This window comes from Sebastes fasciatus, chromosome 9 (genome assembly GCF_043250625.1).
Source record: "Sebastes fasciatus isolate fSebFas1 chromosome 9, fSebFas1.pri, whole genome shotgun sequence".
Taxonomy (NCBI): Eukaryota; Metazoa; Chordata; class Actinopteri; order Perciformes; family Sebastidae; genus Sebastes; species Sebastes fasciatus.
In genome coordinates, this window is record NC_133803.1 from 7857239 (window position 1) to 7928460 (window position 71222).

The 71222-nt window shown below is 43.5% G+C and overlaps 4 protein-coding genes across 4 annotated transcripts; 2 read left to right on the forward strand and 2 right to left on the reverse strand.

Annotated features, from left to right (window-relative positions):
• The first annotated feature begins 16418 nt into the window (after window positions 1-16418).
• On the forward strand, window positions 16419-21089 carry gdf10a (growth differentiation factor 10a). The gene is made up of 3 exons (XM_074645738.1): window positions 16419-17022; window positions 18822-19933; window positions 20029-21089. The coding sequence occupies exons 1-3, from the start codon at window positions 16749-16751 to the stop codon at window positions 20218-20220; spliced, it is 1578 nt and encodes a 525-aa protein (XP_074501839.1). The 5' UTR covers window positions 16419-16748; the 3' UTR covers window positions 20221-21089.
• Window positions 21090-23941: 2852 nt separating this feature from the next.
• Window positions 23942-28826, reverse strand: znf488 (zinc finger protein 488). The gene is made up of 5 exons (XM_074645752.1): window positions 28600-28826; window positions 27642-27861; window positions 26871-27099; window positions 25463-26147; window positions 23942-24894 (listed from the first exon to the last, which is right to left on the reverse strand). The coding sequence occupies exons 1-5, from the start codon at window positions 28809-28811 to the stop codon at window positions 24501-24503; spliced, it is 1740 nt and encodes a 579-aa protein (XP_074501853.1). The 5' UTR covers window positions 28812-28826; the 3' UTR covers window positions 23942-24500.
• A 1750-nt stretch (window positions 28827-30576) lies between these two features.
• On the forward strand, window positions 30577-55655 carry antxr1d (ANTXR cell adhesion molecule 1d). Its single transcript, XM_074645754.1, has 18 exons — window positions 30577-31056; window positions 36416-36487; window positions 36570-36641; window positions 36963-37044; window positions 38598-38628; window positions 38717-38790; window positions 39295-39363; window positions 39454-39534; window positions 39641-39701; window positions 44309-44407; window positions 44533-44602; window positions 48357-48435; window positions 48715-48810; window positions 48900-48938; window positions 49063-49161; window positions 49637-49801; window positions 49918-49998; window positions 54438-55655. Exons 1-18 carry the CDS (start codon window positions 30902-30904, stop codon window positions 54753-54755), a joined length of 1743 nt encoding a protein of 580 aa, XP_074501855.1. The 5' UTR covers window positions 30577-30901; the 3' UTR covers window positions 54756-55655.
• Window positions 55656-58428: 2773 nt separating this feature from the next.
• On the reverse strand, window positions 58429-70562 carry rrp12 (ribosomal RNA processing 12 homolog). The gene is made up of 34 exons (XM_074645739.1): window positions 70346-70562; window positions 68854-69077; window positions 68537-68620; window positions 68343-68419; window positions 68125-68230; window positions 67918-68034; window positions 67676-67814; window positions 67449-67576; window positions 67252-67350; window positions 67074-67165; window positions 66839-66950; window positions 66026-66126; window positions 65823-65937; window positions 65596-65738; window positions 65381-65502; window positions 65217-65281; window positions 64959-65121; window positions 64710-64864; window positions 63744-63811; window positions 63543-63636; window positions 63297-63455; window positions 63113-63193; window positions 62918-63023; window positions 62708-62815; window positions 62464-62621; window positions 62286-62377; window positions 61296-61451; window positions 61037-61209; window positions 60832-60942; window positions 60695-60741; window positions 60524-60602; window positions 60297-60364; window positions 59119-59201; window positions 58429-59025 (listed from the first exon to the last, which is right to left on the reverse strand). Exons 1-34 carry the CDS (start codon window positions 70482-70484, stop codon window positions 58923-58925), a joined length of 3867 nt encoding a protein of 1288 aa, XP_074501840.1. The 5' UTR covers window positions 70485-70562; the 3' UTR covers window positions 58429-58922.
• Window positions 70563-71222: the final 660 nt, after the last annotated feature.

Consider the following 71222-nt stretch of genomic DNA (forward strand, 5'->3'; position numbering starts at 1 on the left):
CATCAAATAGCTGGAGCGTAGGAGTGTGGCTGCATCTGATACATTCTCTCAGCAGCTCGTACTGTAGCTTTTCCAAGTACTGTGGTCAATCAGTGTCTGGACATTAAAGGAAAGTCTCCCCGTCTCACCATTATTAATCCCTCCTCCCTCTCATTAGATCCATATTTCGCTCCTCATTTCATTATTGTTGTTCAGTCTGTGGTCTCCAGCTGATGTGGTTGTTATGTTTTGCAGAATTGCTGGGCAAAGGGGAGCCGTGCAGCCCAACAGCGTGACACACATTTTCCACTGATTTAGATATTTCTCCTGTTTACCAGGTAAAGACCCCAGAGAGAACACAGGCTGGAAACTTAAACGAGGAACCCTGTTTAACGAGTGGGGGGGGGGCGGGGGAACCTTTACAATTTGATTTCACATCACAGCAAAAAAAAAGTTGGCTTTAAAGAGTGTATGGAAAACACCAGAGGTAGTGGAAAACAACAGCTTCTGACCTCGCATGGTAGGAGACAACGATGGTTATTTTCGTTCCAAACATGGGTTTTTAGATAAACAGAAAGACTGGCATCCGCGGCTCATAACGGACAAATTCTGGGCTGAAATGTATTGAGGCTGAAGTGCAACATCTCAGCACTAATACTTTCCATAATGTCACACATCTAAAAAAGCGCCCTGGCTGATCTCGGGTGGCAGCAGGATGAACTGTGTCATGGAATATCATGGATCGTTTGGCAGTTGATGCCACGTGTGACTACACAAAAGCAACATTTTTCTAACCTGTGATTTGGATGCATGCAAGAAAGAGCTTCTGTCTCATCAACCAGGATTGGATGATTATAGCCCTCCGAGAGATTTAACTGACACTTCTGGATTGAATCTGCCCGTAACTGATATTTTCCTCTTGCATTTAATATCTTTAAATTAGATTTTTATGCCCACAGTTCCGCGTAATTATGGATCCCGCTGCATTTCTTGGCAATAACCGACCTGCGTGGCATTCAAGCACTAGGATTGGCCAGGCGTCCACGCTCGCGTGAGGTACCTGTAACCTGATTTGTTCAGGTCCTACGCCCTGACCAACGGGCTACCCTGACCTTAACCGCTCGAGGTCAATGCCTAACCTCAACCAACTGTCTCTGCCTCAACCGGCTTCGCAGGGCGGGTCTTGCCAAGAAATGCTGTGGGATTCATAATTTCGCGGAATTGTGGGCATAAAAATCTAATTTAAAGATATTAAATATGAGAGGAAGCTGGTTGAGGCAGAGACGGTTGGTTGAGGTTAGGCATTGACCTTGAATGGTAAAGGTCAAGATAGCCCATTGGTCAGGTTAATTCCACCAAATTACGAGGGCTGTTAGGTCTAAATTTAGCTTAATGAATTTGAAAAGAAAGGATATGTGGTGATAGGCAAGACACACCTGCTGGATGTCACCACATCCACATCTGATAGCCATTACATCCCAGTCCAAATCTCCCCTCCATTACACTATTACACTGTTACCATGATACCACGATACCACCAAAGACGACAGCGTCATCAATCTTCCGCTGTCTTTGAACAAACACACACACACACACAAATACCCACTGAAGGCAACTGACAGGCCTTTCTCGGCTGCACTCAGGCCTCCTCCTGCAGGGAGTTTATTATTCTTTCTCTGACATGTTATGTGCTCTTTTATCTTTGAATAATGCATGAAGCCTTTTCAAAATCCAGTTGTACATTTGGCACCAAACACTCGGTTTATTTGGCTTTACTTTTAGATGTCGAGGTGCCCCACGCGTTATATAGAAGTCTGTCAAACCTCAAACCCCTGCTCTCTTTCTTTTTCTTCTCAACCATGACACACACAATTTACAGGACTTTCTTGGGTTGACTTTGTGCAGCTGCTTTAGCATTTATAACTTTTATTTCTTACAGAAGGTCCTACTTCAGAGAGTCTAAGCCTGTGACTGGGATCTTTCCTCCCCTTGTGTATTGTAATGGTGTCGGGGCGATAATGTAAAGTGTTAGCAGCGGGCCGGGTCACTGGCTGCTGTTTTGAGGCCTCTGTGTTCTCTCAGGCCTCTCCTTTCCCAGCTCCTCTCCCCTGAAGCACTGTGGGTGTGTTTAGAGCACGCCCAGCAGGCCGCCCTCCATCACAAAGCCCTCTTCTTCCACAGTCCGAGGCTGCCAGCTGGTGAGAGTGTCCAGTGTAAGCGCGTGTTTGAGAGAAACAGAAAATGTCTGTGCTAGAAAAAAATTGAAATAACGACTTTATCTCCGCCTCCCTGTGCCGCTAACCTAACCAGGGAGGAGGAGAATGAAAGAAACAGACGTGTAGGACTTGGATCTCGAGGTGGAATAAATCAACAAGCTGGACTCATTAGACCCAGCACTGCAGGTTTTTTTATCTCCCCAGCAGGCAAGCAAAGCTGATAAAGCAGCTCCACTCGGTAGCAGCTCCACTAAAGAAAAAAAGAAACATAAAACACAAAGAAAGAATAAAGTGCTGGCTTTGGGGTTTCAGGAATCCAAATTAACTGTGGGTCATGTCATGTGTGAGCCTTGCTGCGGTAAAGCAAGAAAACGGTACGGCTGAACTACATCACCTCTCCGGAGCAGTGGGCAGATCAACCATTCCCATGGGAACTCACATGGTCCCGATGACCCGCCCACCGTGAAAGCCTTTATCAAAAGACGCGAGTTCTCAAGCAGAAGAGCAGGAATAAAATAAAAGAATGAAGGACACAGTTTTCTGGTTTTTCTTGTGGCCAAATCAAAATGCTGCACAGCCTCTGGACGTGGCTCAGCTGTATTCTGAGAAGGAGACAATGACAAGTGGTTGACGAGCATCACCCTCCGATCCAATCCAAGTCCTCAAACAGCACCAGTGGCCACCAAGAGCGATGCATCTGTCAGCTGTCATCTTCCTTAAAGTCTCACAGTCCCAAAAAAAAAAGAAAAGAGTCCACTTCCTTCCTCCCAGGCGTTGTGCAGCAGCCAGGTTTCAGAAGAAAGACATTCTGGTGCTCATCACACAGCCCTATGATTATTCACAATAGCACTGGAATGCTGCAGAGGCTGAGAGCCGCTTGAGACATGGCCGTGGCCAAACTGACAGCAAAAGACACATTTACTAATGCTACGATGTCCAAAAACAATCGGACGACTTCTTTTGGGGCTGTCAAAACAGCTGGGCATGTGCCATGTGGGTTTATACAGTAGAGGAGACGAGAGGGAGCGGACCCCAGCGCTCTGGCCCTTCACCAAACTCTGACAGATCTTCTCTAAATAATTTGATTTTTTTAACTGTATCTAATGTTGATACAAAAGGAAACCCAAGAGCAGTGTCAGTGAGGTCAAAAAAATATTCTGATACAACTTAAACCTGCAGTAGGCAGAACGTTTTTGGCATCATTGGGCAAAAAATTATGATGATGGCTCTGTTTTCAGGCTTTAAAAAATTTAGTCCGTGACGGGAGACTTTGGCCAATCACAGGTCATTTCATTGAGAGAGAGCGTTCCTATTTGCTCCGGCTGGTGGGTGGTGCTTGGTATTTCCTCAACTGTTCTCAACATGGCTGCCGAGTCACAAACTTTCTCATTTTACAGCTAAACAGTACACTACAAGATGTTTCTGAAAACATTTTATGCGAGAAATAGGCATTTCAGTAACAGAATATTGATTCATATTTGATCAGCGCTGCCTAGTTTGACTGTTTGATCAGAGTTCGCGAGTGATTGACAGCTGCTCAGAGACGGCAAGGCTCCAGCTCTGCTCTGATTGGTTGTTTTCCTCCGGTCTGTGAAATCTTGCAGATGCCATTAGGAGCACCGGAAGACACAGAGGCACATGATTTTTTTTTTTTTTTCAGATTACCTGTCATATGCACTACTGTCAGGATATAGTGACCGTTTTATAAAAATTACTTTTTTTAATCATATTTGCTCCATTTCTACCCACTGCAGCTTTAATGTCTTTCGTAGTGTCCTTGTGATGATTTTTATACTCTGATTGTTGGATTCTCAAATGTCCAGCAACTGCCTTAAAGTATGGGGGTCTTTGTGATGGCCTTCTTAGCCCCTGCTAACAAACCTTTAAGAAGATATCCGTCCTTGTGTGTTCCATATTTTCATGTATACGCATATTTAATATTTTTTTTAAACAACAACAACATGTCATCACTTGACACATCATTCCAAAGTGTTGCCACCCAGAATACATAAGAGTGATCCGCATGCTTCTGTCCACACAGTCTCCAGGATTATTGTCATGTAGATGAGACTCTGCACTGCATGTGGTGTTAGGGGTAATGAAGAATGTAGTGTTGGCTTGCCTAAAATACAAAACAAATAACATATTTTCTCACTAACTCTTCGTGGTATCGAGAGTGATGATAGTTTGGTTTTTTTTTTGTTTTGGCTGTGAGATATCTGTGAGATATTTGCCTACACAACAGTGTGAGGGAGGTGAATGTGATTTCATTTCAAAGAGCATTACAAAATACTTTTAAAATATTCAACAACATGTCTTAGTTCCAGGGTTAGGGTAAGTTTAAGGAGATAGGGCTGCGATGACTGATGTCTCAAAATCTGGGCAAAGAAAACCAAAACTATCTGCATGGCTACACAAATACAAATAAGTGAGAATAAATGTTTTTTTCTCCCTTATCTTTGTAAATATATATCATAACCAGACAGACATTTGGAGTCAAGCAGCATAAATTTGGTTCCATATGGATCAGCCCCCACAATCTGTTAAAGCTGGTCGCTGCGGTCGGCTCAACTGCTGAGCAACGGACTAGATCTGTTTTCAAAGACGCTCACGCTGATCTCTGCGATTAAAGCAGACACTTGCAGTGCTATTTCAGGAGCCGACCCGGGGTCACAATAACAGTGTTTTATTGTTGTGGATGGAGCTTGAAGCCACTTTTGAGCTTCACTGAAACAATTTCAGTGGAACAAGGAGAGGCGGACTTAATGAGGTGGATTTGGGTGGATAATAATAGCAACGATATGAATTCAGAACACATACTGCACTGCGCTGGCTGAACAATGAAATCACAGGCCTCTTGACTCAGGAGGCATACGGAAGCACTTCAGAGAGGATCCTGCTTGGCTCCGGTTTCAGTTTTCATTCCCCAAAACCATGATTATTCTTTTGAATTTCACCCCATCAAAACTGCACTCAGACCTCAAGGCACCACAGCAATCCTCCGGGCCTATGATTTGCATTTCAGGATTTATGGGAACACGTTTGAAGATCTTCAGATCAAATGTAATATTTGAACACTGAGCTATTCCTCCAGGCTCCGCGAAAAAAAAAAAAGGGAATAATGACATAAGCATAAACAGTCCTAATGATATAATGAGATATGATGAGAGACGTAAAGCAGAATATTGGATTGTTTTTACCTTCTGTGCATGAAGCCAATGAGGAGGAAGGTCAAGGGCATTTTCAGCCACATACATAAGTACATGAAGGATGGTTTTATTTCCTGTTTACACACTAAATGGATCCACTTTGTGACCCCATGACCCCAACAAATGTGATTGTTTGGAGAAAAGCCACATTTACGACTGCCAATGACGATTAGCCTACTAATGGTGTTAGTCACTGAGCAGTACATTAACGTTATTGATGTGTTCGACCCATAAGGTAAAACATAATTATTAATTGTCCCTCCGCTTCACAGCCTAACAAGCTATATGTAGCTGCTGGTTCTTTTCAGAGGGAGAGTGACTTATTGGCCTTTCTCCTGTTTGTCTTTGCCTGTCCAGGTTTGTATTGGCAATGTGGTGACAGAAGAGAAACACAATCGGGGCCCAGAGTGCTGCTCCGTGCCCTTGATTCATCCATCACATCAAGGGCTTTCTGAACGCAGAGCTCCTATACGAGCAATTAATGCCACCGAGCTCCAGCGCCGGGTGCTGCTCAGTGTAAAGGCTGCCTCGAGGCGCAGAACACAGAGGTCACAAAGCACTTCCTATACCTTAACCTCACCTCTGTAGTGGAAACAACAAGACAGGCATCAAAGCAGTGTCAAATCAAGATACTTATTAAGCTCATAAACCCCCTGAAGCAATTTTCTCCTCACCGTGTGCACTATTCCCGTTCCACTGATTGCGCAAAAGCCTCGATTTCCGTCATACAGCTGAGACAGTTCTTGTGTCCTCAGCAGAGGTGAGGAGTAGTTCAGACAAAGATTTTGTGAGTTCGTGGCAAATCCCACTTTATCTCTTTAAACAGACAATCTCACAAAGGTATTTGACCAAAAACACGTTGCCCAGCAGATTAATGACAGGCGGAAAAGTGTGGAAAAGAAGTCTTTACACACACTTTTCACCAAGTGTACTGATAGGGAAAGGTAGAGCGTAGCTGCGAGTAGCAGTCCAGGCCGAGAAAAGTGTTTTCTTTGGCTCCAGAATGAGTAACATGGGAGGAAAGTGAGCTCCCAGGATATACCATGTTGTACTTCACTTTATATTATAAATATAAACATGTTTTAAAGGCAAAATCAAACAGGAGTTTATTTCATCTGTAGCTCAGCGAGGTTAGCTTTGACTTGAAAGATATGCAGGGGGGATATTTAGTGGACTAAGATGCATACGTATGCACACACAGACGTATATGCAAAAGCACAGACATATTTTTCCTCCGACTGCCAAAGACCTTCACACAATCATGTTTCGTGAAAGCTTCTCACGCCTGCTGCCTTCGAGGCACATCAAACTAACAGAGCAACCTCAATGGGAATCTGAGAACTGCTTTTCAAGTTGAATCTGTGGTTTTACGCTCTACAAATGGATATTTTATAAAGCATAAAATAGGAACCTTACGGTGGAACTTTGGCATGACAAGTATGGCAAACACTCTGGAGAGGCATGTGCAAAGTAAGAAGACAAAAGTGTAAAGGCCAGCGTCTATTAACCAGGCATCTCTCCACCTCACGGCTCCAGAGCTCCAGTGTGGTGTGGCTCTGGGCCACCGGGCTATAAAGAGAGAATAGATAATCTGGCAATGGTGGAGGTCCTCCGTGGAGAGTGCATTGTCTGCGATGAAGCTAATAAAGTCCAGCCATGCAGTCTGATCCCTGATATCTGGCCAAGGTCCAGACCGGGCATACTGCTCTTGTCTCTCCACTTATCGTCTCCTCTCTGCCCCCCTCCAAACTGTGACAGGAGGGCTTCCAGGAGCAGCTTTGATCAGCGTCTGCCTGTCATTCAGCATTAGTCACCCCAGGAGCGGGGAGTCCTCTCTGGGCCCAGGATGGACCGGAGAATAGGGCTCCGTCCTGAATGGAAGGGCCCATGGCTGTGGAACAATCAGCTCTGTGTGGCACAGCAGACGTCTGGGTGTTAGCAGACATACTCTGGTGTGTGCCACATGTCTCACCCCTGACACTGTCATGACCCAATCTGCACTCCCCTTACAGCTTTATCTCCCTAATATGGCCCCACAACTCTATTAAAAAAAAAAGGATGTGTTGGTGAGATCATAGCTACTGCTTACTCTTACACATGCTCATTTAACGATAATTGATATTTAATGGCTTTTCCAGGACAAAACTCCTTAAATAATAGTCAGGGCGTCAAGTTATACTCACTGCATCCAGAAGGTAAAAACATACAGATTCACAGTGTTTCAATTCCAACAAATTAGCTTATTTCCCATTGCAGTCGAATCACCGTAACGGCTTGTTGGACAAAATATTGTTCTTGCCCCAGACTTATTTAGCTGCCAAACATGACATCAGACGTCTCCTATTCAAATCTGCGTCATGTCTGAGGTACATCAGGTAGAGTACATGAGGAGAAGTGTGCATGTGAGTGTTCAGACATACACATTTTCACAGTGGAGCCTCAAGGTCAGACTGTTATTCTTTGATTCCCATGGTTTGGATGCTTTTCAGTTGAATGGGAGGATTGTGGTCTGTGATGGTATGAGAGACACATAACGTGAAGACCTCATGGTCCACGGCCTTGGAAGCAGTCACGGTTGCAGTACAAGCACACGCAGACACATGCGCACATGCACACTCAGTATATAAACATGCGCTGTAACATCTGACACCGCTCCCCTGCCGCTCCCACCGTGTCAGGAGGGGAAGTCCATTCATTTCAGAAAAATGCCTTGTGAATCAGAAGGACTCTGAACCAGGACCGAGGTTTCAGTTTACACGGAGACTGAATGTTAACAGCCTGTGTGTCCGCAACATCCGAAACCATTCATAAATAATATTTAGATTTTATACGCAAAGGCTATGATAAGGTGGGCTGGGACCATCGATCATGTAGGCTCCAATGAACCGTAAAAGTAAGGTAACGTGAAATTTGCCATTGTTCAGTTTAACCACGTCCGAAACTTTAGCAGCCAACGTCTTATTCTACACAACCCCCTGCGCTCTCTACAACTCAGGAGCAGTCACACAACTAGCAGACGTATCAGTTATCACAACTCTTTTAGCATTTCCTGTTCACTAACCAAAACTAGAGTTTCATCCAGAGGCAATCTATCATTGACATTTATGTTGCTGATTGGACACACACACACACACACACACACACACACACTAAAAGTGGATATAAGCCAGAGAAAGACAAAGAAAGAAAGAGAAAAAGCTGACAATTCTTCCTTCCAAAGTAAGGAAGAATCAAACATACAAGAAAATGAGTGAAGAAAAAAGGGAGAAAGGCTAGTGTTGAGACATTGATTGGTAAATTGATAAAAGCAGATTATTTTCCTTTGGACTATTACTAATACAGCGTCAATTTTGTGATCAAGTCAAACTGATTTGCAAAGGAATTCACAATGTCAATATCCTGAAACAATGACAGACAATGCTGTAAATTACCCCCAGCAGACTGTAAAAAGGAAAAAGCGTAAAAACAAAATACAGATTTTTATGACATGATATTGTGAATTCATCTCTTACCTCTCCAGCTGTGACGTGGACATTTTGACAATTTGATTTAACCAGATCAACCTGACAGTTAAGAATTCACATATCAGCTTTCTTCATATCCCCATGTTCTTTCATTGTGCAATTTTGATATTTTCCAGCATCCGCTCCCTATGAACACTTTTTTCCAAAAACGTCTTGACGTTCTCCCGAACATGTTCTGGTGCTGGTTCCCTGTGTTAATGAAAAACAAAGTTTCCCCCCCCCCTCCCTCCCGTCTTCTAGTCTGATGCCAGAATGGGAGCAATAACGCAGTGAAACCTGAAGGTTCACTTTGTTTAAAACCTGGAAGTTATCAACAAAGGGCCTTGGCTGATATTAATTGAATCTGCGTTCCTGTGAGATTGGCCACCGCTGCTCTGGCCTTGACCTTACAGCAGGCTTTCCAGGGCTGACAATATATACATGGCTCTCAGTCTCTCATACTGTACATTTAGTCTGTTGGCTGACCTGCCTGTAACACCACCAGAGACAATAGATCCCATTAGAATCAATGGATGAAATGTTTACTCAACGACTGCCAGAACCATGAAATATCAAACTGATTCAACATGACTTGGAAATACAACAACACGTTTTCTTTTCGATCTCTACATCCCTACCTTTCAGTAATCAGTCACTTACCACTACCGGGCTTTCCTCTTCCTGAACATGACATCACCGGAGCAATGGTCACGTCCAATTACAGCCCGCAGAGCGACAGGAGGCCTGAACCCCCCACTAATGGGAAATAGATATTGCAGTTATTACTCTGCAAGGAGGGCAAATTTATTGGGAAATATCACACACCGCCTCGCTAAATGATGGAGACAGAAGCAAATTAGAGCAAGGGTCAATCTGACAGATCCATCAAGCTATGAAAAGACCCTGCCATCATATTCCTAACACGTATTACATATCTGCTTTCTTTAGAGAGCCGGAGCTGTGGGATAACAGGCTTTTTTTTTTTTGAGGAACCTTGAGGCCATTGGGTAAAAGTCAGCCCAACAGAAACAAACCCCATGTAAATCTCAGCAGGATATTGTACTGAATGTGTGTGGGCATATCACATTCTATTAGGACAACCATGCACGAAACGATCACATCCCACTGAAGAAACACTCTCCGTCCATTCTTCCCATCTCAGAACTCAGGTTTAAAAACACAAGAAACGTGATGTGAGGAGGAAGTGACAAATAAGTGCCCTTTGATTTGTTTTACAGTTAAAACACTCGAGCTCATTCCCAAGTGTTTCGTCTCCGTTTTCCGGCAATATTATGAAACCTGCTGCAATTCCCATTCCTCAAATAAAACCTCAAATTTCTCTTGAATTTTAGGATAAAATAAAACAAAAACACAGTCTGGTGTGTCAAGACGGCCAAAACATTCCCATCTTTGCTTGACGCAGTCGACTACCAAAGGCACAGTCGCCCGGGCCCCGTTGTGAAATCCGAATAATTAAAGGATTTAGCCAATCAATCTCCCAGCGCAATTTCCTCCATCCTGGCTCCGGCCCAATGGGGTTTAAGGGCAGCCTGTGGAGGTGAAGGTCACGGGCCTATGGGACGTGTTCAGGAAGTAGCAGCACACAGCGCAGCCTGTAATGAATATCATGGGCGTCAGAGTAAACACAACACCGCCAGTCACAGCTCAAATCGCACTCTCTCTAGAATATTCTGCATTCCCAGCTAACACTGCACACTCAGTCACTTCAGAGCTGCTCGCTTGGTTCTGTCTGTAAAATAAGTCTAACTGGAGACTGGATTATATGAATGGATAAGCGATAACGGTATTAGAACAATATCTAATATTAAAAAAAGGCAGTCATGGCGGCAATTCTATTTGGCACAGAAACAACGACATGAATGCGAACCACGAAAAAAATAATAAGCCATCAGCTATTAGTCGAGGTTCATAGTACGACATTGATGTTTCTGCCGGTGAATAACGTGGTCATTGAGAGATGGAGACACAGAACAAAGGCTGCATGTCAGACCTGGGAAAGGACATCAATCCTGCGGGTGTTTGAAACACACACTGACACACATATTCCATTTATTTTCCTTAATCACCGATCAGCCCTCCTGTCAAGTGGTTTGAGCCACGCTCAGAGAAAATACTCAGCGAGATCTTAAGCACAATGCGTCTCTCTGTACCTCGCCACGGGCTGTGAGGACAGAAGTGAACCAAAATGAATCAGTCAGATGTCAATTAAGCATGAAATAATACTCTCGGTGCACTGCGGGATGGTTTTTCCATACAGAAGTCAGGATGTCACATGAGGTGAGTTCTGTCCTCCTGTTATGAACTTGGGTTTAAATAGATTACGTGGCCACCTGTGTGTTCAGGAGTCGTCTATCAAAGGCAAAGAGCCAGAGGAGAAAGAAAACCCCAAAACACAAATCTATTTATTGAGACAAATTCAGAGCAGGAAGGGAAATATTTGGTTAGCTCGGCGGCGAACGGTCGGCGGTGTCGGAGCAGTCCACGGTTGAAGTCGGGGGGGGAACAGCCGGCCCTTTGTTAGCGGACAGAATGGTGCACTCCGTGGGGTCACTGCAGGAGGCCCAACATCACAGACACAAGAACACACACACACACATTCTCCCTCTCTTACACACATGCATGCATGCCCACACACATACATGTTCGCCTGCACATGCATGCACACTCACACAAAAAAACCATAACATTCCTCGGCTTCTATGAATGTTTTATTAACCATGTGAATGGGTCACAGAGTTACAGCCCCTAGCATAACTATAGTCTCCATAGTCACACACACAAAAACAAGCTCCTGCTCTTTCTCACACTCGCACACCTACCTACGAGGGTGGAGTGGATGACATTGACGTGGTGGGATTACTGAGTCTTTCATAACCCTTCAACCTGTGTCTCCTTGTTAGGTCACAATGTCTGAATCCGGCCAAAAAACATGGATCTCCAGGTGGAGACAGTCTGGTATCCTGCTGACGCAGAGCATTCTTTGCCACCAATAAGCATTAAAGGATTAGTTCATCCAAAAAAAAAACACTTACCACTAGTGGTATCTCGCAAATAGTTTTGGTTTTATTTGCTGTCACGAAGATTTCTGCCTCCTCGTCAGTACAATGGAATTTTGTTTGTGGTGATTGTGGTGGCAAAATTCAACACCAAAGTGTCTCTCTTGTCTTTTATTACATTTTATTATTTTAAAGAACTACTGTCTCACACTCAACATGTGAATTTAAGCACGATCGTGCATGAGTGTATGTATGATCCATGTTTTATGCGTGTATGTACATTGTGACTTTGGTATGTTGTGTGATGCAGTGGCCTGGAGCCCAAGACAAATTGCCCTGTGAGACAATAAAGTATATCTTATCTTATCTTATCTTATTTCCAGAAATTAAGACTGGAAAGAGATGTTGCTGTTGATCTTTTAAATGTAATTTTTCATCTTTGTCAGCACCACAAACAAAATTCCTTTTAGACTAAATTGTATCGAGTAGGAAGCAGAAATCTCAAAGTTGCGACATTTTGAGAATTCCAGATCTCAAATCTTGGACAAATAAAGGCAAAACTGCTTGCATGTGTACCACAAGAGTTGAAGGAATTGTTTGACATTTTGGGAAATATGCTCATTTGTTTTCTGTCCAACATTTAGATGAGAGGATCAATACCATTCCTCATATCTGTACACTAAATATGCAGCTACAGCCAGCAGGTGTAAAGTGTATAGTTGTGGTTTTACAAGGGGGTTATGTGCTGGACTATTTCTTGGGTCAGGCCAGTGATTCCTGAATCCTCCGTTGGTTGTGAGATCATGGTGACGACAAGACACCACAACAACAACTTCTTGTTTTTACACAAATTATATACACTCACTGGCCACTTTATTAGGTACAAGATGTACCTAATAAAGTGTCCGGTGCTAGTACCGGGTGTTCTTTTGCTGCTGTAGCCCATCTGCTTCAAGGTTCGATGTGTTGTGCGTTCAGAGATGGTATTCTGCATACCTTGGTTGTAACGAGTGGTTATTTGAGTTACTGTTGCCTTTCTATCATCTCGAACCACTCTGCCCATTCTCCTATGACCTCTGATATCAACAAGACATTTTCGTCCACACAACTGCCGCTCACTGGATATTTTCTCTTTTCGGGACCACTCTCTGTAAACCCTAGAGATGGTTGTGCGTGAAAGTCCCAGTAGATGAGCAGTTTTTGAAATACTCAGACCAGCCCGTCTGGCACCAACAACCATGCCACGTACAAAGTCACTTAAATCCCCTTTCTTCCCCATTCTGATGCTCGGTTTGAACTTCAGCAAGTCGTCTTCACCACCTCTAGATGCCTAAATGCATTGAGTTACTGCACGGTGATTGGCTGATTAGCTATTTGTGTTAACAAGCAATTGAACAGGTGTGCCTAATAAAGTGGCTGGTGAGTGTAGAATGCATTAATTAGTATAATTTAGAGGTGCTGGTAGGCAGAATCCTTTAGTCTAGACTGCAACAGGCTAGCTGTTCCCCCCTGCTTCCAGTCTTTATGCTAAGCTAAGCTAATTGCTATGCTCGCTTTAGCTTTATATTTAGCATACAGATATATATATATATATATATATATATATATATATAAGGAGTGGTATCGATCTTCTCATCTAACTCTCACCAAGAAAGCAAACATTTCCCATAATAGTTTTTTTCACAATTTGGGTGACCTGACCCTTTAATGTAATGCTTCCAAGAAAGAGAAAGCTAAAAAACAATTCAGTGATTTAGGTGGCAGCGGTTTTTGCCCGGGTGTTTGCATAACAGGATCCTAAAAGTCTTAAAACAGCCTTTTAACTGACATTGGCGCTTTCCGCTCGAGCCCCTCCAATCCTGAGTGACCTCTTGTACGTTAGAGTGTGACCTGTTGTTTTGTCCACCCATAAAATATTCCTGAGGTATACACACACAGGCAAGTCACCTACAGCAGCTGTAAACATCCTGGAGGATATACAGCATGAGAACATTTGGCTCAAACTACCCCCTCTTTATTTTTATGAGCACAAGACGTTGCCAGTCAGTCCGTCCCACGTACGTGCACAGCTCTGTTCCTTTTGGACAAACCATGACAGCGTCAGTCACTAGAGAAGATGACCGGCCAATAGTCGATCCATATACCAAATCCCCCGTGCCCACACACAAACATCTATCAGACCCCCACTGCCGAGCTCTGGAACCAGAGAGTCTCACCCAATGCCATGCAAAGGTGTTAAACTAGGAGCGTTTCCAGAACCAACCACCACACGCAGACACACACTAACACGGGCATGTTCATTCCTCACGCTCCCACAGTGAGCTGAGCACAACTCCTGTTTGCTTTGGATTGCCCTACGAGGGGGACCTCCATGTTGAACAAACTATAACACACCGCGGCCCTTTAACACAGCTCTAGTAGTCACATACAGCAGGCTTCACAGTGCAGCGCTGCTGCTGCAGAGATCAATGGGCAGTAGCCACTCACATCACTAATAGATCAGTTATGCAACAATCCACATTGCCTCCAGCTGGTAACTTCTGTTTCATGTCTCTTTCAGCTCGATGGTGTACTGATGCACGCTGTGATTTCTGATTCTAACATCACACTGCTGCGTGTCCACACTTGGCCTGAAAGTGTCTGTTAAGCGTCTGATGTGGCTGTATTCATCAAAATCAAAACGTGTGGGATCTCAGTGTGAGTCTGACTGCTTCCACGTGTGGCTTTGAAGATCCAGTAGCAACATCCCACTTTTGGGGCACTACGAGCTGTCACTTAATACGCCCGCACTTCAGACAAAAAACATTAAAGTCGTACTGAAATGACACGTGTAACCGTAGCCTTAGATTATGCGCCTGGTTGAGATCTCTGGAGAAACATTTACCAGCGGTTTCTCTGTCCTGCTGGGTTGTTTTATCTCATTAGATCACAGTGATGCTGCTGCATGTCCTCACAGTCGTGATGGAGAGAGGAGCATTATTGTAGATAATACCCAACATTAATCTCACACTGCCCTACATATTCAGGGTTAGAGGTCAAAGCCATTTCACGTTGTTGTCCTCACGCTTCATCTTGTATTGGGCTGTCTCCTCCCCAGGACTATTTATTATGACCCTGGTTTCAGATATCACTTTAACTCTCCTCCCTCTGTCCCTGCTCGCACGTATGTTGAGGTATTTCAGTGTAAACTCCTGCATTTTGTTGAATAGATAGTGGCCGGTCTGTGTCTAAAATGCAAAGGTCTCCTTGTTTTTTTCCATGTGCTACTTCAGAGAACCACAACGAGATACTCCCATGCTGTCATAATGACAAGGGGCTTTTAATGGCTTGTTAATGACAGAGAACGACAGCTCACTGTTGGGCAATTATTGTTTGGTTTCCAAAGAAACAACAGTATATCTTTCAATATCTGTTTGTGTCACCAGGGGGTTTAGTTTTACAGAGTGGTCATTCTCAAATGCCACTCTTCATTCTCACAGTGATTTTCAAAGATGACACTTAAACCAAGCGGAAAACAGCATTGCGTGTTCTCAAACAAATAACCACAACGATTAATCATATTTGAGTACAACTACACATGGTATGGGAAAACGGCAAAGCATCCATGAGTTTGTGTGCTCTGACAAAGCCATGCCACTTGAGCAAAACTCCGCTCCTCCGCTATCACACACACACACACACTTTCAAAAAACATCTAGTCCAGATTTAAGACCTGTCGCTGGTGTGGAACGTAGTGAAAGGGAGTATCCTGTGGGGCCCTTGGGGGCCAGAAAAGTACTATGTAGCTCTCTGTATGTGTGCTCGTGCATGTGAGTGTGTGTGAGTAGCGGCAGAGAGTGACCCGAGAGGCCCAGCTAGTTACAGCCTCTCTGCTGGAGACCACCACTTCCCACAAAACAAGCATTGTTGGTACAGGGCTCCAGACACCAGAGACACACACTGGAAACAAGTCGCATGTACACACACGTACAAAAAAATACATACGCACAAGAGAAAATAAAAAACGGGCTTGAAAACGCCAATACACAGAATATAATCACACTATAAGTTACTCCAGCTACGCCACAGCCTCTCACTACAAAACTCGACGGAAACACACACACTCATAAAACTCTGTGCAAAATGCAGATCACTGTCGCTAACAATGGCCCTTGGGTGGTTGGTCAGACTATTATTGTAGGTGTTTCTATGCAAATTATGTGTGACTGAGAGCATGTCAAAAATGGTTACTGGAAATAATGTGGTGAGCTGGAAAAATTGTGAGGTGGAATTACTTTGCCAAAAAGGGGGGAAAAAAGCACAGTGGCTTTTGTCTGACCAGTGCTAAACAAACAAAGTACTGCACTTAAAACACTGTGCCAAAGCCACTGGATCAATGTTATATTGCTCCACCGATGCAAAACATAAGGAAGACATCATCATCATCAACAACATCATCATCAAAGAGAGGAGGAGGAGGGTGTGGGGTCAGCATCATGACCTCCACTTCTGGCTGTGCTGCTCTGCAGAGACCTCGTTGGCTGACAGGAGCAGATACGTCAGCGCCTCTCACCGCTCCAGTATAACCCCCTCAAGCCTCTGGCGCTCACACAGACAGGCAAGTGTAAAAGTAGCAGCTCCAACTGTTGCCCGGACTAAAACCCATTCAGCATCAGTCTGACACACAGAGAGGAGTGAGAGGAGAGGTGGAACTTTTACGCACAGCCTTTTTTTTTTTTAGTCTGGATTGATTTGGCGCCTCTTTAAAGTCCACCTTGGGTCGTTTTGGGACATTTTTCTGCACTGTTTGGATTTGTTGTATTCATTTTTTCATCACTTATATAAATGGCAGCTCTGAGTATGATCTCCTCGCACCTGTTCCTGTTGATGTTGAACTGTTTCCTGGGTGCCGCATCAGTCCGGATCATGACGTCTCATGGGAGCGCACAGGAGGACAGCAGCTTCCTCCAGCCATCATCATCATCATCAGCGGACCCGTTCTCAGATGATCTGGATCAGGACATGGTCTCCCAGCACATGTCCAAACTGTACGAGAAATACAACAGGGGTGCCCGGCTCAGAGAAGGAAACACTGCGAGGAGTTTCCGAGCCAGCCAAGGTGCGTGGACACATTGATTCACATATTCCTTCAGTGCGCAATTGATAGTGTAAGGCGGACTTCTCGCTGCCTTAACTATAAACTTAGTTGTTACTTAATTAAACTACTGTAGGGCTGATGTGGGTAAAGAAAGAGCTTCGTCTGTGCAACAGGATCCACTTTAATGTCTCAACTCAAGCCTATAGGACAATTAAATACCCATAACCAAAAGGTGGCACATCACTTCTTACTCCATATCACTCCGCCAATCCTAATCATCACTCACCTTACAAGCAAGTAAGGTGCGCCAAATTATATAGTTCCAGATCTAACTTAAAGAGCAGAATACAATATGTATACTGTATAAAATAAGTCTTTACAAAAATAAATCTAATCTTACAATAGGTTTCGCAACAATTTAGAGTTCAGCATGGAACCAAAAAAAGCCTGAGCCATTAGTGCAACCAGTAATCCGGCACAAAAATATAAATGTAGTAGTCGGAAAGCTGCCCTGATCCTCTCCATTGATGGTTATTAAAAGTGCAAAGCACTCAGTGGGGCTGCATTGCTCGGCCAGACGCTCCAAATAGGTCGGATTGTTTTGGAACAGTCTGAGAATGCATTGAAATGATTTTGGGATGTGTGTGTTTGTGGCAGCAGCTGTGTGCCCACTTCTGATCAATTAACCGCAGACAGACAGACAGACAAGAATGTATGCGATTCCCTGCAGAGCGATGCGCATCAGCTCCAACACTGTGAAACCTCAGTGGCAAGTTTTACGCGCCGCAAAGGGTCATTGTCGTGGCTCCTGCGTTCCTGTTGTGGCTCCAGGACATGTGTGACTCCACGTCCTGGAGTCAGGGGGGCTTAACGCACAGTCGTTCCTCTCTGTCTGATGCTGTTTTTATAAACACAACTCACAGACATTTATATCCCACATAGTTCTCGGATGGCATATCATAACACGTGTGTATTTTTACTGCAGAGGCTGCAGTGTAATCCAAGGAGGGATGTGAGAGAGTTTTCACAACAATGTTAGATCTGTTAAAACAGTTGATTATGTCTTGGTGTCTGGGCAGACAGTGCTGGCTGTATTAGGCTTAAGGGGGAAGCTTTAAGAGAAACTGAGGTAAGCACTTCCATATGCAGGCTGAATCCGAGGTAATGTATATCTCTTGAGTCAGCCCATACTTCCGCTGAACTCTTACACAATGAACAATAACTCTGCTGTTGAAGTTAATGTTCATCATGAATATGTAGCTCTCTGCTGCTCGACCCCCCTCCACCACCACTGCCAGCCAGCCAGCCAGTCAGATCCCCAGAGTCTGGTTCCTCTTAAGGGCACCTTCTGAACTCCTACCAAGGCATGCAGCCGCCTATACCAGCCGCACAGCTCAGTCATGTAACACAGAACGAGCAGAGGTGTTAAACCGCAGCAGGAGTGCTTTTAGTGCAATTTGATACTAAATTCTTGGTTCCTTTTTCAGGCATTCCTTCTTCTTAGATTACTGTTAAATAACAGTGGAGAAGTGTAAATTCAAATTAGGTACAACTCCTGGTTACTATCATCTAGTTGTGCCAAATATTTCAGCCCATCGGTATGGACCTGTCTGCTCAACAACCAAAGGAACATATAAATCTACTTTTGGCTTATTTAACTTAAATGTTAAACTTTTAGAACATAGACGCACCTGTGAGCTGATTTATCTTTTATGTCAAGCATCAAATCTTGGTTTTACAAACATCATTGTGTGGATTAAAAAAGAAGGTTTAATTGTTCACCTGACTGACTGCCACTGACTGATTGATTGTCTTTACAGACTCTTCTGACTACAGGACGGTGTACAGACTAAACCTTACGACCCTCCAGGACTCAGAGGTCATCCTGTCCGCCACATTCCACTTCCTGCTCGATCGGCGCCCTCATCAAAAACCCTGGTTCTGTAAACGCTTCAAAAGCCCGTCCTGTCGCTCCTCGGCCGTCCACCCGCCTCCGTCCGTCAGCCTGCTCCTTCGCTCTGTCTCCTCCGGGTCAGAGGTCAGATCTGGGTCAACGGGGTCGCTCCTAGGCAATGTGACCTTCCACCCCCACAGGAGAGGGGTGTGGCAGATGAAAGATGTGACCCAGGTCATAAAGGAGGCACGAGACAAGGGTCATCTCCTGGTGTCAGTAGAGCTGGACCTAGGGCAGCAGTACCAGAGGAAAGCAGAGGGGGCGCTGTCTGGAGGCAGCCTGCCCTACCTGCTACTGTACGCTAATGACCAAGCCTTGGCAGAGCCCAACAGCGTGGCGGCAAGCCTTCAGAGATATGACCCGTTCAACGAGCCCTCACATTCCTCTCACAGACCCAACTCCTCACCGGAGTCGAATGGACGCGAGAGAAGGGAAGCAACTCTGATCTTTGACCCCATAGAGAACAATGAGCTGCCCGAGGTGGACTACAGGCCTGATGGCTACAGGAAGGATGACCTCTGGGAGAGCACTTGGTACCTGGCACTCAAACCGAAATCAGGTAGGAAGGAAAAGAAGAGAAAGAGCCAGGAGGAAGAAGGAGTGGAGCAGAAAGAAGAATCGTGGGTTCTCAAAGAAGGAGAAAGAACATCACAGGGGCTCAAACCTGATGACTCAACCGAGAAAAAACTCAAAGACAGTCGCGTGCTGACGACCAACGATGGACGAAAACATGAGCGGAGGAATGAGGGAAAAAAGCACAAGGGGAGCGCTAACTCTCAGTCACCCGTTCTGCATTTTGATGAACAAACAATGCGTAAGGCCAGAAGGAGGCAGTGGGCCGACACCCAGCACAGAGGCTGCTCCAGGAGGAACCTCCGAGTGGATTTCGCAGACATTGGCTGGAGCGAGTGGGTCATCGCACCCAAGGCCTTTGATGCCTACTACTGCGCTGGCACATGTGGCTTCCCCATGCCCAAGGTAGGAGCACAAACGGCATTACCAAGTTATATTTAGCAAGTGTGTTGTTCTTTTCCCTTTTATTGATTTTCTCTCTTCCTCTCAAACTCTCCCAGGTGGCGAGGCCGTCTAACCACGCCACCATCCAGAGCATAGTCCGAGCCGTCGGGATCATCCCCGGAGTTCCCGAGCCCTGCTGCGTCCCAGAGAAGATGAGTCCTCTGGCTGTGCTCTACCAGGATGAATGCAGGAATCCAGTGCTCAAGGTTTACCCCAACATGTCCGTCCAGTCCTGCTCCTGCAGATAGGGAGGGGAGGTCAACGGGGGGGCAGAGGACAAAACAGGGTGAACGTGGAGAGACTAATGGAGACAGAACCATACCTCTGTTTGTCAAGTGGTTTCCTGATCCGGAGAAACAAAGTCACTTTGGCCGTCGTTATTCCTCGAGGAACATAGGCTGTAGAGAAATCACTTCCATCTCTTCTGTCCCGCGGCAGCAGACTTGAAGAGACACATTGTCTGGCGTCGGCCTCGGCAAGAGGAGCAGAGTCACACGTGTAAAGTCAGGGCTCCACATGTCCAAGAAGCTCAGTTGTTTTGATTCTGTGTTTGAGATAATACTGAGGATTTCATTTCCTCTTTTATCTCAGAATGTACTTTGCTTTTCAAACAGCTCACCGTGACTTTGCGTTCATGTTTTCTTTGGACACAAAGGCTATAAATAAAAGACTTTATCGATGTGTCATCGGGCAGCTCACACACAGTCACACACAGATGACAGATTATGAAACGTATTTTTACATACAGCTGTTGTTAATTTGAAACAAATCACAAGCCACATTGTACATACATGCAACGTTCATCTGTTTGCAAGAATGGGAGGTTATTGTACATTCTTGCCGTGTGTATCTTAAAAAGGAAATATCCAATGGATCGTAGAGAGCATCTGGAATTCATTTGCACCCACCAACCCCCTCATAACACTTCAAGAATGTTATAATGAAACCAGAAATATTTTTCTATTTTTGAATGTGAAACTTGGTTAAAAATAACGTGTCATGGTTACTAGGTTATGTATTACTATATTTTAGATGAGATGTTTGTTTTGTACATGTGTATTGTTTAAATTATGAAAAGGTAGCCTTCTATAAATTAGAATAAAAAAAACTAATTTAATCCAATGCTCTTGCTGGAATATTATTGTTTCATACACTTTGTGTTATTCTTGGTCATTACTGCGTGTAACGTTTGATTCCTGGGGGGGGAATTTTTTTTTTTTGTGAAAACAATCCTAAAAGGGCACCACTGTTCCAAAATAACTTCACACAAAAGCAGGAAAGGTTCCACTCAGAGATAGCCAACATTCCCCTAAAGCCCCTTGAACCCGTTATTACCCCACACCAAAGGCTCAGACGCCTGTTGTCCGGCAAATAATGTGGCCGATGCAGCTGCCGTGGATTAATGGTTGACGGAGGAAGCAGGCACGCCACCTATTAGGACGTCAGCCACTTGAACTTCAAAACGCAGTCCCCATTTCTATCCCTCCATTCAAACGCAGAACATTTCCAAGCGCAGGATGTTCTCCTCAATAGCCTTTTTTTTTTTTTTAAAACAGATGGTTGCAGACAGATTATGTCAACTGCTTGTCACTTTTATTCATAAGAGGAAGAAGGTGGCCCATGTGGTTCCCAAACAGTGTGACAAACTGACAGTGAAATGACAGAGAGAGCCTTTTGATTATTAACTCGTTACTCTGCGGTGGTTCTGCCTTGAGCCTGGAAAAAGTTGGCACAGAGGACCACATCTGTTAGCAACAACAGCTCTGAAGCTTCAGACTGGACAGTGATTTTGTCTCAAAGACAGAGACGTTTCATAACCACGGGGTGGAAAGGAACACAAGATTGAGCCCGTATACTGTTTATTGCGGATGAGAATAATGCTATAAATCTTTTGGCTTGCCTTTGAGCGTGGAGTCACCTGTTATCATCCTTAAAAACTAATCGTGCCACCCTTCCTGTCTGAATTACTTTGTCCATTAGATATACAGAGACTATAAAAAGTGTTCACCCTCTTTGGAAGTTGTTGTGTTTTCTTGTCTTACAGCAAAGAATCAAAGGTGTTTTGATGTGGCTTTTTTCACACTGACCAACAGAAGAAGATCCTTTAATGTCCAAGTGAAAACAGATCCATGTGATGTTGACTCAACAACATCTGGATTAACTAATTATGTGACTTCTAAAACCAACTGGCTGCACCAGACAGTGATGATTTAGGTGTTTCTTTTTACTTTTGCAAACATTTATTTTATATTTGTAATTAATTTAGATCACTTTGTAGGGATCTGTTTTCACTTTGACTAAAATAGAGTTTTTTTTCTGTTGATCCATGTCAAAAAAGCCACAATAAATCCCATTGGATTCAATGTTGTGCGACAATAAAACATGAAAACTTCAAACCAGTAAGTATTAAATAAAATCGTCTTATCTTATCGTTTTAGCTTGGTAATAAAAGTTGAGCATTCACTGACAAAGTGTGCTGCTGTTTTACTCTAACATTATGATGATGATAAGCAGTAAAGACATTATCTTTAATCCATATTTACAGAGAGAGACAGATGATGGGAGACAGAAATGTCTGAAATACTAAATGCATGATTCAGTTTTCTCCATTTTGAACAAGTGGAAATGTTCAGCAACTAAAACCTTTGTACAAACGCACTCTTTATGGCGTCTAACCTCCATGTAAATTATGATGATGACCGTTAATGAGGGTTATTATAAATCATGTTTACATTAATAGATGTTTTAGCTTCAGGAGTAGGCCGGCCCGATTGTAATGAACACATCCAGGTTCATTTTTTTCCTCATTTCCTGACTGATCCCTTTTACAGTCCGGACCCACAGTCTGCCGTTACAAAGTGAACCCCATGTCAACCGCAATCACAGTCACAGGAGAGCACTCACAATGGTCAATTCCAGCAGAGAAAACCACAGCAGTCTAGGCTCGCATTCAGAGCCCATGCCACATGCCTAAAAGCCAGAACCGAACGAGGCAAGTGGGGAACCAAGAACAATATTTGTTTTTCCACATGATGACTGTTCAATTAAAGGAGAGCAATACAGCCATTATTAGACAACAGAGGATTTTCTGTGTCTGGGCTGAAATGGCTTTTTCCTCACATGGATACTGAGAGCTAATAGTTCTGTTCATTAGGATGTAGCTTTAATAGAGACTGTGTCTCTTAATCACCCGTTCAATCATGTGGAGCACTGGCTATTTTATTTTAAAAATCTGATTTTTTCCAAATAACTTTTAGAACTTTTATTTAGCCAATTTGTGCATTTTAGTCTGGAAACAAATACTATTTGGGTTTAAGATAAGTGGTATGAACATGTTATTTGTTCTGGGTGTTTTTTCACATCTTGTGTAGGTTTCAGTCCCCAACATAAAACAAATCATCAGTTTGTGGTGTGAAGAGACTGGAGGATAAACTCTGTTACTCAAATAAAAGTAGATAACAGCAGCATGGGCGGCTTTACATCCCCACTTATATGTTACAGAGTGACTGAACTTGGCCGAGGCATGACTTTCCCATGAACTTCATGCCTTCTTGCCGGCTCATTTACCTGCAACAGAGACGGCTATTTATGTCCATCTGTCGGCAGCCTGACCTGAATGGGACGTCAGCCTCTCGCTGTGGGTGGAGAAACATAAAAATCACAAATTCAAAGGGTTATGTGGACTCCATCCAGGTCTCTAGATTAATGATAAGCATGAAACTTGGTTTCATTTTGGAGTGACAGCCTGGAAATCAGCCTCTTATTGTTTTCAGCTCTTTTTTTTTTGTTCAAATAGCATGCAGAAATGTTGGGTGAAACATCTCAAATGACATGCAGATATTGTATTGATGCATCTTTTAAACAACAGTTTTGTCTCATATTGTCAAGTAGTGATGAGACCCATTGGGTCATACACTAGTATTGTTTTTACACTGATATCATTCAGGACAGGCTCTTCACAAAGCAAACATATTTATAGATGTTCTTCATATTGAATCAGCTACAGGGGAAAAGAGAAAAGTTGGTCTCAGTCGCCGCCTGTTGGAGCAGACACAAAACTGACATAATGGTGGAACAAAAACACTCAACACGTCTGTTTCATTTTCATCATTTTAGATTTCCAAACCGAATGTGCAAACACACTCAATCCACATCTCTTGTACAAACCAGAGCAGAGAAAAGCTGATGAATAAGAGGATTGTTTATGACAATCATGAGCTGTCCTCCATATTATCTCTCTCCGTCTTTCTTCCCTCCTGAGTTCCATAAGGCACAAAAGTAACCATCAACCTAACACACACAGTCAGCAGAGCTAAAAGGACAGACAACAAACTGCAGTGAGATCAGCTTTACACGTACCTCTATCGTCATCTAGTGGACGGTGGCCACGTGTGTCCAGTTTTTGCTATTTTCTTTACAGCTATACCTACATTCACTGTTACGCATCAAAGTCTCGTCTAAACCTGTTAAATACGAGCATCATTTAGGGAAATAAATAGCTGAAGCTTTTTTTTTGTCCCATCTTGTCTCAGTTGTGAGAAGTCATGTGTCTGGACAGGTGGTGCCTCTCCCGGAAATACTCGTGGCAGATCGGACAGGTGAGTTTCTCCTCCCTCCTCCTCCTCACGTGGGACTCCTGTGCGAACTCCTTCTTGTGGTGCGAGCGCATGTGGAACACGAGGTCAGAGGTCATGCGGAAGGACAGGTTGCATTTGGCGCACCAGTTCTGCACCGACACCCCGAACGAGGTGAAGGTCGGTGGGAGGATGGTGAGAGAGGATGAGGGTGCGGTAGTGTGCAGCTGGACGCCAATGCTCCTGGACCAGTGTTGCGGTGCGTAATGGAAAGCGTTGTTCAATGCGGGCACAGTGTGTAAATCAGAGCTCAGGATGTTGGACGCCATCAGGTTGTTGTATCCCACACTGTAAAAAAAAACATTTTCTTTTACATTTTTTTTCAAGAAATTTTACATTTTTTTGTCTGTATTTCAAAATGACAGAAAAAAAGTAAAAATGACATGTTTCATTTGTGATTTATATGTAAATGGTCTTAGATTTACAGTATTTATTGTAATCACAATCGTAATTATCTGTCTTTAAGCTTTTCTTGATCATTTTTAAAGATAATTACTCTGTTTTTTAGAGGTTTATGACTCTATTTTAACAATTAATTTATGTTAGAAGAAAAGGATTTCATGGAATTCTAAAAATATTTCTTGTGAAAAATACAGATTTTTTTTGCAAAACTTCTGAGTTAATGTAAATTTGGGCTTTTGCAACATAAAATTACATGTTTCATTTGTGATGTATATGTAAATGGTCTTAGATTTACGGTGTATGACTATTCTAACAATAAATATATGTTAAAAGTGAAATATTTCTTGTAAAATTACAGTAATAAAGGCTAATTATATAAAGATAATTACTATTTATTATTTTACACTTTTTTATTATTTATTTTACACTTTTTTTTTTACAATGCAGAACAGACCTGGAGGTGAAGCGGTCTGTCATCTCCTCTAAGCGGCTAGATGGGGCTGTTGGAGAGCTGCTCAGATGAACCTGGGGGTCAACAGGAGAACTTCTTTTACTCGGTTTACAGAAAGCACTTCTCTGCTCTCCTCGACTGCTGGACAGGACCAGAGAAAACGCACTGCTGCTGCTTCCTGAGTGAACACCTGAGTGAACACCTGCCTCCGGCCGCGCGTCCACCTCTCCGTCGCGCGTAAAAGCATCACTCTTACATCCCAAATGATCCGGTTTGATCTTATCAGCTTTCAGTTTCCCCGCAGAGGAAGACGCATCTCCTGCTGCCTGCTGCTGGTCGTAACCCTTATTATTGATCAGAGGTGTGATATTGTCATCGTTGGAGATATTCGTTTTTTCCAACAGAACCGTTTTCCGTCCTCTGGGATGAAGAGTTTCCTCGTATTTCCTTCTCTTGGGGAAAATCTCTGCGTCCTCGTTGTTGCCAGATTTCTTGTGTTCCAAATCTCTGGCGATGTTGTGGAAATCTGTCACTCCTCGGTGTTGCCTCTTTATTTCCACGTGCTTGTTGTGCTCGTAGATCTCGCGGCTCCAGGTGTCAGTCTTGACTTGAGTACACAGGAACCGGCAGTGAGCCAGGAAAGGGTACTCGTTCTTGAAGACCTGGTGACATCTAACACATTTGAACTCTGAAAGAAAGACAAAAAAATCTCACGATGTGATATATAGATAAATGCACATATAACAAATAATTTAAGATAAATTTACATCCTCATAGAAGTCAAACATTATGGTACATACTGCAATAAAACAGTCAATATGCTGCTTTTTAAAGGTCCCATATTATAAAAATTTATAATTTATATATTTTATTTCTTTTATTATAAAGCAGGCTTAAGTCCTATATAAATACTGTGAAAGTATGGAAACGCTCAATCCACAGGGAAATACACACAGCCCGTATTCAGAAACTCTGCATTTGAAACAAGCTGTCAGGATTTCTGCCCATTCCTGATGTCACGAATATACAATATTTAGAGCCTTTACACAGATTTAAACGTAAACATTCTAAATGTGTCCCAGTTTATTCCTGGTTGCAGTGTGTATGTGAATGTCATCAGCTAACAGGAAGTACACAAGGACCCAAGCTGTTGCCTAGCAACACAATTCTGTTGCAGTTCCGTCAACGGAGCAATTCAGACAGAGAGGTATATTCAGGCCGACAGTATGAGGAAAATAAAGTTGTTTTTTTACATTAAAGCATGTAAACATGTTCTAGTAGAAACACAAAATACAAGTATGAACCTGAAAATGAGCATGATATGGGACCTTTAAATGAGAAAATGCTCAGGGTGCTGAGGGGCTTTATATTTAAAGCCCATGTCTAAGGCACTAACAGAGCTCTGCCTCACCTTCACCTGATCCTCTGGTGGTGTCTGTGAAGCCCAGTAGGTGAGACAGCTCCTGGTCGTACCACACCAGCAGCTCTTCCTCCTGCTGGATGTCCCGGATGGTCCTCACATACAGCTGACCTGCCTTCAGAAAGGCCTCTGTGTTCTGCTCCTCTCCATTACGCGCAGCCTGCACGAGCCGCAGCCAGGACAGCACCAGCGCAGAGTTACGCATGGCCTCGGGGTCCACCTGTTGACACCAACACATATTTTAATTTACATCTTTCCTACAAGCTTGAAATCCCTAAAAACATAATCAAAGATGAAATTGTTTATCAGCAGGTGACAATCGGTCTAAATTATTTATTTCACGTTTTTGAACCCCAGTCCCTTTAATACCCAAGACAGCAGAATCAGAATCAGAATCGTGTTTATTGCCAGGTGTAAGAGGTATACACTAGGAATTTGCTTTGGTTTTGTTGGTGCAAGTAAACAGTATTATTATACAAAAGAATAGATAAAAACGTTAGAATAAAATAAGAATAAAAAAATAGAATTTCTACCAATATACAATATACTAAATAAGCTATAAACAAAAATAAATATGATATGAACAGCAGCTTCATGACAAACAAAATAAATAGTAAGTAAATTCAGGCAAAATTAAAATAAGGAATAAATGGTCTGAATTCACCATGCAGGCGCGTTATCTAATAACTATCTAAAACAAAGCTGTTCAGAGACAGAAGGTCAAATGTCCATGTTGCATGACAACTGTACAGTCCAACTCACCCTGAACACGTAGGATTTGTTTCTCTTGTCGCAGGATTTCTGCGCTATGAAGGCGATGGTGTCGTAGAAAGTGTTTTGGAGCAGGCATGGACCGAAGCACGTGCCTGCAGGGATGCTGCGCGTAACGACCACGCTCGTGTAGAGGTCCGCTGGATGCTGGAGGACTTTACTGTCACCGGTCCACATGGACCGAGGCAGGAAAGAGTGATCCATCATTAAACTGTAATAAAACACAACATTAGTGAAAGAGCAGGTATAAACAATATATAGGCTTCAAGGGTTTAGTTATTATTATTACAAGATGAAGATACAATCACGAGGCCTATAGCTCATAGTCTTTAATAGAATTAGACTCAAATCATGAGAACTGTAATTTTGTAATTATTTGTGTTAGTCAAACAAAATATAGAGGAACAACAGAGTTATATGAGATCAAATCTAGGTTGTAGTGGTCTGACGTGCCCTTAGTGCCGATTTGGATTCAGATGCTCTCATCCCATGCTGGATTGTCGATATTAGAAAAATAATGTATACAACTGTATTTTACTGGTTTTCTACTAAAATGAAGCAGCCCAAATGTGAAGCAGACGCAGCCAGTGTCGAGGCAAAATGCTTTCTAACGTCCTTTGTCTCAGTTTTTCACTCGGTTTCTCCTTTTGTCTACCCATCTGCCGTGAAGCCCAACTGCCTCCTCTTCTGCTGCTGCAGGACAACTTCAATGTGTCTTTTTTTCCTAATTTATCAACAATATGAACGCAGGAAGATTTTGTGAGTATTGATTTATCTCCCTCTCAGGTCAATCAATACTCTTTATAGGGTTTTTATCTTTGGACATGTTGACAGTTGACCGTCCAGCATCATAACACAACGATCTGGTGCCAGTCTAAAAAATAATGCCATTTGAGAGAAAGATCCCTGTGAAGAAAACAGACATTACTAGTGTTGCATGTGGACTCACCCGCTGGACATGGAGGAGGACGTTTGTGCCGTGATGATGGAGGCAGCAAGTTGCAGCAGGTGCAGCAGCAGCGGAGCTCCGTAAAGATGCTCTCTCTCTCTCTCTCGGTACTTCTCCGACTGAATCGCCCTCCGTCCTGTCCTCTCCTCTCCTCTCCTCTCTTCTTCACTCCCACTTATCCCCTTCACAGAGCGCACTGAAGCGTGGCGCATTGATATAACCGCGTGCGCGCTCTCGCACACACATACACGCGCGCACATGCCTTGAATTTTAGTCCCTTTGGCAAATTGTCCCTGGTTCTGATTTACAGTCCTTTTTAGTGAAGAAGAGAGACACAAGAGAGAACTACAGTGATAATTAGAACAATAATGGACATTATGGGGTCTTTATTATAGGGTTGTTCTTCCAATACAGCTGACTGATACTGTGTACCACATGTGAACAAGAGTGACATGTTTTTAGACAGTGTGAAACGTTTTAATTCTAATGTCCCCCATGTCTTTACTGCGTATACATGATGCAATTTGAGCAAGGGCGCCTAAATGTCCTAAAACCATGATCCTAGAGGACCACAGACAGACAGACAGACAGCTTTATTTATCCCCGAAGGGCAATTTAGTTTCTGCAGTCCACCGAGACATATACACATTCATACTGCACAATTATCAATGACAGAGGGAACACAGTAGGTGGCATATGGGGAGGTGCAGATCAATAAAAGTACAAGAATAAAAATATTCGCAATAAAAAAACAATAAATACAAGAATAAAAACAAGACGAGATAAAAAGAATAAAGGAATAAATAGAATAAATGCCAAGAGTATTGCACATTGCAAATTACATTCAAGGAATGTACCTAATTGCAAACCCGGACAACCATTATATGGTTAGTGCAAAATCCTGCACAATAAGACCTCACACAAGCATGTGCCAGCCTGACATTGTTCAGATAGAAATCAATCATTATAATGTGTGCATGAAGCTATTCTGACATCTTATTGTCTCGTGGTTTTTAAAAAGTCACTCCACTATTTGTGTTTTGCGCAACAGATATTCAGACTCTATACACGCTATGTGGGATTCGTTGTTGGTCTCATTTCTGGAAACAATAAGTCCAGCTATACACGAGAGTCACACCGAGTGGTGGTATAGTTGTCCTGGCTAATGTGGGCAATTGGAGATTGTAAAATTGGCCACTATTCCATGTCTGGGTTCGCCACCGGGCAAAATGCATTATTCATAAAGTAAATGTTTCTGTCTAATGAGCATTTAATGGATTATTCTGCATCAAAGCTTTGGTTAAGTTGGGTAAATGTCCTGGTGGTTATCGAGCCAACTTTCTGTAATGAGAAAGCGGGAACACATAAAAGCCCTTCTGCAGGGAATGAAGCTCCAACTGTCTGCTTATTGTACAATTACACATCTAGGCTGCTTCATTTACAATTACACATATAGGCTGCTTCATTTCATGTCTGATAACATTTCCTCCAATTTTAGTAGCCTGCCACATTACATTCAAGATTCAAGATTCAAAATGTTTATTGTCATGCCGGTTATACAGGTACAATCGTGTGAAATGCTTTTTGCTGGGAAGCTCCATTAAAATAAGTTATATTACGTTATATATACAGTATATTACAATTATAAAAGGAAATACTTTGTGCAAGGGCATATTAAGAACATATACATTAAGAACATATACAGTATAAAATATATTTTTGTGTGAGAAGGTGTCGTATGAATTATATATTTAAAAGTCTGATGGCCTGGGGTTGAAAAAAACTGTTCCTCAGTTTGATAGCAATCACTTTAAAAGCCTTTCAGCATCACATGGGACGATTTGCATGCAGGCCAGTAATTGAATTGTCTCTGCAGCTCACCCTGTTTTTCATTTGTGGGCCAAATGCCTGAGACAGTGGACAGAGACAAATTCCAAGGCTCAGAAAAATACCCAATTTATATTGGTTAATCCCACCCCAGACAGACAGACAGTAGAGATCTCACTACATGTTTTCCCTGTGTAAAAGTGGAGTTTTGTGTCTCTCCTCGGGTGTCGCTCCTCTCCTCCATCCTGCTGCCTGCTGCACTTCTCTTTTTTTTTCCTCAGCTGAAAGAGAAGACTTGGAGAGGCCGGCTCAAACTGAACAAGACTCCTGTATAGCAGGCTGAATGCTCTCCACCTCCTAACAGGACGGGAGAAAACACCGAGTTATATAGTCGATCCACAAACAGACCAGAGAGAGAGAGAGAAACATGTGAAGATCTGTAGTTGTCTCGGTGTTGGAGCAGTCAGCAGTAAAGATGGCGAGGACTCGCATGTTGCTCGTCTTGGCTTTGCTGGGACTTTTCTTCCTCGGTGTGTCGGTGAAAGGAGAGCCGCAGGGAGAGCAACAGGAGGAGGAGGAGGACGAGAGGTCCTGTCAGGGAGCCTTCGACCTCTACTTTGTCCTGGACAAGTGAGTGTCCCATATTATTTACGGCTTTGTTACTTTCTCCTCGCTGCGCATCGCCATGCGACCAGTCCAGAGGGTTGGAGACGAGGAGCGCATCACTCACATTCACTATGTTGTTGTTGTATAACGATACTAAAGACAAGTACAAGTTTGAGCTTGTAAACTTGGAAGTCCAGCTTTTATCAATTGGCTTTTATGTCTCACAAAATCAGTCTTAAATCAGAGTCCCATATTTCTTGTTTAATGGAGAGACGGAGAGCACGTCCCAAAACCCCATTTGAACCCTCCTTGTTTATCTGTAGGTGTCTTTACGCACAGGTAGAGGCTACAGTATTGTATATGATAGTATAGTGAGAATATTTGTGACATTGGGGCACGCTTTTCTTCTCTTTTGGTCCGGTTCAAAGTGGAGAGGCAAACAGATTATCCACGGGATGTGGGCAGGGCGAGCAGGATGGATAGAGTTTCAGGCTGATGACGCCTGCGGACACAGCTGCTGCTGCTGCTGCTGCTGCTGCTGGCTGATCCACAGAGGTGCTGCTATGTGGCTCTATTCTTCTCTACATCCACTGTGGGACCATTATATCCCGAACCGGCCATGTGTATAGTGACCAGGAGCAGGGTCCATTCTTTATTGTTTGTCTTTGCAGGGAGTTAGAGTTCTTCAATGTGATCATCTTTTTATGGAACACCAGAAAATATGGCACCATGCACTTTCTAAAGCATTTTTTATAAGTTTATGAGTAATGCTTTATAGGTCAGTTATAGGCATTTGTAAGAACAACATTTGGGTTGCCAAGTTATGACAAATCCCTCTGGATATCCTTCTCCAGCTTCACTGACTTTGCCTTTTAACTGGCTCTCTGGTTCACCATGATGACACCTGCAATAGACAATCCAACCAATTACCTTCCAGAAAAAGGCTGCAGAATATCTGAACTACAATCTATTTATTCCCCTTTTTTTAAAGTATACCTCATGTATATAAAAGTGTTATTATACAAACAGTATTTAGAAATGTAACCCCAATCTTAATTGATTTTTTCAAGTATTTCTTGGGCGTGTTTGTCTTCATTTGATAGAAGTCAGTTGAGGGTGGATTCAATTCAATACAATTCAATTATTTTTATATAGCGTCAAATCATAACAGAAGTTTTCTCGAGACACTTTATATATAGAGCAGGTCTTAGAACGTACACCATAGTTTAGAGACCCAACAAGATCCACAGCATCACATTTCCTGTCATCCTCTGGATGACAGGAAATGAAGCACGACAAGCAAGGATGACTAAGGTCCCCAGCCTGACTTACTACTTACAACTCTTAGACCTCTAGGCCACCAAAGACGCCCATGGCCCGATTGTTTCTAACATTAATACCAACTCTCAGACTAACCCCAGATCAGTCTTTGAATATCTTTATGCCATTGTTAACACTACCTGGAACTCAATAGACTTTTAGGTGGCACTAATTATAAGCCAAGAGGAATGCATATAGGCCACCTCACAGCCCCTATAACAAACACACTTGACTTATTAAATCTCATAATAGTAGGATTTTTCAGTGAAGATGTTTTTGGACCGTGTAAACCTGACTACTCCTGTAATTATCCACGTGTGCTCTGTCTGCAGTCTCAGACTGTGCTGCGGTTCATAGCTGCTCAGACATTATAATTGACATTTTTGTCATTGTATCTTGGCTCAAGTTGCAAGGTGAGATCAAGCTTGTGGACACAACAATCAGACATGTCAAAACATGAAAAGTGAGCAGAGAGAGAGATAGCATGACAACAAACAAACAAGGTACGGTCGAATTTGTTGCCCTATTTGAATAACAGCTTATGACAGAGCAGTGATTTAGCGGTGAAGCTGTTAAACACTGTGGTATCTGTGTATATCATTTGGGAATACGGTGAGGTAATGGTTTAACTGTATGTCCTCATGTGCACCACCTATGAGCTGCGGACACATTGAGTGACATTTCACTTTGGTTTTCAACACATTTGGTGATCTTTCGGATGTCCACGGCGAACATCTGTCAGACACTCATCAGTCTTTACCCTTTGCTTTAAAAAGTTCCAGAGGAGCCTGGGGAGTGTGGCGCCTCACGCATGGCCAAGCCTGTGGTACGCCTCTGTTTGTTTGACTGTCTGGACCTGCATGCTTCAGCAAGCCTTCAGGAAGCTTCTGCTCTTTTTTTTCCCGGAGATGGCACCGATTCGTTGGCTGTTTTTCAGTTCTTAAATGCCACAGTGACCTAATCTAATCTTTAGTGATAGAGAACGGTGCAAAATCACGCGTTAGGGATGCTTTTACATGTCTACACTGGTCTGTTTGTCTATGGCTTCACTCTTATGAGGCATGCTGAGTGGAGAATGTGTGTGTGTGCTCCGCTGGACGCGTCTCAGCACACAGAGTGAATATTAGAAAACATTCCTGCTCTCCACGTCTGACCCGCACCAAATACCAGGCTGCATTTTTCCTCTCTATCCGGTTGCCCACAAATAGAATAATAGGTGTTGAGTTTTGTGGCTGGGTTCTGAACAGAGATTTGTCTTCACTGATCCGAGTACTTGCAGACAAAAGGACATCCTGCTCTAATATCATGCAAACTTATGATGCAGGTAGAAAGGTGAAGACTATTTGTAGAAATGGTTGGAAGATGGCATTGATTCTAATGAAAGTGGTAAAGATACAGTGGGTTTACAGTACATGAACTGAGTTTGAATTTATTGTATATTAACTAAGAATAAGAACTTTCTGAATGCAGTATTTAAAAGCAATTAAGTTCACTTATAAAGTGTTTGGAGGGGTTGTTTTTATAAGTGATAAATCTCAATTAATTGAACATTTGACTCCAAAAAAATGTCAGAAAATAATGAGAAGTGCACAGAGCCCAGGGTAATGTCTCCAAATTGCGTGTTTTATGTGAACAGAGAAAAACCTCAATTAATTAACCAATCATTTCCGCACATAGAAAAGGACTAATAATGTTAATGAGGTCAACTCCTCCTCAGTCATTTATAGCCCTTTGCTTCACTCTCAGTTTTTAATTAAAAGAATACTTTAAGGGCTGGTAAACATCTTTCTTACTTTAGCAGTGTTTTAAGATGCTTTCCGTCGTCCTCGCTGGGATGAAACTGAGCTTCTGTTTTGTGTGTGTATCAGTGAACTCTGTGACTCTTCAGATTAAGATAAGATAAAGGAGACTCCTCCTGGATCAGGGCTTTTATCATCATGCACTCCCTTCCAGGAGAAAAGGATAAGTGGAGCAGCAGGAAGCGACTGGTTAAATGAGAGGCACAAAAGAGCCATCATGAGTCTAACCAGCTCAGACTTTCACTGTTTATGACCCTGTTATACACACACACACAGAGAGAGAGAGAGAGAGAGAGAGAGAGAGAGAGAGAGAGAGAGACCTGCCTTTTGCTGTTTGATGTTGCATCCTTCAATGGACACTCACCATACACAGTCCTACACTCACACACACTTTGACTCCCTGCTGAGTGTTTCTTCTGCGTCTCTGTGTTGTTCATGTTGCAGCCTTTTCACTCTGCGGACCGCCAACCTGTTGTTAGACTGGCTGTGCTCACTGGGACCATCTGTTCCCCCTCACAGTCACACTCACATACACAATCACATAAACACAGATACAACACACACACACACACACAAGGACACACAGGCCAGCTGCCTGCTACATGGTCCATGCTAGAGGCGGACTGCTACATCTGTCCCTGTCTAACCTCGACCCTCTGGCCCAGCAGCAATTAGCCCCCATTAGCAGCCCCCTGGGACTGGGCTTCATTAAGGACACTGTCATGTACACAGCGGCGGCGTGTAGCGGGCTAACCAGCAGCTCTCACCGCTCACAGGTTACAGTCCAAACTAATGGAATGTGACTGAGCGGCCGGAGGTATGTCCTCCAATGTGGAGCGGATTAATTGTTACGGTTGTTCCTGAAACATATCGTGGTCATTAAATCCACTTTGTACATATTCATATCCTGCAAAACCTACAATACCTTTGAATCACAGTGTGGCTCTGTTATTCAGATATGGAATTGGATGCATATTGATATTTTTACAGATTATTAGTGAAATTGCAGCTTTTACCTTTTTGTAGGTTTTGGTTTGGTTAGTTATTCGTTTTCCTTGGGCTACTTAAGTGTCTATGCTAGCGGCTCTGTGAGGGCCGTGTCTAGAAGGTAACCCTCATTGCGAAAACTTGCAAAAACTCCCGCGAGACTTGCTGCCCAACGACCTATCCTAACCTTAACTATTCAAGGTCAATGCCTAACCTTAACTATTCAAGGTCAATGCCTAACATTAACTATTGGAGGTCAATGCCTAACCTTAACTATTGGAGGTCAATGCCTTACCTTAACTATTGGAGGTCAATGCCTAACTTTAACTATTCAAGGTCAGTGCCTAACTTAAACTATTGGAGGTCAATGCCTAACTTTAACTATTCAAGGTCAGTGCCTAACTTAAACTATTGGAGGTCAATGCCTAACCCTAATTATTCAAGGTCAATTCCTAACCTTAACTATTCGATCAATAACCATCTTGCGAAAGTTTAGCAAATTGCGTGTTACCTTCTAGACACGACCCTCTGTGAGGCTATATTTAGCACAGCAGTGCTTTAAGCTAAATGCTAACGCCAGCTTGTTATAATATACTCACAATTACATTAACATGCTGATGTTTAGCATACTATCATGTTTACCATGTTCACTATTGTAGCGTGTTAGCATGGTAACACTAACTAATTAGCACTGAACACAAACGTATAGCTGAAGCTGACGGGAGTGTCATTAGTTTTGGAGGTATTGGCCATAATCCAAATATTTAAATGAACAAATCAAAATTTGGACCTGAGAGTTTAGGGATCATTGAAGCTATTACAGATCATCCTAAGGGGAACACGAATGTCTGTACCAGATTTCACGGTAATCCATCCAAAAGTGGAGGATCACTCAGAAACACAAAAGTTGACCTCATCATGTCGGAAATAGATGAAGAGTCAGGGGACTCCAAAGTCAGTAGGCGTCATCCTCTGGGGACCGTGAATGTCTGTATAAATTTCAATCCATTCAAAGGTTGTTGAGATATTTTAGTCTGGACCAAAGACCAAAAACTGCCATAGTTTCCCACAGTCAGCTTTGTTTTTAACCTATCAGACAAAAAAAACGTTTTATTTTTGTAGAATAACCTCATACTTGATGTGGGAGCTGGCCACGAATCTCCGTAATCCTGCATTTAATTCAAGAAAATTGTGTTGGCTTTGGCTGATGATAATTATTCATCCATGACAACATCAAATTTTTTTCCTCATACGGTTGTGTTCTTGTTGTTTTTCAGATCTGGAAGTGTGAAGAATCAATGGATAGAGATTTACTCCTTTGTTGAGCAGCTGGCAGAGAAGTTTATCAGGTACAAGCAGGATTAGTCATTCATGAATGTGGATGTTTCCTGTTTTTGCCGGTGTTAATTTAAAACAACTGTGTGTTTGCAGCCCCATGCTGAGAATGTCCTTCATTGTCTTCTCCACACGAGGAACCATCATCATGAAACTGACGGAGAACAGGTACGACCCACACTTGAACTTTCCCTCCCTACACTACATGCATATTAGACATGTCCTCTCTTGTTGTGTCTATCTTTGGTTTTCCAAACCTCTGGATTTTCTGAAAAGATTTGCACATATGTAATTGCACACAAATCCCTACTAATAAGCATTGCATTCAATCTACTGAGGAGGACTTTGCTAACTTAAACCACTCTCTACCTCTACGTCCCTCTTTCTAACGTCTGTATTGTGAATATTTCTCTCTGAATTTCTCTCTTTTCCTAAAACCATCTTTCTTGCTGTGCATTTTATCAGTCAGTTTGTCTGTTTACTCCACAGGGAGGCCATCAATGGAGGCTTAACGGCTCTGAAAAGGGTTATCCCAGGAGGAGACACATTTATGAACTTAGGCCTGGAGATGGTAAGCATGATGCTGAGGACCCAACACATGATGACACCTAAATCACACCAGTTTAGTGTTCAGTCTTAATAAGGTTTTATTCTGGATAAGATCCAGTGAGGATTGATTGAGCCTGGCAGCTGGAACCAGGGCCATTAGATCAGTATGGGGAGTGGCTCAGATCATGAATGACTTGCTGCTTCTTGAAACTGCTGAGCTTTTTGAACGAGGCATTGTAAAACCCACACTTCAGGAACATGTTTTGGCGGTTAAAGATTTAAAGCCTCTGAACAGCCACACAGGTGTTTTCAGTTATGTGGCTGATTAGAGCTCTGCTCGGGTTGAAGGTAGGCAGAGCTTTGATGGGAATTTATGAGGTCACAAATCTCCGTCTACGAGTTAGAATGATAACAGGAAGATATCAATGAATTATAGTCTATAGACTCCCACACTGTCCAGAGAGGAGCTTTAGCCAGCCAGATAACTGAAAACACCTGTGTGGGGGCTCAGAGGCTTTAACAACATTTCCAGATGACATCCAAGTTTGAAAATCTAAAGCAAAGACCAGTCAGGTGTAGGAGGGGTTCATATAGCGAAAGACCACTCAACAATCTTCAGTCATATTCATAGTTTTCAGTCATGTGACTGGCGTGGAGCCCAGGAGAGCAAAACACTGTTGCATCATGGCAGCTAACACTGGAAACTCCATAGAGCAGCGGTTCAAGCTTCGAGCTCAACCTTTTTCATGTCAGGGACCCCTAAATTGATACTCATTAGGTCAGTGACCCCCATTTGATAATATTTTGCTTCAGAGACCTCCAACTGAAAAGATTTGGGTTGTTAGATAAATTAATGATTAAGACCAGAATTCTATAGTTGTAATAACCGTGGAGGAAGTGAAACCTGTGATCAGAATAGTCACTCACATTGAGCTCACTTCTATAGAATTAAATAGTGAAAATAAACTATTTCCCATTTTTCTTCGGAACCCCTGGAGCTCCATCATAGGTTTTACTTCTTCCACGGTTACTTCCTCAACTATAGTTGCCCGTGATTTAGGGGTCCTTGACATGAAAAAGGCTGAGAACCACTGGTATACAGTACCCGCTGCACTATTTCAGACATTAAAGTGGAAGTAGACAACTTTCCAACTAGCTAGCACGCTAGCTTATCAACTCCTTCATCATAACAGAATATTATAACTTTATAACCACTGCTCATTTTAGAAAGGCCATCGCAAGAAAACGTGTTCTTTGTTTATGTCATATAATGTGGATTTAGATTGGTTTCTTATGAAGCAAATGAATAAATTAAATAAAATGAGCTGGTTTGACCATGGAGATGAGAGAGATGGATAGCCGGACCATAGTCCTTGGTTGCATGGATGTTTCTGACACCGCTCCTGAGCTAATGAGTAGCCTAATGAGAAAGTGACGTTTGTAGGCTGGCTTTGTAACAACATCAACATGTATTAAACCAGTGCAGGCTACTTTAATGTCTGAAACTGTACTTTTTTAGTTTTTAGTTATTTGACTGGTTCAGAATCTTGACTAACTCCTTCTTTGCAATTGCAGGCTAATGCGCAGATATATCAGGAGAGGCAGGGTAAGCAACGTCTAATATGCTCATTACAGTAACCTACTGTACATTTAGTGCATTGTTTCAGAGAACATGAACATGTTGTGTTGTGCAGGAACAGCCAGCGTTATCATCGCTCTGACGGATGGAGAGCTGAACGAGTGGCAGTTTGACACCGCTCAGCGAGAGGTGAGATGGTTATCAGGTAGATAAAAAGACTTTAGATTGAAGTCAAATGCAAACATCGCAACAGGGGTTGTTACTAGGTGGCACCTTTTTGTTTACAGTACTCTATGTCCGTTCTATTCCTTTGTTATTGCTGTTCTGTTTTATTGATGCTCTTTGGGATTTTTATACAGTATATAACATATTAAGTTTGTTTGTGTTTCATGACAAGATTTAGTACTTTATTGCCAAGAATTTGCTTTGTTTAGCTCACATAACCACACTGAACACAAGTGGTAAAACCTCACTAATTCCTGTGGATTTCTTTAGTTTCTGGGTCCATTTGTAAAGTGCTCATTGTTAGATTCCATACAAAGCTAACAAATGCTGCTAATTGGTATTTAACAAAACTTGCTACTGTGTCGACTAAGAAAGTCTGTGTTCTTTGGGAGATTTATTTGACTCCATAAGCCTATCAGAGTCTCCCTAAAGCTCACTCCTTTTGGTTTATTTGTTCTTTTTCTGCAGGCACAGAGGGCCAGGTCTATGGGAGCTATTGTTTACTGTGTAGGGGTCAAAGAGTTCAACCAGACCCAGGTAGGATCCACAGGAGGATAATATTGGAAGATGTTGCAAAATGCATAAAAAAGCAAATACAATACTTTCTGTGTCTGTATGTTTTTCTAGCTTGCAACTATCGCAGACACTGTGGAACACGTGTTTCCTGTATGGGGAGGCTTCCAGGCCCTCAGGGGAATCATTGACTCGGTATGACGCATACATACCACATGTACAGTATACAGATACACAGAATCCTATTATTGTTATTCAATTGTCTTGAGACTGTGTTTTTTCCTTTTGTCTGATCCCTCAGATCATCAAGAAGTCCTGCATTGAGATTCTCGCAGCAGAGCCGTCCAGCGTGTGTGCAGGAGGTAAGGAGGTGTGAGGTGCAAAGGGTTTCCCCTCCTTGTTAAGACACTGGGCAGTCAGTGTGTGCGATTGTGTCAGATGACAGTCATCAAAAGCCTCTGGAGTGGAACATGAGGTTGAGTAATCGCATGGACGCTTATGACCGCGGAGTGACAGAGAGCGTATTGTCATTCACGGCCGGGGGAAATTAGCATAGCCGCTTCAGCACAGCGTGTGTGCAGCAAAGAGGAAGGGGGGGGGACGGGTGTTGGTCAGAGGAATTAGCCGTGAATCTTTAAGCATGGCTGCTTCTCTGGCCTAGTTTGCCACATCGTATATGTTAAATGAGTGTTTCAACGCTGTCCTCTTCACCTCCTCCCTCCATGTCCAGCTCTTCTGCTACTGGAAGAAACTGGAAAACAACTAAAGAGAGCCAGTGAGAGAGAGAGAGAGAGAGATGTTATGTGTAGCCAGCAGGATGGATGGGCTTTGACATGACCTTATTAGGACTCACTTAACAGAGTGCATTTGCAGCAGTGCTACCAGGACAACCAATGAGATTAGCGTCCATTATGAGATAGAAAGGACAGGAGAGGATATGGAGAGGAGAGGGTTTTTAGAGCAATGAAAATGTTGCCCCGAAAGGACAAAAATGAGGAAGGAATAATAAAGAGTCCCAGTTGTCACCATGTGATAATTACTGGTGTGTTGCCAGAGCCGGAGTGTGTCACTCGACATGTGCCCAAATATCCTCCAACAGCCTCATTTATTATTCGATTGATGAGCAGCCTAATGGTCAGTGAACTAAGAAACCAAGGACCCACTTTAACCAAAGCCTGATTCTGGCCTAATTAATGAAGGGCAAAGATTGTAGTGGGCTGAATACATGTTCATAGTCTGTTGCATTTGCCTTTATTGTGACATGATGTGTATGAATAATATCCAACTCTTATTTTAGACATGCAATGCTTACATTTTATGCTTGTGTTTGGCTTTAAATTGTCCTGTGGAGAAAAACACCCGATTCAACTGTTATCAGGTCATTAAATAGGCGTTATCAGTCGCTATAAGCACCATAGATGTGGGTCATTAGGGGCCTACTACGCCTACTATGTTATAAAAGTGAAAGTTAAAAGCAACACGTTCTAACATGTTTTAAAACTGAATGAAATGTCACATTTTGAACACAAACAAAAAGGCCTCTTTAGGTTTAGGCAACAAAACTACAAATTCTTTAGGTTTAGGCATTTAAAAACAGTTAAGTTTAGGGAAAAACATTGTGCAAACTACAAAAGACAACTACACATTGTTGGTTTCACATGGGATGCAGACTCCAGTCTCCTGGGTGAAAGCCCTGTGTTTTGTGTCCCAGCCATCCTGCCCAACCTCCACACCTTATGGAGTTTCACACTGTCTATACTACACCACCTGACTTCTGCTTTTGCTCTTGTCTCAATTACTACGGTCGCTAGAGGTCGCTGTCGTCTTCTTTCATACCTTCTTTCGGTGATCTACCATTTGAATAGATGATAACACCTACTAGTGGGTGTAGTAGGCCCCTATTGACCCACATCTATGGGGCTTATAGTGACTGATAACGCCTATTTAATAGCCTGACACCAGTCTAATCAGCTGAGAAATAACAGGCACTTCTGTCCCTTACTCAAAGCTTATTCTTGCAGCATAATGTGACATAATATTATTGTCAAACACATGTCACAATTTAGCAAGCGTTTGCTATTATTTTGAACTGCAAGACTGTGGACAAGATTTCCACAGAGGTTTGAATACAACAATCTACTCACATCCATCCATCCTGATTCATTTACATGTACTTACACACTGACATATTGCATAGGTGTTGTGACAGTCTCTCTCTCCGTCTCTCTCTCTGCCTGCATGTAGTCACAAACCATACATGCTTTACACCAACACACACACGTTAAGATGTTCTTTAGTCAACACACACACATCTGCAAGCACACGTACACACATGTCCCTCACATTGATGTGAAGTGACCAGACCGAGCTGCCTGCAAACAGGCCATCAGACTGGACAGTGAACGCTGGGCCGCACTATCAGACATGACAGCACTGATTCCCCCCACACACACACACACACTGAGAGGACGGTGAGAGTTGGGCCTTAGATCTAACATGACAGCAGAGATTGCTGCTTTCATTAACGTCTGACCCTTTCCTCCCCGTCGCTCCGTCCTCCTCTGCCCCTCCCTGCCCTTCACTGTCCCGTCGCACTAACGTGATTGAAGAGCCGCCGTTCGGACAAGCCGTAGCCCATTTTCCTCCACGCACACAAGACACACACGCATGTGTATAGTCGCACACATTCATACAAATGTAATCCTTGTCAAGCGCTCAGGTGTAGATGTAAATGGACATGTGGCCACAGAGGCAGGCAGAAAGCAGAGGAGAGGGCAGAAACATATGTGTTGTACATGTCAGCAGGGCACCACCAGTCCCTGCCCACCATGTGTCTGACAGCACTGACCTTTTAGCCGATCATGCCTCGCTGTGTTTGTGTGTGTGTGTGTGTGTGTGTCAGGATGTGTGTAGAAGATTTTCAGAATAAGACTTTTTAGTTATATACCAATCAATTATTTATTAAGATTAGATGGATACAGTATATTTGACAATGTTTAATTTTAGTAAAACATTTTGGTGTGAAAATATTCACTCATGATTTAATATTTGAATGATTAAGATCATTCTCTTCTAAAAGTTGAACTGTTACACGTCGGCTCGTTATAATGCAATGTACTACTTAATTGCTGATGAATAAAGCAAAGCTGGTAAGAAATGTTCTATTTAAAATCTACTTTTTAAAAGAGTAGGACATAATCAGTCTAAAAATTAGACGGTTGTCATCGGAGTAATATCTGCCATCATGTACCATTTCCAAGTTGTGTGTTTTTGTGTGTGTGTGTGTGTGTGCACACGCGCCCTTTCGCAGTGCAGCTCATGCTGTTTGATGGTAACATCGTGTGAAGGGAGGATGACTGCTAAAGCAGCCACGGCACTGAGCATTAGGAATAATTAGTGTTAAGACCTCCAATTAAGTTGCACAGTATTGTGGCTGCAGACGACTACAAACCCCATAAACCATCAGTTTATGTGAGAATTATTCAATTCAAGTTGGATAATAATATTATATTATACAGTATAGTTGTAATTTATTGTTCTGATTGTTGTGGTTGTGTTAACAGTCAAATTAGAGCAGGAGGAGGGAGAAGACATGGGGCATGGTGAATATTAAATGATTAGTCTGTGGTTAATTGGGTGGTGTGTGTGTGTGTGTCTACACATGTAGACTCTAGCTGAGGAAATAACGAGCAGTATTGACAAATTGCAAGTCATTGAACATCTGTAAATATTAGCACACGTATGTAGTTGTATGAGGTCGGCTGTGTGCACAGTTGCAGGATATTAGAAATTTGAGTTAGATAAGGTTTTATCTTTCTGAGGCGGATAACTGTACAAACTAATGCAATGTGTAGTAATATTCATTATCTAATAGCTACTGTGTATCATATACAGTATGTAATATATCCAACATATCCCTGTTTTGTGAGAGCTCAATTCCCATCTGTCTTGTACATCACCACGTCCTCCCGGATCTCCTTCAACAGCAACTCTTTTTTTACAGCAACATATTTTACAGCATCTGTAAAGAGACGTGCAGCGATGTTTGTTTTCTCCACTCAGCTCAGCCTCTGTGTGTATCTGTATTTATGGCTTTTCTTAGCAGCCTGTCTGACCTTTACTGTCACATATACACCCACACCCTGCAATGTTTTTTATCCAGTGATCTTCACGCTGCAGCTTTAAATGTTAAAGGTGTGGCAAACGTTCACTTCAGTTAGCCGGGATAATGCTAGAGGAAAAGCTCCGTGCACAGCCAGAGACCACACACACAGGCACACATTCAAACACATGCCGGCACACATTCATGCATGCACATACTGAAGACATGCAGATGCTGTGCAGTGCGCACATACTGTACAAGTATGTACACCACGTTACATCCAGATGCATACAGACATGTGCTAATGGTGCCATAGGTAAGGTCAGACCTACTCTGACAGTGCTGTGCTGTTGTCAGCCCTGCAGGCATGTTTTTAAGCAAGTGTTTTTTTCCCGCTCTCTAACATATGCTGGGTAGCAGCCACATAGACACTCCAGCATATGCTGGCAAGCCTCTGTCAGTGCGCTTTAACAGTGCCCGGGGGAAACTAAAGGTCAACAACACACACACACACATATAAGCACACACCCTTTGGCAACACCACAGCACATAGTTGTGAATAGCAGCACTTTTAGCATTAGCACCATTGGAGCTTATTATGGCCTTTCCACACATACACGCACAAGCACACAGATATAAACAAGCAGTAATGAGGCATGCACAAGTTTCCTGAGCACATCAGAGAGAGGGAATGGCTGCCAGCACTCACCATAATGGTCCACCGGAAATTTTCTTCTACTTCAAACCAAAATAGGACACCGATATTGATCTTCTGCATCTTTCGCATACAGCTGCAGCTTACCATTGTTATGCATGAGTGTACATATTGCTAATCGATTCTGATGGTGCTTTTTGTTTTTGTCTCAGAGAGTTTCCAGGTGGTGGTGAGAGGCAACGGGTTTCTGCACGCCAGAAACATCGACCAGGTCCTCTGCAGTTTCAAACTGAATGATACACTCACTGTGGGTAAGTTCTGCAAACAAGCGTACACTTACTGCATCATGGGATTCTGGTTAGTGCATTTGTGAAGAATGTGGGAACGGTTTTTATGCTGCAGATGTTAATGCAGATGTTTGTTTCCCCCTCTGCAGATGAGAGACCAGCTGGAATAGAAGACACCTTCCTGCTCTGTCCTGCTCCTGTCGTAGAGGAGGTTGGGAGGTAAGCTGCACATCTCTTTTGGCTCTCAACCCCCCACACTCTTTCTCAGCCATCAGTTCAGTTGCCAAACTCTCCATGTTCAGCTGTAACGCTCTAAGCCCAGATATTTGCCAGCTGCACGCAAGTTTGGTGTGGATGCAGAAGACTGCCGTCCTTGAACAAATTAGGGCCAAAGTCACTGAGTGTCTGTGATCAATCAGTGTTTGTCACAGCTAACGAAGCCAGACACCAATCACAAGGGGACAACAGGAGTAGAGCCCAGGAACACGACTTAATGAGAGCCTGCTGGAGAGGACCTTCGCAGTCCTGTATGTGTGTTTGTGTGTCGTGTGATGTATCCCAATCTCTGGTCTGACACTTTGGGAGAGCGAAAGTGTGAGTGGAGTCGGCGGGGCAATGTAAAGTTTCCTCTGAGGGGCTACCAGCTTTGCTGCTGGTGATTCAGAGCAGAAGTTTCTTGCGGGGCAGACAGAGCAATGCCGTGGGCTGAGCTCGGAGAGGACCGAGGCCCAGCAGCCTTCCTGTCCTGTGCATAATTATACACTCCGACCTGCGGCCTCAGACACCTCCCAGTCATCTTCTGTCTTGTTGCTGTCACTCAGATTTCTAGCGTGATTTGAGCTTGTCTTGTCTGCCAGTGAAAAGCTTTGCTGGGGAAGTGCTGTTCAGAAGTGGGGGAAAGAAGAAATGTTGTTTTCACACTGTGGCAACAGGGAGATTTAAGAGTCTGTCACATACAGTATTATTTCACTCGCACGTAATAACAGACGTGGCACATTTTGATTGTGACTCAGACATTGAGGGACTGACAAAAAGACAGCAATAAATTAACCTAATTCACAATCCAGCAGTAGTTGTTGCCAGCGTGGCTTTGTGGCAGGTTGTGTTGCTCCTCCTGAGAGCAGAGCAGAACAGGGAGCATCATTACACACTGTAATGGTGCCTGAAGGAGGCGTGCTTCCATGTAACAGAAGCCCATTAGAGCAGAGTCAGCACCCTGAGTGCTACTGAAGAGCAAGTCAGCTGTGAATGGCTGAAGGGCCCAGAGAGGAGGCCGACAGCTGGCTTATGAGTTCCGGGCTGCGGTGCAGTAACATGCAGATAGACGTGGAAATATGTAGAGAAGTGAGAGTGCCATTGTGCAGGCTGGACAGGTGTTTTCTTTTTTTATTTCAAGGGGAATCATCTTAATTAAGAACTCCAATGTGTTATTTCTATGGCCTGGGAAAGTTCAATCAATATTTGTGAACATGAGCTGCTCTCTCTCTTAAAGCCAGAAACCAGAGAAGTCTCAAACTTGTGATGTCATAGGGTATAAAGTCTGGAGCTGCTCCATAGACAATGAATGGGAGACTGATTCTGTTTTCTTTTTTATACCCAAATGAGCTTTATTCTATTGTAGTGTTGTGAGTTGTGAAACAGAAAATGTTCCCATATACTCAGATCTTTCCCCTGGGTGCTCTCAGTGTCATCTAGAACATCTCTCCCCATTCATTGTCTATGGAACAGCTCCACACTTTATACCCTATGACATCACAAGTTTGAGTTTTAGCACTCTAGTTTTGGGATTTGGGAGAGAGTTGTTCATGTTCACTTATATGTTTGGACTGTCTTAGACCATAGGAATAACATGTATGAATTTTGAAAATGACCATAGTTCCCCTTTAAGTTTTTATCTTTTTTTTTATACAACTAGATCTACCGCCTCACGGTTGTATGCCTCCACCAACCAGTCAAGTTGCAGTTTACATCCATGTCTGTCCAAAATGTCATCACCTCGTCATTTTATCCTGTTAGACATTTGTGTGAAATTGTTGTAATTAGCATATGAATTCTTGAGTTATGGCCAAAAACGTATTTTGTGAGGTAACAATGACCTTTGACCTTTGACCATCAAAATCTAATCAGTTCATCCTTGAATCCAAGTGGACGTTTGTGCCAAATTTAAAGAAATTCCCTCAAGGCATTCTTGAGATCATAGTGTATAGGACGGACTAAGATAACAGCAACATCCCACTAACACTGTTGAAGTCTTGACAACAACAAATTATCAGGACAAGGTCCACTTGCATGATTTTCAGAAGCTATCAACCCCATCTCATGGCCTTCCTCAGTGGAAAGAGTCGCTCAAAATAAAGCGCCATAAGTGGACATTGTGCTGAGAATAGTTTGTCAAGCTGCTGTTTTCAAGGTCAAAGCTTTAAAGCACAACTGTTGAAGTCAGTCATCTGTCTGAGGCAGAATCATTGAGTGACCAGTAAATAAACAGCAACAAAAATAGTCAGAGTACTTATATAGTCAATAATACAGAGAGAACAAATGAGATGTGTGTACCTAGAAAAAAAAATTAACCCACCCACACATCAGGAAGTGGACAGATTGTACCAAGATTGCCTCCTAATACAAATGACAAAGTTCATACCTCCTCACCCAAACCCCAAAGACCCTCACTCACCTCCTGTTCCACCCAGGCCTTGTCGCATATAATGAAGTCATTGACGCTGCCGTCACACAAATCCATGTTGACTGGGAACCTTCCGGATGCAGCTCCCCCTCCTGCACGCACACACACACACACACACACACACACACACACACACACACACACACACACACACACACACACACACACACACACACACACACACACACACACACACACACACACACACACACACGGGGCAAAGACATATATATATAGTGGGCAGATTGATGATTGATAGGGGCTGAGATCTATCTGTCAGAGAGGAGCTGATAGCACCGTGTTCCCTGCCTGCCTGAAAGGAGGGCTGACCATATAATGGGGAAGGGGGGTTTGGGGGGGTGGAAGAAGTAGAAGAAAAGATGAGTGGCACCTGCACCGCCAATTTCCCGCTCTGAAGTCGGTGTCAGCATGAGTTATGAGACGAGCTACGGCGGTATGAAGAGGATACAGGAGGAGGGCGAAAACAGAGTGTGTGATTGAGGAAGAGGGGGTCTCAGAAGGGAGGGACAGTGCTGAAGGGATGTAGAACAGGAAAGGCCCTCCTCCTACCATCCCCCACTCTGTTTCCTCTCCTCTGACCCCCCCCACTCCCCTTCCCCACCCCTGCAGTCACCTCCTCCTTGTCGCCCCCTCCTCAAATCTAAACCCAGAGCTCAATGCCCCCCTTGTCTCTGCACCCTAAAACCATGAGAAAAACACAAGAAGCCTTTCTCCATTCTTTTCCAAACCTATGACTACAATCCAGCTGTCTGCGTTTCCACTCTCAAACGCCTATTTGGTCTTGTTTTTGTTCATATTTCTTCACGAATAAGCTGTCAACTAAATATCCCGCTCACACCTCAATCTTTGCTTCCATCAGTCCTCGCTATCCTGTCATCTACCCGACCCAAAACTAAACGTTTCCTCCCGTCTCTTGTCCCCACCCTGCCTCTTTTTGTGCAGTCATAGCCGCAGATATCAGCGCTGAATACTGGAGAATAAGAAGTCATTAAGTTGTCTGTGGTTTCCACAATAGAGGTCTGGGTCTGATCCAAACAGAAGAGATTCCTTCTGTGGGAGGAGAACTCCCTGACCTCTTTACAGACTTTGTGTCTATGTCAGCATGTTTGTGTGCTTATAAGGCAGCAAGTACGGACAAAGTAGATGGAGGAATGTGTTCGACACCTCGGGATGAGTTTGTACAGTAGCCGAATTGAGACCGCGAACACGTACAGATGTGCACTAACAAGCGTGTTAGATGATGAGATCACGTCTTTGTGTTTTTCTCAGGGTGATCTACCTGCAGGTGAGCATGAACGAGGGCCTCTCCTACATCACCAGCAACGTTCACATCACCACTACTGAGTGTGTGAGTACATCCTGCGTGTATAGTCCGCACTATCACAACAAACACATGATGATATTTCCCTCTGGCATGCCGCCTTATTTGAATAAACTTTCTTTCAACCTTCTTATTTTCTCTCGGTTCTCCAGTCTTTTTCTTCTCTCCTTCCTCTCTGAGGTCTCCTCTGTTGTGTCAGTCATCAGAGGAGGCTGTGAGTACTTTTCCTTTTCACCTTTTTTTCTCGTCCGTCGTCTTTTTTAGTCCAGTTTAATCTGAACCCCGTCGTTCTGTGTTTGCGTGCAGTTCGACGGCACCATCGTGCTGGTGTCGCTGCTGGTGGTGTTCCTTGTGTTGGCTCTGCTGCTGATGTGGTGGTTCTGGCCTCTCTGCTGCACTTTGGTAAGTTCAGACATTAGTATCATCAGAACAGTCATTCGTTGAATATATCTTTGGTTCCCTCATGTTATTATTTTTCTTTCAACCTTCAGGTGATCAAAGAACCTCCACCACCTCCTCCTCCAGAGCCAGTAAGACTTGTTTTTTTTTTCAATCTCATTATTAGTGTTGTTATTGACATGGTAGAATTGGTGTTAATATTAATAGTAGTAGTAGTTTGGGAGAATATGTCATGTAATTGAGTGTCATTCTAAGGACTCGGATGATGAGGATGGGATGCCCAAGAAGAGGTGGCCCACAGTGGATGCATCCTACTACGGAGGAAGAGGAGTGGGTGGCATCAAACGCATGGAGGTATGCACGCAACACACACACCTGACACACACATTTTCAATGTACAAAAGAATACATACATTTTAATTAGGACTGGCCGATATGAGGATATATATATCATCAAAACAATATAGAAAAGTCTATCGTATATATTTTTCTATCATTTATTTTGTGATATAGGCTATGCCTATATTTATTTATTTTCTCTCTATAATTTCCCTTTAAACTGTTATGTTCATTTTGAGTTCTTAAAATGAGAAAATACTCTACTATACTACTACTATACTTTTCATTTGTCAAGAATTTAATTCACACAGGAGTATACAAAAATAGGCTTTACCATGTGGTTATTCCATATAGACTATTTATGTATTGAATTACCAGAAAAACATGCTACATTGTGATATATATTGTTATCGAGATGTGAAATTTCCGATATCATGATAGGAGATTTTGGCCATATTGCCCAGCCCTGATTTTAATGAGTTTTCCTTAGGTGCGATGGGGAGAGAAGGGGTCCACTGAGGAAGGTGCGAAGCTGGACAAACCTAAAAATGCAGTTGTGAAGATGCCAGAGCAGGAATTTGAACCGTACGAGCCCAAGCCTCGAAAACGACCACGCCGCCCCCCACAGCAGAGGAGGTGGTACACACCCATTCAGGTCAGTCTTTTATGCAATTACCTTTGAAAAAGTTATATATATAAGTTTGTGTTTTCTATTTAAAAATCTCCCTTATAATCTTATTTTTTTTGTTTTTGCCTTTCCGCAACCTCCAGGGCAAGCTGGACGCCCTGTGGGCTCTGTTCAGGAGAGGTTACGACCAGGTGTCTCTGATGAGACCGCACCCTGGAGACGAGGTGAGCCTGACACTCGACTGCAGTCACATTTCATTATTATTTCCACCTAAAACATGACTACCACAAACAGGCACGATGACTGATACAAAACTATAATTTGGTAATTACGTGTAATTTTGGGGGATTGCTCTGCTCTGTGGGTTCAAACCACCTCAAAGCCTTTTATGATAGTTGGATGGCACAGAAGGTTTTAATGTGTTTTCCGTCTCCGCATGTGGACAACTGAGCATCTCCATTCTGTCTGTCACATTGCGTAAAGACAATACGTGTCAGCGAGCAACATGTACGATCTTCAACACAGCAGCTCAGTGCTGATTTTCTACACACACACACACACACACACACACACACACACACACACACGCACAGTGAGTCAATGAGCCACTGATACCGCTCTCTTCGTCAAAGCTGCTATTGTTCACCCACAAGGAGTACTGTACTCTTCTGTAAGTCCCCGGGACTCCCAGAAAATGACTGGGTTCCTATCAGGTTTCCAAATAGCATGTTACACACTCGCTCTTTACTTCCACGTGATAATTATAGTAGAAATAGATTTTAAATGTGCTATATCACTGGCCACTTCTGCTGCTCCTGAAATGTCTTAAATCATGACAGAAGAGAGAGCGGAGCGGCCCCTGTTATCTAACCTTGACCCTGTGTGTATGGCATCCCATAACCCCGCCGACATGTTTTCATCATCATACTGGTTGTCATGGTGAAACAGCTGCTCCGTTGTAAATGGTTTCATTGTCGCCTCTCATAGCGGAAGGCCATATCGCTGTGAAATTTATTGATTTGTTCTTTGAATGACATGATTCATCTTTACTATGTAACAGTAGCAGTGTGTGTGTGTGTTTGTTCTGTATCTGGAGTCTATAAAAATGGTCATCATCGATGCTTTTATCCCCTCTTCCCATCTTGGATTTTTTTTTTTTTCCCGAAGCCGAACAATTAATCTCTGTCAGGACAGAAGTTCCTAAAGTCTTTGTCAGCCACTTTCTGTGGGGCTGTGGTTCAACAATGACCCCCACAACTCCCTTCACGAGTCATTAACTGAGGAAAATAAAACGCTACTTCTCACATGGAAAGAGCTGAAGGGGAAATAAATCCACTTTTGTTGCAAAGCAGATTGAGAATTGGTGCTAATATTCATATCAGACGTGAAAGACGACTTCTTATGTCAGGCACAGATCTAAGTTCTCCACAGTAGTAATGTCCAACATGTCTGCAAAAAGCAAGAAACTGCAGCTGGATTACAAAAAGCCAAACAAGGTGGCAAAAAGCACAACGATAACTTGCACGGATCAGACTCCTCAACGCAGATTGTTAACCAGCAGCTCAGGAGGAGCTCCTCGTCCTGCTTTCTCCCCACATTACTCCTACTTCACTGCCTCTGCAAACGGCCATCAGCGGGGCTGCCAGTTTCTGCCACACTCCCCGTTTGCATTTGATCTCTCTCTCTCTCTCTCTGCACTGTGTGTGTGCGTGCATGTGTGTGTCACTGCAACGTGTGTGTCAAGCTCTCCCGAGTGAGCGTCACACAAACAGATGGGGAGTTGAAAGGCCACGAGCCATATTGTGACAGAAGAGATTCCCTTCTTTTATCCCCTGAGCTGATGGCTCTGATGGCCCCGTCACACAGCGCAGACCAGACCAGAGGGCGGCCACCATCCCTCTCCGTCCAAACACACACACACAGCAGCACCTCCCCTTCTTCACCCTCCTCCCCATCACTTCACTTGGAGGATCAGTTCACCCAAATTACAAGCTTTTCACTTTTTAGCTCTCACTTAGCTTTAGTGCTATCTAGCCGTGCACTATGGCTGTGTATTGGCAAGAATCTGGCGATTACAATACGTATCATGATACAGGAGTTACGATTCAATATATCGTGATATATTGCGATACTGTAAGCAAGGTGAAATACTGCGATTTTTATATCAAATTGTAGGAAAACTCATAGTATAAAGACCACACCACCACATGCATAAAAACGCAGTAAAAAAAGCAAAAAAAAACGTTTTTTATTATTATTGACTGACTTAATCTTTGCACGTAAACTATTAATAAAAAATCAATAGTGTTTTTGAGAGTCGATACAGTATCACAAAACATAATATTGTGATATTAGCCGATATTTCATTACATCCCTACCATGCAGACAGTTTAGTTTATTCAGGTTGTGTCTCAAATTACGGTGGAGGTGAATGGCATTTTGTTTGTGGTGCTCAAAGCATTGACAATATTGTTGACAAAACAATATCAACTCAAGGAGCACTTGCTCGCTTGCTCTGGAGCTTTCAACCGTATCACATGGCTTTCATTAGTGGACTTTTGAGGTGTGACTTTGAGTTTGCTCAGTTGTCATGGAACTGAGATTTTGAAATGAAAAACAAAGAAAAATAAACATTTGTTTCAAGTAACAATTTCACTGGTGTCCACAGAAATAGCTGACAACAGTTTTCATAGGGACTATTTTTTCCATAGAAAGAAGTTCCAGTGAAAACTGTTTACTTCCTTATCTCCAGCTATGATTCCCAACCAATTGGCGGACTGCACAGGAAATGCTTCCAACTGACCCGAGTCAGGGGGGTTATATTGTTGTTATATCAGATAAAAAAAGGTTGGGAACTGACCATGTTACTGATTCATTTTTCAGTGTGATTTGTTGAATGCATTGAGCACCACACATTTAATTTACCTCTATTGTGTTGGTATGGAGGAAGAAATCTCTGATAACTGAAACCCTAAAATCTAAACTACACATAAAATATGTATTATTGTAATTTGGGTAAACCGACTCTTCAATACTCTTTAATCTCTCTATCTCCTGACATGATCTAAATACTCTCCGTGCTCCAGAGCAGCATATGTAGTCTATGAAGTGTGTTAACTCTTGTGAGCACACATTTTCCTTATGCGAGTGCATCGCTGTAATGTCATGCGAGGTGACAGGCAGAGCTGTCAGGTCGGATGTGCGTCTCCACTCTCGTCTTTCTCGCATTTTCTTTACTATAATAGTGACAAATGCGTGCGCGCATCACTTCCCTGTAAACGGCCGCAAAGTATCTGCTTTATTGTGTGTTTGTTGAGGGAAGGGTAAAGTCTCGGGGGCTCAGAAGGAGAAACGGAGGCTAGACGGAGGAGGAGAGGTGTTTTGAGGGATGCTGGAGGGGTTTGAGGGGTTTTGTTTTTCTCCTAGAAAGGAGTTGAGGGGATTTGAAGTAAACAATCGCCAACAGGGGAAGTAAAGCAGTGACAGACATCACCGCCAAAAGGGGGCACACAGGGAGACTGACCATCACAAGGGGAACATTGCTGACCTTTCACACGACTACATAAAAGAAATCGACTCTTTTTGCCGATTTTCTGCTGCAACACCAGTCTTGTGTTTGTCGGTGCCCTCTTGCAGCCAGCCCCCTAACCTCTCTCCCTCTGTTATTCATGAGGCCGAGGTTTCATTCAGGCCATATGTTCTGGCGGAGGCATGCTTACAGTCACACACACACACACACACATACACATAAACACACACATATTCATGAGCTTGTGTTCTCATTGTGTCCATATGCTCTCTCTGGTGTTGTGCTGCTGCTCTGCTGCTCACAAACTGGCCTTTTCACTGCGGCCCTGCGACAAGACCGAAGCAGTCACCCCCCCAACCGGGCTGCCCCCAATCAATTACACAACGCTCATATACACACACACACACACACACACACACACAATGGCCCCCTCAGTCACAAAGCTACTGCTGCTGGGGTCCTCTTATTGGCCCCTGTTTGACTTTAGGGCCTCTCTGTTTAATAAGGTGTTATAATCAGACCACCAAGGGTCTGTGACACGGAGACCTACTCTCCATCCCTCACACACTGACTGACTGAGCAACACAAGAGTGTGTGTCTGCAGAGGCAACGGAGAGGAAAAGCATCAATGAGAACAATAAGAGAAGCGTTCCTTTCTCCCCGACTTGTAAATTATGTTAAACACTAAGGGGGCCTCTGTTAACTATTGTGGGGATATTGAAATCCCTCCTTTACATTCCAACAAGTCAAGCACATAAGAGACATAAACCATTTTGTGTTGTGCATCAAGAGAGGCCGAGTCACAGCAGAGGCTCCTAGGGAAGAGGAGGGGAAACGGGGGGAAAGCTGCAAAAGCATGTGTGTGTGTGATAAGTTTGTCAGTGTCTGTCTTTGCTAGCGTCACAGCTATTGTAGTGCAGGTGTGGACAGAAGACAGAAGCAGTTCTGTGTGCCCTCCGGAGGCCTCGAACACACATGCCTCTGTCAGCAGAGCTGGGCAAAGACTCACTCAAGCCTCTCTGGCTGCTGGATCTTAGAAGCTCATTGATGCATTTTAATCTGTGTTCTGCATTGAAATGATGTGTGGTTGTGGTTTAACCTTCGCCGCCTGCCTGTGTGTGTGTGTCTTTGCAGGGTCGCTGTATTAGTTTCCAGCGGGTCAAAGATGGGGAGTCCACCCCAAACAACCGGGCTCCTCCTCGCACACATCACTCTCCCTCTCCCTCGCCTCCTTCTCCTCCTCCTCCTTCCCCTCCTCCTCCGCCCGTCGAACAGCAACCTCTGGTCTCCAACTCCGTCCCCCGTACCAAGCCTCCGTCGAGAGGACCCCGCACCACGCCGCCCTCCCGCGCACCCCCTTCCGCGGTCCAACCTCCTCCGGGTCCACCCCCAACTCGTGCACCCCCAGGGCCACCGGGACCCCCGCCATCTCGACCCCCACCCAGGCTCTGACGATGAAGAGGGGGGGCCTCCGATAAACAACACACATCAACTCATTCAATAAAACACCCATGTCCTTCTTTCACCTCAACGACAAGAGAGGCATCAAATCTTTAGAAGCCAGGAGCTCTGACTTGAAGCTCCGTGCTTTGTTGCTGGACAGCAAAAAATATTTATCTGATATCAAAAATCAGCTACTGAGTTTCATAAAAAACAACTTTTATAACAAAAAAAACATTATAGAAACAAGCATTTAGTTGATTAAGCCTGTATGTACAGTATTAGATGGATGTGGATTTAAGTGGCAAGAGGAAGTGCAATCCCAAAAAGGATTTCTGTGTTGTGAAAGTTAGATTGTGGCAGTTTGTGTATGAATGACGATGGTTAATAGTTTACTGTGGGTTGGTAGAGAATAATAATGTTGAGCGAAGGTGTGGTAAACATACGGCAAGTAGTGAAAGATGATGGCAACAATGTCGGTTATGTTGGCTTTGGTTTTTTTTAATGTACAAAAATCAGACCAATTCATCATTTTACCTTTTCAAACCAAAGCAACTTTTTCTACATCTTAGTTACATTTTAGCGTAAAGGTTACGTGATCTTATTGCAACTGCAGGGCAGTTTCTCCATATTTTATTTATTTTAATACAAGCCCTGTCTGCATCTGTTTTCTATTTAGTATCAGGTGGGTTTCTGGGTTTTCACATCTTTGAGAGGGAATACTGAGATGGATATAAAGCAGCATTCTGGCATCACATGTGATGTATTTGTGGTCTTTTTAGCATCAAGTGAAAGATTGCATTGAAAATGTGTATTGTACTGCATTTTACTGACCGAATAGATAATTTTCATTATTTCTTTATTAACAACCTTTTGTGTCCGCCTTCAATAAACAAAATGATTTTTTTTTTATGTGCTGTCTGGCAGTGATTTCTTTCACAGTTATTAAAAGTGTTAAGAAGTATATATATGGTATTATATTTCAAGAGGACTTTTTCTTGCAGTCATATTGTGAATCAGTTTACAAACACGTTGGGGTCAGTGCAACAGACACCTAATGACATTTTATTAGTTAATTGGATATTGCAGGACGTTGGCCAAAACACAGGCCAAAACACACCCAGGCCAAAACACAGTACTACTCCACCCTCATTACCAACCAACAAAACCACCCCAGACTGCTGTTCTCCACCATCAACCGGCTCCTTCGCCCCCTCGACCCCCCCCCCTCCCCTCAGGTGCCCCCGACCTCTGCACTAAGTTCCTGGACTTTTTCCAGGACAAAGTCGAGTCCATCCATCAGCAGCTCCTGGTGCCTGCCCACCTCCCTCCACACACACCTCAGCCACTGGGCGTGGCTCCCTTGGATGTTCACCTGCCTCAGTGCTCCCTCTCCTTCTTCTCCCCTGTATGTGCTCCTCAGGTCGCAAAGTTGGTCACTAAGGCCAAAGCCTCCACCTGTTCTCTGGACCCCATGCCCACAGCCTTGGTCAAGGCGTGCCTACCTGCCCTGTGCCCCATTATGGTCAACATCATCAACTCCTCCTTGGCATCTGGTCTTGTACCCGACAGCCTCAAGATGGCATCAGTCACTCCCATCCTCAAAAAGCCAGGTCTGGACCGGGATGACAGCAACAACTACCGACCGATCTCCAACCTTCCTTTCCTGAGCAAAATTCTGGAAAGAGCAGTGGCCGCCCAACTCCATCAACATATGGCCAACCATGAGCTCTACGAAACGTTTCAATCTGGCTTCAGACCACACCACAGCACAGAGACCACCCTCATCAAAATCACAAATGACCTCCTCATCGCTGCAGATTCTGGTCACATCAGCATCCTCATCCTCCTGGACCTCTCAGCTGCCTTCGACACAGTCTCCCACACCATCCTCCTCACCCGCCTATCTGACTACCTTGGCCTCACCGGTTCAGCTCTCTCTTGGTTTCAGTCCTACCTCACAAACAGAAAACAGTTTGTCACCATCAGAGACTCCAGTTCCACCCCGGCCCCAGTCAACCATGGCGTACCTCAAGGCTCTGTGCTGGGACCCCTCCTCTTCACCATCTACATGCTCCCCCTTGGTCAGATCATCCGCCACCACGGTCTCAGCTTTCATTCATATGCTGACGACACACAACTATATCTCAGCACCAAACCATCCACCCAGCTACCCCCACAGTCACTTGTAAACTGCCTACATGCAATAAAAATCTGGATGTCATCTAACTTCTTAAAACTCAACAGCAACAAAACCGAGCTCATGGTTGTGGCTCCCAAGGCCCTGCTCCGGAAGGTTGGAGATCTCCACCTGGATGTTGATGGCTGTTCCTTCTCCCCATCCTCGGAAGTCCGCAACCTGGGTGTCATCCTGGACCCAACACTATCATTCCAATCTCATATCAGGTTCATCACCAAATCCGCCTTCTTCCACCTCAAAAACATCTCACGTCTCCGGCAATCACTCTCTGACTCTGTGGCAGAAACCCTCATCCACGCTTTCGTCACCTCCCGTTTGGACTACTGCAATGGAGTTCTGTCCGGGGTTCCCAGCAAAGCCCTGGACAGGCTCCAGTATGTGCAAAACTCGGCTGCCAGGGTTCTCACCCGCACCAAGCCCTGGCAGCACATCACCCCCACCCTCATCCACCTCCACTGGCTCCCGGTCAAGTCCCGCATCACCTACAAAATCCTCCTCCTCACCTACAAATCCCTCAACGCCCTGGCTCCTCAGTACCTATCTGACCTCCTCCACCCTTACACACAGCCCCGGAACCTTAGATCCTCAGGCACGGGTCAGCTCTCCGTCCCTCACACAAGAATGAGAACTTTTGGGGACAGAGCCTTCAGTGTGACAGCCCCCACCCTCTGGAACTCTCTCCCCATAGAGCTCCGCAACGCACCATCTCTGGACACCTTCAAAAGACTCCTCAAAACCCACCTCTTCACCAAGGCCTATGGCCTCTAGCTACTGTTACATTTGTTGTATTTATTTATGTCTTTGTTAAGCGTCCTTGGGTTTCATGAAAGGCGCTATATAAATCCAAGATATTATTATTATTATTATTGGTGATATGTGTTCCTCTTTAAGCAAAGTTATTTAATTAAACTACTAATCTATCCATGACATTTATATAGGTAGCGTGCAAAATTAATAGTAAATTCTAACATTTTTTAATTGCTTTTGGGTCCATTCAAAGTCATATTTCTGGAACACATCGCTGCTCTGATAACTCTTTTTGTCACTTTTTTTGTGCAGTAGTCCTGCAGGGCACTTAGTTTGGAACATATTCAAACCAAATTTCTAAAACTGTTTTCACCTTGTCATTATGGGTTATTGTGTAGTAAATAAACATAATAAATAAAATAGATAACACAAAGTTTGCAAAAAGTGGTCCGAATACTTTCTGAAAGCCACTTCTATACATTTAACCGCAATGCTGATGATGCCTGGTCTGAGAATGTCCTGAATCAGTCCAGGACACACAGAGTGTGATTAGAATGGCGCTACATGACTCATTTTGCTGCAATCCATCTGGGGAAATGAATCACACGAGGCTCATGGTATGTTCACTCACCCTGCACAACAGCAACCTACAGCTTCACTCTCTATGTCTTTAAGGAGCTGCCCTGAGGGCACACCGTCCCATGAAAAACTCAATAACTGGGTTTCTGAAAAGGAAAATGATTGAAAATACTGTTTTATATTTTCAGCACAAAAGCAGCTTTAAATTGATATTTAAATCATCTTAAATGCATTCATGAATACTCTTGTTCACTGTTGATAAGCCGGAGGTCTACAGCGCCCTCAAGTGACCAAATAACACAATAACAAAGGTTTTACTCTTCCCAAACCAGTCTTATTGTCCGTCTACATATCTAGACAATGTTCATACATAAATACATTTCTGTTAACCAAAAGGGGGAGTTTTATCTGACGCTTAAACAGATAACAGTTTTGACAGCCAAAGGCCCTCAAAGCTGTAGGACGTCCATCAGAGCAACTTTGACAGATGGAACAGTTTAAAAACAAACTGGCTTCACCTTCAATGACAGTCTGTCAGAAACGCACACAGACATACACGCGCATCCAAGGTGTATGTCGACATTTTAGTATGCTTATGAACACACCATCACACGCAGTTAAAGTCCATTGAGTAATATTGAGTAGTAGGTTCTTCAGGCTTTCCTCTTTTTCTTCTGCATTTTCTTTCCAGACAGCGCCCCCTTCTGGGCTCCTCTCACCATGCCCTGGAACTGGCCCTGCAGTTTGGCACGCTTCCTGTGAACACACCCAGAATAAAACATGTTAGCGTCCGACAGAAATCAGTTCTTTGTGAGAGAAGTTTATGAAATTCGGCAAATGACATTGTACCTGCGATTGAGCTGGGCCTTCCTCAGAGGGATGTAAGCGTAAGGATCATGTTTTCCTTTTTTCTTCACATCTCCTTTTCCTTTCTGAGAGATGGAGGATGAAAGAAGAGACACTCAGAATTAAAGTTTCTAACCAACAACTCCTGCTGAAGAACTTTCACTGATCAGGTCTGCATGGGGGTATGCTGATTCCAGGTGCTGTGATTAACACCATGGATATGCAGTCAGGCACAATGAGACACAAGGAGATCCATTTCAATTGTGATTTAAAGCTTCAGTAGGCAGAATATTTTTGGCATCATTGGGCAAAAATTCCATAATAATCTTTCAGCATATTGTAATTCAAGTGTTCTGAGAGAGAACTAAACTTCTGCTCCTCCTCATGGCTCTGTTTTCAGGCTTTAAGAAATCTAGCACGTGACGGGAGACTTTGACCAATCACAGGTCATTTCAGAGAGAGAGAGCGTTCCTATTGGCTGTGCTCCGCCTGGTGGGCGGTGCTTGGTATTTCCTCAACAGATTTTAACATGGCTGTCGGGGTCACAAACTTTCTCATTTTACAACTAAACAATACACTGCCAGATGTTTCTGAAAAGATTTGAGGTGAGGAATAGGCATTACAGTAACAGAATATTGATTCCTATTTGATCAGCGCTGCCTAGTTTGACCGTTTGATCAGAGTTTGAGAGTCATTGACAGCAGCTCAGAGACGGCAGGCTGCAGCTCGGCTCTGATTTGTTGTTTTCCTCCGGTCTGTGAAATCTTGCAGATGCCATTAGGAGCACCGGAGGACACAGGGGCACATGATTTTTTTCAGATTACCTGTCTCATGCACTACTGTCTACTGTGACCGTTTTATAAAAATAACTTTTTTTAAATCATATTTTTGCTCCATTTCTACACACTGCAGCTTTAATGAAGACTTGAAACAGGTGGTAGGGCAGGTGAGGCTGGCTCAATCAATTATTTCCACACAGACAAACAATTGCTGCCAGAAGAGAGCCCCGGGTTCTGCTGCAGGTCCGTGCAGTAGGGCTCACACCTGAACTGAATCCCACATTTATACGGTCTGATCAAGCCAGGCTCCTCCCACTTCCTGCTCCTCCTCAGACTGCTCTGCCTCCAGCCCTGCTCTTCACAACTCCTGCAGATTGTGTTTCTGCATGCTGTGGGACTCACCTTTGATTTGTAGTCCGACCCCGTGTCTTCCCGTCCTCCCAGGGGTCTGTGGATGCCTGAGCCTCCAGCTGAGAAGACAAAAATGCACTGCTTAGTCTAAATCACAATTTGACACGTCCAGAAGAAGCCTAAATGTAAACAGTTAATGTAATCCCAAAATCTGGTTTATGACCCAAGCTTTATGCACGGGCTGATTTATCACTGAGGATGTCTGGTACCAGTCCTACCTTTATATTTTAGGTGGGGTTCAATGTCCATGTCATCATCAAAGTTGTCATCTCCGAACTTCCTTTTCTGTGTCTTTTTCTAAAGGGGATTAAAAATAAACAGATGATAAATGAAAAACAGCAAGAAAAATGTCTCTACAGCTACATAATTACTGTGTCACAAGTACTCACGCTCTTGACTCCAGCCTCTTCTAGGATATCTTTCATCTCTCCCTCATCTGTGGGACAAGTAGTGGGTTATTGTCACCACCTGTTCAGACATAGAGCAATGTACAAGACAGTTGGATGAACTACAGGATTCCTCCTACCTTTGTCTTTTGCATCCTCCTCGTCGTCCTCTCTGATGATCAGCCGTCCGTCTGACGTCACCTTGAAGCCGTGCTCGACCGTGGCGCTCTTTTTCAGCCCTGGGTTGGTGGCTGAGAAACAAAAACAGAGATGTAATAAGCTGTTTTTTGTCTTGACAAGTCAAAATGCAGGCTCACAGCTACTGTCAAAAACAAAGCCTGTTACCTAGCACTCTCTGGGAAACCTTGGCATCCAGGAAGTTGAGTGGGTCATCATCCTCTCCTTCTTTGAGCCAGGCCCGTGCTTTCTTAGGTTTGCCTGCTTTCTTCTGAGCATTACGAGCCTTTCCTTCGTCCTCTGACATATCACTGTCCGACTCGGCAAGGATGTCCTCGATACTAGAGAGGACAGAAAGGATATTAATATCAGAAATGGGTAAATGTAAAGGGAAGGCAGGACTTTGAGTGGGGGAACAGAGGTCTACCTTTGGTTCTTTGCTTTAGGTTCCTCCGCTTCGCTGTCGGAGTCGTCCTGCTGCTCTGAGGCCTGTCTCTTCCTCTTGGTACGAGCATCGGCCTTGCGGATGTTAGCGAGCACCTTGTGGTGTTCTGCGGGCAGCATGCTCTTCACCAGCTCAAAACTGGAAATACAGCAGATAATGAGACACATGCACAAAAATACACACAGTACATAACACTAACATATAGAAGTGATCTAGTTGTGTTATAAATTTCCCAAAGGAGACATCAAGACATGCGGTGCAGAACTGGCAGCATGCAAGTAGCGTCTGAGTGTATGATCTCTATTCCAAAACAATCAGTTTAAGAGGAGTCAGCTGTGTTCACAACCAGCTGGTGCCGTTATTAAACAAAGCACCCCTTTGTTAATGTTAACTATGACAATGCTAGCACACTCATCATGTGTTAACATCTTCTAATAATTTCACTGCACAGTGCTTTAATCAGTCGTGTTTACATCAAGACTGTTTTGGTTCACTGGTAGCAGACAAACGGATTTTATTCAAACAAAAAAAGAATAAATCAGATGCATCCCTGATGATCAAATACAAGTTCCCAATCAAAAATAGCACAGGAAGCGATCAACTCTGTTCAATTCTTAGAGTAAAGTGAGACATTTGTTATCCAGGCTCCATATGTCCACATCCCAAGCACTTACAGAGCGTGATTACATACAAATACAGTCATTCTGCTGGTTCTTTGTTGAAGTAATAGTGATTTACTGACACTGCTGTGGAAATGCCAAAGAAACGGAATTACCGAACCAATCTGAAATTATTATTTACTTGTTTTGAAAAAAAAAAAACTGATTACAAATCAGTCGAAATTGAAATGTTTTGACGTACATTATTACACACTGCCAAGTCTTCCTCAGATCCACAAGTTAACTGAATGGTGCCCAGCTGATGTAGTATCTTAAAAAAAATGTTTAAAAAAGAAAGAAAGCCAACACTTACCCAAACTTTCTGATGAACTTAGTGAAGATGTTCTTCAGTTTGGTTCTGAAGTGCCTCCTCACGTCATCTTTAATGCTCCCAACTCCCTCCATCTGGACACAACACGGAGAGTCAAACCTGTATTCAATGAGGGCACAGCCTTCTCTTATAGTAGACTATCTATAAAGTCAATGCCTACCATGACAGTGGCATGCGATGCCAGCGTCTTGGGGTCCATGATGAAGAGGATGACCTTGATGAAGCTTAAGCCGGCTTTGACTATCTCTCTGGTACGAGACGACAGCAGCAGACAGATGTTGTGCAGCAGCTGCTCCATGACGTTCACCTCTATAGCGTCTGGGGGAAGAGAAGGCACCAGTCTGAAACCAGTCCACGAATATAAACATTTAAAACAGCAAATAGCTGAAAGTCAGCGGGCCTACCTTTATACTCGAACACCAGTCGAGTTAGCGCCAACACTGTACAGGTGATCATGGTGACGGATCCTGTGAGTCCTGCGTACACCAACACCAAATACTCCTCCATGGCGTCTGGATCACAGACAGATACTCAGTTAGTATTTTAAACCAAATCATCAAAATGAGAAACTTGCATCCACACATACACAATATAAAGGAAGACAGGTGCGTTACCTTTAGTATTCCCACAGAAGCGGACAAAGGCGTTTCCTAGTTCCACCAGTAGAGTGTAGGCATTCTTACGCGCTCCGACAGACACCTCCTTGGTGCATATGATCACCTGACAGAGACAAAAAACCTCATGAAAATGATAAACATCAGTACTCTCTGTGTGTTTGCTTGTTTGAAAGCACGTATTTGTGTTTGTACCTCTGGCAGCAGCGCTGTGATAAAGTCTTTGTGTTCTTCATTGAGCCTTTTCACGATGTGGATCAGACACTTGAGTCTCGGCTGAGAAAGAGCAACACAAACAATCAGACAGAACCGTAAATAAAGATATACAATCCATCCTATTGTTGGCTTTATTTCATTTCTCTCTACACGGCAGTCTCACCCTCTTCGCTGGTGAGGAGGCCATTTTCAGAGTGTCGAGCAGCATGACTTTGAGCGTCTCAAAATTAGCCACGACAAACGATCTGCACTCGTCTCTCTCTCCTCCGCACATCTCCTCCAGCACACGGTACGCCTTCTTCTGCATGCCCTGCTCTTTGGTCTGGAAACAAAAATGGAAATAGCTTTAGGTTCCAAAGCTTTTAATTAAAACTGGACATGCCGTTAAGCACAGTGTGTATACCCTTACCTCCAAATAAGGCCTAATCAGCTCAAAGGTTTTAGTCATAGTGACCTCATCGACGGAGGGAGCCATGGCAACTACAAGGTCCATCATTGACAGCCTGAGAGGTAGAGATGGAAGAGTAAGTATACTGATATTTACCCTGTTCTAAAAATATATAATAAACTGATAATTCTATATAGCAATAGATCCATATTCATGTCCTACCGTGTGAACTCAGTGGTGTCGGTGCTGCTCAGTGTGTCTGTGGCTTTTTGCAGGAAGGTGCAGACCATCTGAGGAGGAGTGTTTTCATTAGTGATACACCAGCACAAGAAATATGGCCCATGACAGAACAGACAGATTATCAAAGATGATCAATTCTATGCATGTCCGGCCCTCAAACCTCTGGCACACTTCAAAGTGTTCAATCAGATCACAGTAATGGCTTATAAATAAGGATGTCACAAGAACCGATACTTCGGTACCAAGTCAACACCAAAATTCTGAAAACCTGATACCACAGGTACCGTCACGGCTCGAGACTAACAGCATCCTGTCGTCCCGGGGATGATAGAAAGTGTGTTTGGTATGCAGTAAACTCACTATCGATGCATCCGGGGGACACACACAATTTTTTCGGCAGAAATTGGCAGGACAACTAGTTAACGTTAGCTGTTAGCACCGTGCAGGACTATATAGCTTACTGGCTGCGAACAGATTACATTAACTAGCTCTCGTCCTGCTGATTTCAACACGGTAGGTGCCATTGAATTATGATGCATTCAGGCTCTATTCAGTAAAAATTATTATTGGGCAAAGGTAAATTCTAGTGTTATTATGATGTGTTCAAATGTAATCTTGTAAAATTTATTTTTGGTGAGAAACGTGAATTAATACAGTGGTTTGAAGATGTTTTCACAGCAATATTAAATAGATAATAGAGAGGGAATTATGACCTGTGTAACTTCCTAACAAAAACCAGCATGCAAACAGTAATAAAGGAGAGTATGTTGAAGTACATGGGATTTATTGTTTTTTTTACCGTGGTATTGAATTGGTATCGAGAATTGTTGAATTTTACTGGTATTGGTATCGAGTACTAAATTTCTGGTATTGTGACATCCCTACTTATAATAAGTTAAATTCATCACTGCAACACATGAGAACATTGTGCTGCAGAACTTAACTGACCTGTATTTCGGTGACAGTTAGGTAGACCTTGATGGTGTCTAGTACAGCCATCCTGTAGGTGGCGGACTCTCCCGCTGCAGGCTGCTGGCCGTACACGTTGAAAAGGATGGGCAGGAAGTTCTTGGAGAAGCGGCCCACTTCAGCTTTTTCTTCCTCTGCAGAGATAAGGCAGACACAAAAGGTTTTGATTCCAGAGTGAGTAGCTGCAGTAGTTGTTATGTGTTGTCTCTCTCTGTGAACACTTCCTACCAGTGGAGCAGCTCTTGTTGACGATGGTGCGTAGAGCCTGGCACACTGTGAGCCTCAGGTCTGGCCGTTCATTAATAGCCATACCGAGCATGCGGGCAATGCCTTTGAAGGAGGCTAACAGGTCCACGGGACATGTACAGAAACCAGGAAGCATGGTCCAAATCTGAAAGAAAAAGTACAGACATGTACTTCTTAACAACTCGTTCACTGGAACTCTTTACTCTGAATACATCAAAGTCAGCGTCAGTGTGGAGCTACCTGTGTCTGTAATGTCTGGTATACTTTGGACTCAAGTTTCTGTCCGGCTTGCTCTAATTCTCCAGCTACAACACAAAAACAGAGTCATCAGTTAATACACACAAAAAATAAACCCAGCATCGCAGTCGCCCGACCCTGAAGCAGAGCATCACACATATATTTACCTCTCTGCTTGAGTGTGGAGGCCAGAGGGAGGAAATAAGAAGCAAAGAAACCAAGGTGAGTGTTCTTCACGTGATCCCGTATGACCGGCACCAGCCAGCTGCGTGGGAACTCCAGGTCATCACTGGGGAAAAGAACACATCAGTAAAACCACTATAATGACAAGAAGACCGCTCCACAGCGTGCTTGCGTGCATGTCCATGTTATTTGCACTTACTCGTAGCCGGTGATGTTGAGAGGCACAGCACCCAGCACAACTTCAGGCCCCATGCTCTCTACAGCTCCTCCTACAGCCAGGTCTAACTCACCACTGAAGGGAAACTGAGGAGTGGCGCGCAGGTCTGCCAGAGACTGCAGGGACTGTCGAGGACACAACACAAAGACTCAGGCAAACTTGTATCTCTTTCTACTCACATAGTGACCAACAAAGTGTTGTGGCTATACCTTAGTCATGACGGGGTGAGCTTGTTTCCCTGCAGCTCGATAGAAGCAACCCAGGATCTGCAGCACGAATGGCCAGGAGGCATGGTAGCGATAGGACAATCCTTCTTCTACGATACTGAAACACACACACACGGCCACAATTATCATTACATGTAGTCTCTACAAATAAAAGACTGAGACTAGCTAACAGTTAGGGAGCTTACCGAAACATTTTGCAGACATAGGCGGGGTTCCCTGAAGAGGCTGTGGCAGCGATCCCGCCCATTTCCTCCATGCGAGGGCCAACACATTCAGTCAACAAAGTCTGAAACAGACATAATTAGATCATCAATCAGGACCCTGTATACACTATAAAAAGAAAAAAAAGAAAACCATTAACTGACTTAAGCCTGCTAGGATTTACTGGTTTTGTCTTCCCTTTCTGGAATGGATCTTTAAATATTAAATTACAATCCAGAAACACCCTGAGCCTAGTGAGTCTAGACAAACTAAAGCATCTTTATCTATACTCAATGTGGATGTCCTGAAGATAATGGTTGCATCCGAAACTCCATACTAACATGCTATTTAGTATGCTAAAACACTATGTGAGATATTTTAGTACTTCCGAAACCTTAGTATGAAACCAACAGGACATACCATTTCCGGTGAAATATTACAGTATGCAACGCTGCACACTACGGTAGCATAAATATCCCACAATGCAATGCGGTAGTGACAACGACGTTCATAACAGACGTTGACGGACAGATCTGTAATGTCAATAATGCTTCAATTTAAGAGTAAGTATAAGATTTCACTTTGCTAGGCGTAATATATATTTTACATTAGTTCACACTTTTACACATCCCCAAACGGCAAGGAGGCTCTCAGGAAGTAGCGACATAAATTACTGCTCAGCGCGTCCGAAAAGACACATCCTACTGTTTATTCACACAAAAGTATGTTGAACAATGGCACACATATTGGGTATGTAGTGCATGGTATGTGAGTTCAGAGGAAGCCTATGTCCTTACCTTTAGTGTATTGGTGGCTGCAGAAACCACCTGCACATGAGGCGACAACAGGCAGGACATGGCAGCAGAGAAGAGGCGAGGCAGGTGACCCAAACTCAGAGAACTCTGCAAACTACACAAAGACAGAAAAACTGTTGATCCACAAACCTGCTGGCTAATCCAACCACAAAACACACAAATACATGATTACGAGAGAGGATTTGAGAAGCTGTTGTGAGAAAACACAGCTTATTACCTCGCCAAGTGAACGTGTGCTTTCTCCATGACAGCGAGCCAAGCCAGCAGAGGCTGCAGGTCGTTCTCACTGGGCAGGTAGTCATACAGAGCCTGAGGATCAGAAACGGCATATTAGCTTTGAACACCACATTTTGCGTTATGACTGTAGCGCATTCTTTGCGTTTGTATTCTCTCACCGTGATGATCTGTGCGTTGAGCTCTGGTGAGAGGCTTGAAGCATTCGGCTTCATGCTGAATAGCCGATGAAAGGCCTGCATGGCACTCGCCGTCACCAGCTACGACACATGAAACACAGTAGATATGTTAAAAAACACATTTATGTAGATGAGCAAAGAGTGTCGGGCTGCACCTATGAATGTTTCTGTGCTCTCACCACATGGCTGAGTGTCATCACTCGCAGCAGAGTCTCACAGCAGGACTTGACGGCTCCCAGAGGAAAAGTCCCCATCAGCTCCTTCAGAAGACCCAGCACATGAAGAGTGGTGGTGTCCTCTTTGCTGCCTGAGGGGGTAAACAAATAAACATAAATTTGCTGGACAACCACAAAATCATAAACTAGTTACCTTCCTACAGTTAGAAAAAACTAAATAGTTGTCTTACCTCCTGCCTGTTCCATTTCTTTCATGCAGAACTTGGCTGTGGTCGCTGCAGCAGGGTGATGGGTCGGGGCATTATCTGTAAACAGGAAGTCACTGCCTCTGAGAATGGAGCAAACGCCTTGCTGCGCTGCTTTACGGACCTGAGAGGAAAAATGGACATGAAAATAAAAATTCTACAATTTTAGCATCTCGTTCAACACGTCATCTTTCTGAGGCAGTAACTAGCAGGCTGGGGAGACGGACCTTAGGCTTGCTGTGCACTGTGAAGCTGAGAAGACCGTGGTAAGCCTGAAGAGTAGTTGGGTAAGTCCAGACAGATGCATCTTGCTTCCTCAACAGAGTGGCCAGGCATGACAGGATCTACAGATGCAAAAATGGCAAACTCAATCTCAATGTACTGTCGTTTTCAACAGTGAACAATAAAAAGACAAAAGGGACAAATCCACTCACCCATCTAAGAGCAGAGGCAGTCTCAGACGTGGCCTGTTTAGACATGACGTCCATCAGAGCCTTGGTGGTGTCCGAGAACTTAGAGATGAGCACTGGAGTAGGAACCCTGGGGGACACAAGAGATTCCATTCAGATGAGAAACATTTCAAGGGGTGTTGAATCAGTCTTGACATGAATGGGAGTTTTGTTTTGGCGACAAAAAGTTGTTAGAGTCCAACCGTTTCATGACGAGGTTGAGGAGGTACGCCACTGCAGCCTGAGACTCTGCTGTATCCACGACCTCCAGGGTGGTCATCTACAAAAAGCACAGACATGCTGCGTTTTCAGACACAACCCCAAGGTTCACCATCACCTTTCAACACACCACAAGTTATTCGTTAATGTCTTAGTAAACTTAAAAGGCAGCACTTACTAAAGCAGCATAGTACTCTGTTTCAGTCTCCTTCCCTCCTTGACCACGGATCACCTCAGTAACAGCTGCCAACACTGCACAGATCTGTGAGGCACATCAGCGGACAATGTTACAGCTACAGGAAAACTCAGCGTCTTAGATTCACAAGTATATATTTGTTAGTGGTGTTGGTATCCTCTCATTTACTCCTAGAAATGTCATACATTTTTAGCTTTTCACTACATCAAAACCAGAGGTTAGCGAGTATTACAAATCACCAGAATAAAACCTTTACTCGTGGGGTGTTGTGAATAAATGACCTTCAGTGTAATGCCTACCTCTTTGTGAGCAGCTGAATTGGACTCCCAGTAGCGCTGCACCTTTCTGAAGGTCAGGTTGGAGCAGTCCGACAGGCCGCTGAGGAAGGTACCCGCGGTCCTTTCCGAAAACGCCTCATCTGGCTCCTCTTCCATACGGGCATCTTTACGGCTGCCGAGCTCCAGCGGACCCGTCTGCAGATCATTGTGTAGCTTAAGAGCATCAACTGTTAGATCGCTCTTTTCTGTGGGGGGGGGGAATAAGATGGAGAGGCACACCATTACATTAAGCTGACGTCCCCATAATGCAGATGGAGACCATCCTAGGGCATGACAGGGTTTCTACATGTACACACCTCTTTTATATTTAGCCCCAACACTTTAAGACAGTGCAGATGAATAATAATCATAAACATACAGCCAAAGTAAACAAAACATTTTTAGGTCTGCACATAACCCTGATCCAACTAAGTATTTAACTCAAAAAAGGGAAAAAGTCCAGAGTGCTCGGAAGTTCAAATCAGTGTGATGAAGGTGCTCTTTGGTGGGGTACACAAAGGTTCATAAAAAATGTATGGCAAAAAATATAAAAAGCCTTTATTCAATTGGCTATTTCATTTTGAAATACTAAAAACAATGCTGGTACATATAAGATTGGGTAACAACCCACGCGAAGTGGCACAAACAGAATTCTTCAGGGTCTTCACACTCTGTTTTTAGCATTTCATCATGAAATAGCCAATTAAATAATGGCTTTTTATATTTTTTGCCAGAAGAGTGCCTTGGATTTAATTTTAAGTATTTAATTTGCTGAGGATCAGACTGAAGGCAACAAGCCCTCAAAACAAGGATGAATTAAAGCTTGGTGCAAGACAGGGCTGGCAGAGCATCACCAGGAAGGGTACCAAGGATCTGATGATGTTTATGGGTTATTTACTTCCAGCAGTCATTAACTGCAATGGATTTGAAACCCAATATGACAATTGTTTTTGGTACCCTGAAATTGGGGGACCATGTATAGATAGAGCTGTAATCCATACACTGATCACCCAATTTAGTGGATGTAAAAACACCCTCAAATTACATCTGAAAGTCCAAACTTTAACTTCAGAGTGATCCTAAACGTTTAAAGTGTAATGTGCTGGAGTACACAGCCAACACAACAGTATGTGTGTCTGGCCGAATACTTATTTGCTATTATTGTCGAGACTATTTCAGGGTGTTACATCAACAATAATGAACAGTTATCTCCATTTATGGACACACAGTTAAACCATGTGTCTCTTTCAGCCACAAACAGCAGTTATCATGTAAAAACTGAAGAGTAAACTGACTGACACGTTATTTCAGATGAGAGTTGTGTTTTCCAACTGTATTGTCTTAGCTGGTGCACATGTGATGTGGCAGCATATGAAGTTAGCTTGAGTTGTTAGCAGGTTAAATGGCTGACGCTAGCTGATGTTAGCTCATGTTAGCACTAGCCACAGACCCACGTGTATCGTCACCAGCTTACCGGAGGGTCGGCTGAAGAAGCGGCTTTTAGCAGCCTGCCGATAACGACTCGTCTGCGGGTTGGAGTCGCTGCTATGTCCTTTCTTCCACCGTTTGAGTTTGGACCCGGTCCCAGAGCGAAGTTTACCCGACTTCACCATTTTCGGGGTTTAATATTCTCACGTTACTTCAACTGTCTGTCTGAGCAGCTCCAGGTCGCTTAGCAAGTGACGTCACGGGTGTACTGTTGTTATGTTGCCAGTAGATGGAGCTGTTCAGCACTAAACAACACAACACACAACACACAGCACACTGGAAAGAGCCTTTTGTATTACCATTGAACTCTATCAATGTATGAAATATAATGTAATATAAATATAATGATTATGATGTATTCCTATCAGCATTAATCCTGTTTATTCACCATAAACTGCACTTTCATAGACTAAGCTACTGGAGTTACCCTGCACTATACTCATTCTTAACAGTCTCTTCTGCACTATATTCACTTTTTTAATAGTTGTACTTTGCACTTTGCACTACTAACTTTTTTACTGCCTTTTTACTAACATGTTTTGCACTATGGAACTGTGATGCTGGAATTTCCCTTGGGATCAATAAAGTTACTATCTATCATCTAAAGATAGTGTTTTTTTACTTACCTCGTGTTGTTTGTGTGTGAGTGATGCACGTTTTTGTGATGCATGTAAAGTGCTGCTGTAACACCTCAATTTCCCTTCAGGGATCTATCTATCGATCTATCTACCTAACTATCTATCTATCTATTGTTGTAGACCTTTAGGACAGTGTACTGGTTCCCAACCTTTTTGGGGGGGCTTGTGACCCCTTGAAACAGATTAATTTCTACTTGAGACCATTAGAAGTTATGGCCTAATTGT

Coding starts and splice junctions, on each gene's coding strand:
- gdf10a (XM_074645738.1), top strand. CDS start 16,749: ATGGCAGCTCTGAGTATGATCTCCTCGCACCTGTTCCTGTTGATGTTG. Junction 17,023..18,821: donor GAGTTTCCGAGCCAGCCAAG/GTGCGTGGACAC, acceptor TTGTCTTTACAG/ACTCTTCTGACTACAGGACG. Junction 19,934..20,028: donor GTGGCTTCCCCATGCCCAAG/GTAGGAGCACAA, acceptor AAACTCTCCCAG/GTGGCGAGGCCGTCTAACCA.
- znf488 (XM_074645752.1), bottom strand. CDS start 28,811: ATGCGCCACGCTTCAGTGCGCTCTGTGAAGGGGATAAGTGGGAGTGAA. Junction 26,148..26,870: donor CACCAGAGGATCAGGTGAAG/GTGAGGCAGAGC, acceptor TCTTTCTTTCAG/AGTTCAAATGTGTTAGATGT. Junction 24,895..25,462: donor ACAGACCGCTTCACCTCCAG/GTCTGTTCTGCA, acceptor TTTTTTTTACAG/TGTGGGATACAACAACCTGA.
- antxr1d (XM_074645754.1), top strand. CDS start 30,902: ATGGCGAGGACTCGCATGTTGCTCGTCTTGGCTTTGCTGGGACTTTTC. Junction 38,791..39,294: donor TTGACACCGCTCAGCGAGAG/GTGAGATGGTTA, acceptor CTTTTTCTGCAG/GCACAGAGGGCCAGGTCTAT. Junction 49,802..49,917: donor GGTGGTACACACCCATTCAG/GTCAGTCTTTTA, acceptor CGCAACCTCCAG/GGCAAGCTGGACGCCCTGTG.
- rrp12 (XM_074645739.1), bottom strand. CDS start 70,484: ATGGTGAAGTCGGGTAAACTTCGCTCTGGGACCGGGTCCAAACTCAAA. Junction 67,577..67,675: donor AGAAATGGAACAGGCAGGAG/GTAAGACAACTA, acceptor TTACCCCCTCAG/GCAGCAAAGAGGACACCACC. Junction 67,166..67,251: donor TCAACGCACAGATCATCACG/GTGAGAGAATAC, acceptor TCTGATCCTCAG/GCTCTGTATGACTACCTGCC.